Source organism: Sander vitreus, chromosome 6, assembly GCF_031162955.1.
Source record: "Sander vitreus isolate 19-12246 chromosome 6, sanVit1, whole genome shotgun sequence".
Taxonomy (NCBI): domain Eukaryota; kingdom Metazoa; phylum Chordata; class Actinopteri; order Perciformes; family Percidae; genus Sander; species Sander vitreus.
Genome location: NC_135860.1, coordinates 32,029,220 through 32,093,402, shown reverse-complemented (window position 1 = coordinate 32,093,402; position 64,183 = coordinate 32,029,220). Strand labels below are relative to the sequence as shown.

Here is a 64,183-nt window from a genome sequence, read left to right as displayed (position 1 = left end):
CCTTTTATTTAATTTTTTTGCATAAAGACAGTAAATCTGAAATATGGGGGATGGGGCTGTGTGTGTGTGTGTGTGTGCGCTTCGCTCATTGTAAACCACCCAATCAGCGCACAGCTCATCTTAATATTCATGAGCATACCATATAAGGGCGAAAACCTCTCGTTTCATTCAGGGCTATTTCACAGGGTTGCATTAGGGTGCATAGAACAGCACTCAGGCCATTTTCAGCCCAACTATTGTTACATACCCTATCAGGAGACCTTAAAGATTAACTGAACTGAAAGAATAAACATTCATAACGTGTTGGTTATGACAAATAAAAATAAATTACACTAAAAATCTTAATTAAAAAAAATCAATATAGCTTTTTTTAAGCAACACAAAAATTACGTTTGTTAGTATTAGAACACTGACAATTTCGATGACGTCACTGGCATGGTATGACCTGCGAAGGTATATAGGCTACAGTGCAGCATATTAAATACACATGAAAATGAGTAATTTTAATGGCATGGGTTACACATTTGAGCCTGTGAGGGACAGGCCTGTAGTGTCTGACTACCACCACACGGAGGACGATCCGTTTCAGGCTTCACTTTCGGCTCGTTTGGGGGGGAGTGACTGATGTGTGTGTGGGCTCTGCCGGAGCATGGACACTGCAACTGAATCCATCTGTTGCAGAGAGGTCAACCTGGACCATTTACTGATGGATGTACAATACATCACCATGCATAGGACATTTTTGATGCTGTGCGGTGAGAGAGAGGTGTTGGAAGTTAAATTAATAGAAATTATTAATGGACCAATATAGTATATAATATAGTTGTTCATGGTGTATAAGAGGGAAATGTGATGGGAGGTTGGAGGGCTGTAGCCTACTGTCATGCACTCTCATTTATTGTATCCAAGCATATTATGCATTTTAGGAAATAGAGACTGCTTATATATCGTGTGCATTTAGAGAAAATAGAAAAGGTCCTGTGCGTTTTAGAAAATAGAGGCAGATAAATGGAAAATGTGATTGGACGAATTCATCCAATGGGATCGCTTGTTAAGTTAGCTGCACGCAAAATGTTAAAACCAAAATAAATAAAGTTTGAAAAAAAAATAAAAATAAGTTAGCTGCACGTAGGAGAGTTACCACAGGTTGACCATAGATGCACGGAGGATTCACGAGTTTTGCCGTTTACTTTAGGCTAGTGCAGAGTTGGCAGATTTTTTCCTTGTGGTCGTTGATGGATATTGCACAAATGGATACTGCACAGATACCTCTTATGGAACTAGCAGCTTTTTCTGCGAGTTGAACTCCCTCTGCATCAACAATGTGCCCTGAGACATCAGCTAGCTTCAGGGTGAGTAGAAAGGGACATTGGATTCTGTTTACAGACCCGCTGTGGTTTAGTTAGCAGCTAGTAACGCATTATTATTGATCTGTGATATCATCGGAGTTATGGTTTATTTATACAGTCTATGGTCGGAGCGCTAGCTTGTGGAGTTTGACATAAGTGCTTCCAACGTGTTTAGCTGCTAGCCCTTTCCCTAGGTTGGATCGTTTGGTATCTAGCTTGGTTTTGTGACTTAATTTCAGTGAATGCCCAGTGTGTCAGTCTCAGTTTTGTTGAACGCTATAAAGCCTACACGTTAGGCTTTATTTGTGCGTGTAAGTGAATATGTACGTGTTTTGTGTATATCACAACAACGTTACAGCCAGCCCTTTGCCTAGTAGATTGCTAGCATGCTGGATAACAGCTAAACATACCTCTCTGTCCTCTGCCTGATTTTAGGTTTCAGCGCCCTGTCTCTGCGGCAGATAGCATCGGTAGTGTTAGTACTTGCCGTTGGTCTATCGGTCTGCCCTGTACTGTAGCCTGAAAAATCGATCATTGACTGAATGGCCTCAGTTTTCAGTCTGTTGGACTTAACCCTCACCAGTGACCCTGTTGAATCGAAATTACAGCTCTCTAAATAGTCTGTCGCTAAAAAATGGTCGCTACAGACTCAAAATCCAGGGGCTGTCGGAGGGCTAGCCAGTTTTAAGGCAGCTAGCCATGAGTTGAGGACTGGTTTCCTTGTCAAAGGCAGCCTGTGGAAATGTATCGTAACCCCAGCTGCCTTAGCCCTATACAAGTCATTACTGCAGCCAGGGGCAATGCAGTTTGAACCACCCTAGACCTGTTGGTTTCCGTTTCCTCAGCCATGTCCGTTAGCCTCAGACTGTTTACGTCTATGGCTGCTTATCATGCCAGTGACACAACAACAACACTTTCAATGTACCATTTTATCCCTTTTAACAAATTCAGCCATTTTAATCATTGTACCAATGAGAATAAATAAAATACATCAGTTATATCACCTTTACTCAAATTCCAGTTCAGTTCATCTTTAAGGAACAGTGTGAAATACCATATATAATAATTCTATCATCCCTTTAAGGAACAGTGTGAACTACCCTATATAATCATTCTATCTATACAATCACCCCTTTAAAGAACCAGCAGTCAGTTGGCTGCTTGCTTCTGGAACATTCTCTCAGACAGACATTCGGCCAACTGACATACATGTTTGAAAATCTCTAAATAACACCAAGAATTCACTCTCATACAGCACACATTAACCCACTATTTCTTCTATCATATATTATATATGTTCACACATATCACACAACTCAGAAATTGACAATTGACTTTTTTCCGATATTTTAGCCCAAAGTCCACAGAGGCAGCCCGGTTGGTAACTTCATCAGAGCCAGTTGTAAATGACGATTGCATTTCATTGGACAATTCTGTTGTATAATGACAATAAAGCTGAACCTTGAACCTTTTAGCAGAAACATTAGAGTTGTGTTGTGTCTCACTTTACTCTGATGGAGACAAAAGTTTGTTTTCTGACAGCTGGAGAAAGGAAATAAAGCTCAGCTGTTTGATTCCAGTAAATCACCAACATGTAGATTTATCTTCCAACACAAGAGTCATCCACACTTTCTCAGGAAAAAGTGAAGTAGAAACATTATATTTAACGTTACAGAGCCAGAAACAAACCCCGAAGAGACGAAAGATAACGTGTTGTTAAAGAATCAAACAGCAACTTACAGTTTCTTCAAACAGTCCAAAGAGTTGATGAAGAAGAGTGTAGCTCTCCGCTTGGAGAGAAATTGGACACAGGTGAGCTGTTCCCTGGAATGAGTCACAGCTCCACAAGCCAGGGAGCATGCAGGAAGGGCTGTAACAGGAGCAGATTTTCACAATAAAATGACATTTGGACTGCTGTGCTGATGCTCCGTTACTGACAGAAAGATTTAATGACTTAGACAATGACTACTCATTACACAAGCTGAACATGTTTCCTAAAATATGAAATCCATCCCCCCTCTGTCTTCTTTCCTCACTGATACCAACAGTGAAGTCTTCAACACAAACATATTGATGTGGGAGTGAATCAAACCTCAAACAGACACAATGAAACAGCTTTTCTGTCACATGATGACATGTTACTGCAGTAAAATTACTAATAGCACAGAGTAAAGTTACAGCAGCTGGCTGAGAGCAGATAACTAACGTGGAGAGAAAACAGAAAGACTCTCTGCTCCCTGAACTCAACACAATATGAAAATGAAAAAGTGAAAGACTTACGTACTTGACTGCTCTGATTGGAGGGTTTCTCACGCTGCAGCTTGACCTGGAAGACCTCTGGGACACCGAGACAACTTATCGTGTGTAACAGTTGAAAAGAAAGAACACAAACACATCACAGTAACTTTATGCTTTTATTGTGAAAAAAGACTGAATTCAAAACAAAACATGACACAAGTCAACGGCATTTATACAATTTCATGGTCACAGCTTCCATCTTTAAAGGACTGGAAGTGGAAAAAGTTTACAATGTTCACGAGGAATCTGTTCAATCATTCTGAATTATTTTATACAAAGTTCATTCATTAGTTCATAACAATAACCTGAAATATTTCTGTAAGTGTGATCCTGTACGGACTCAACTGATCAACAGTGAGAAACAGGAGGAGACTCTCTGTCCTACACAGAACACAGAGACACTGAGGCACCAGTAGACCAGAACCCAAACCCAGGATAAAGAGGTTGAGTGAATGTGGTGTTGAAGGTGTAGAGGTGGATCAGTGAGTCAGAGGAGACTGTGTAGAAGGACAGAGAGCCGGCAGGACAGTCCACATACACTGCTACTCTACCAGAGACAGAGCAGGAGGAGATGGATGTTTCTATGTTATTGTGCCAAACAGAGTAACCATCATCAGAGCAGTTCAGACTCCAGGACTGATCATTATATCCAAACAAACAGTCATCAATGTCTCCTCTCCTGCTGATTCCTCTGTAACTCACTGATATAACAACCACTCCTCTCCTCTCAACCTCCCAGTAACAGCGATCAGTCAGACCATCTCTACACAGCAGCTGAGGCCACCAGGAGTCAAACCTCTCTGGATGATCAGGATATGAATGATCCTCCTTCATACCTGTCACCTTCCTGTTGTTGTCAGACAGTTTGAGGTTTCTGTCCACTGTGTTTGTGTCGACTGTGAGTTCACAGGAATCTGACGGAGAGAACGAGACACAACACAGCTGCAGTTATTAACCTATCAGCACTTTGATAATGACATCAGAGGGTTGAATGAGTGATGTCACAGTTTCATGAATGAAATTAAAAACACACTTACACTTCCTCAGACCTGGTGCCAACCATCTGACTCCAGCGGGCTCCACCCTGAAAGGAGGAAAAGGGGGGTGGGGATTTTAAACTCATTTTAAGGCTACTGAAAAAAAACATCTTCGGAATCCTATTCTTGTTTTTAGTACTTTAGTGTTTTAAGTCTATTTGGCACTTCAGTTTAAATATTGTATAGTAAATATATATATATATTAGGGGTGGAACAGTACAGTGAAGTCACGGTTCGTTTCATACCTCGGTTCAGACATCACGGTTCGGTACAATGGAGGGAAAAGCATAACAAAAATGCAGAAGGCAATTTTTTTTATTGTGCATGTCTCAGGCTGCACCACCTGGTGTCATCAGTCTCTCCCCTGAGCTAGCTGCAACAGCCTGAAGTGTATAAAGTAAGATGTAAACAATAAACAATAAGTAGGCTACCCCACATCATCTCCAGACTCCATCTGGAACTTGTAAACAAAATAAGACAATCAGCTAGTAGTGTGATATGGGAGACAAGCGCTGCTCTCATATGTGAATGCACAGAGCAGAGATGTTAAAAGAGCAGCTTCGGTTACACAGAGCAGTTGGCGAATTGTGGCGTTAGCTTCACACGCTAACAACGGAGCTAGCAGCAAACAGCGAATCTAACGGCGGAGCTAAAAAAAAGCGGAGCTAACAGTGGAGCAAACAGCGGAGCAAACAGGGAAGCAAATGGGCCTGGAACCCATTCGTGGTCAAGGCAAGAAGGGATACAGCTACAGTACGTCCGTGTTTGGTCGAATATGGAAGGGACTAGTTTGCTTTGTGTGGACTCACTGGACCGACTCGACATGTAGGCGGAGCTTGGGAGCTTCAGAGCTAAGGCGGGGCTACAGATTAGGTGTCCCTAAGAAACGCATAAGAGTAAATTAATGCTTCATCCACACACTCTCGTTACAGCGTAGAAAGCACATTGCTTTGTGCTAAGCTAGGCTAAACCTTCTCTTTCGAGTTGAAACTAATTTGATCCCGGGAAAGAGGGAAAAAAGGATGTTTCTTAAAATTACGGACAGTGCCTTTAACATACAGAGATGTGTCCAAACTACATAAATTATTAACAAAAGGGAGTTATCATTTTAGTTCCTGGAGATGTTCTCCTTTAAAACTTTCTACCCTAAAACTTGCTACACAAATATCTCTTTTTTTATATTCATCAGTGTTTGCACCTGAGAGTGTCCAGTCTCCAGAGAGGATCCTTTAGTCCCGCTGTCAGTAGCTTCACTCCTGAGTCTCCAGGATGATTGTAGCTCAGGTCCAGCTCTCTCAGATGGGAGGGGTTGGAGCTCAGCGCTGAGACCAGAGAAGAACAGCCTTCCTCTGAGATCAGACAGCCTGACAGACTGCAAACACACAAAACAACACCCAGGAACCCTCTGTCAACACATGAAGCCATGTGTTTGTTTTAGTTTGTTTGTTGTCCAGGTACATTTTGGTCCAGATTTAGAATACACCTTTAAAATCATCTGTTCCATTTAATTATTTAACAACAAAAGTAAACAAGGAAAAATCTTCATCGAAAGTAACTCTGAGTCTAGAAATTAATAATTATATAATTAATAACTACTGCCGAAGTTTATCGTATCAGCAGACACAAAGCTACATGTCAGCTGTTTTATCAACTAAAGTTAATCAGATTTTAAATGGTCATCAGTTGAATGGGTTAAAGAATCCTGACCTGAGAGTCCCTAGTGCACAGTGTGGACTTTTCAGTCCAACAGAGATCAGCTTCCCTCCTGAATCCTGCAGGTTATTGTTACTCAGGTCCAGCTGTCTCAGACTAGAGGACTGGGAGCTGAGAACTGAGGACAGATCTTCACAGCTTCTCTCTGACAGATTACAGCCACTCAGTCTGGAGAGATGACAGGAAACAAGACAGATAACATTTGTGTTTAAATGTTGAGTCTGGACTTTTGGTATATTTAGTATATTAAATCCCTTTTCAGTTTAAATCCTTTCTGTTTTATTCTAAACAAGTTGTAAATAACTAATCAAGACTGAATCAGGAATCAAAGTCACATGATATGAAAATATAAAGGATTTCTAGAACTCAGCCACAGTTCATATGTCATGCTTTATGACGTGTGATTATAGGGCTGCACGATATTTTGTTTCATCGTCTACATCGCGATGTGCGCATGCGCGATAATCACATCGCAGGACGTTGAGATGTTGACGCTACAAGTTCTTTGCTGCTTGATAAAAAAGTAAACTTTCACCGTTCTCCTTTTCCATGATTGTTACCGGCCGACCCTTCCCCTTTAGGCCGGTGGTCATGTGACGTAACGTTAGTCTGACGGAGGGGGTTGTTATGGGAAGTGAGGCTCTCCCGTGTGTAGAAAAGTACCGTAAGCGGCAGCTGCCGCTGACACAGTGATGCACATGCTTTTCCATGGGTAGTGAAGCTACAGTAGTCAGAGTTTTATGTTCGCTGCAAAGACAAACTAAATCACCTGATTAATGCAACGTAATCATGACATATCCCGGCCATTTTTCACCGCAGAAAGCTGCTACCAGCCAGGCTAAAGCTAACATAGTTAGCCTAAAGAAACAAGGCGTCTGTCCCAACTAACGTTATGGTTCGGAGCTGCGACGCTGGAAACGTAACACTAATCTACAACAGCAGTCTGTTTCTGATATAACGTAATTTACACTGATTTAAGTGCTCTTAGATACACAGTTTGTTGCAAGATCATGATCAACTTTAATCAATTTATCAAACAACCAAAGCAGGCCCTGCTAGTCGACCACAACCTGAAATTTAGAGGAAGCAACATGCATGCATTATTAATGTCATTCACTTTAGCCTGGATTGATATTATATGAATACAATGGTGTCATGTCAGTCAACCAGTGTATTTCTTCCTAATTTGCCTCTCCAAAATTACTTCAGAAGAGTAATCACAGCGCTTACTTGCTTTGGTTTTTGTAAAGCATTAAAGTTCAACAAAAACTAGTTCACATAAGAAAATTTCCTTTTTCATTTTTATTTTCTTTGTAGATGCACTCCCCTACAAAATCACCCCAGTAGTTGAGAATGATTTAGTATTTCTAAATAGGGCTATTTATGTCCTCTTGTAAAAATTAGTCTTTTTTTCATATCGCAATATATATCGCAGGGAAAAGAAATATTGCAATGTAAGTTTTTTCCAATATCATGCAGGCCTATGTGATTGTAAATAAAAACAAAATACTTTGGAAACATTCAAAGATTTTCCGAAATTAGTCCTGACATGAGAAGGGCTGTTTAAATTAAATGAAGCATAAAGTTTATAGAAATGTCTCAAATTAAAGACAAACAGTAACTTGATCTGACCTGAGAGTCTCCAATGTGCAGTGTGGACTCTTCAGTCCAACAGAGATCAGCTTCCCTCCTGAATCCTGCAGGTTGTTGTTACTCAGGTCCAGCTCGCTCAGACTAGAGGACTGGGAGCTGAGAACTGAGGACAGATCTTCACAGCTTCTCTCTGACAGATTACAACCACTCAGTCTGAAGAGACAACAGGAAGGAAACAAGTTATTTATATTTAACTCCTGTTGAAAGATAGCAGAGTATTTATTGATGAATAAATCACACTAACAGAGCTTTGTTGGAGGGACAGTAATAAAGAAGACACAACGTTTGTGTGTAAATAGGGGCTTTCCGACCGGAGGGATTTTTGCAGTTCTTAGAACGAAATGTTCCTAGAACACTTTTTTCGTCGTGTTCCAACAGTGACGATGTGACTGAATGAGGAGTAAAAAGTTCAAATAAGATAAAAAATAAATACAAATCAGCTATAGTTCATACTTCGTGCTTTACGACATATTATAAATAAGAACCAAATGCTTTGGAAACATTCAAAGATTTCCGAATTGTTAATTTTAAAATCCTCACATGAGAAGGGCGGTTTAAATTTAATAAAGCTTAAAGTTTCGAGAAATATTATATAAGAAGATAAATAATGATTATGTTTATATGTTGAGTCTGGACTTTTGGTGATACAGTATATGAAATCCCTTCTCAGCATGTTTAAATATCTGCTGCTCTACTCTAAACAAGTTGGAAACATGATAATTAATTGTGACTGAATTAAGCAATATTACACAAGAGGGTTTGATTTAACGTAATTATTGGCACGACAGTGATGAGGCTAGGACCGAGGCACTTGCACCGACGTTCGTAAGCATGACTGAAGTGATAATATGACGTTAAATCAAACCCTCTCGTGTAATAAAGCGATTATACAACATCTGTTTCCAACTAAATAAAAGTTATAATCAAACTGTATTCATATTGTGGGGCAATTTGCTCTCAAAATAAAGAAAAGCAACAGTGACAATTTGTAGTCCCTCCCTGTTAACGTTAGTCAGCCAGTCATCTTAAGCTAACGTTAGCTTTGTAACGGTAGAGATCGTGGAATTTTCCAAAATGTAATAACATAATAAATATCTACTGAAAAAATTATTTTTTTCATGGATAGATTTAGTTACTATACGTATACTATTATGTCTGCAAACTTCATTATTGGCGTGTCAGTGGCACAGCTGATGTGATCCAAACAGCTGATGTGATCCAAACTATCCCAGTAACAGTTAACTGTTAATTAACAACAAAACAATCCATTGTATGAATACTGTTGGCTAAAGTTACTGGTTTTTTTATTCTGCCCTGGAAGTTACAATGTTGCAATGGAAATGGCAGAGTAATATTTTATGTGATGCACCAGGTGTGCTCACATGGCTCTGGGTGTGCTGTCATGCTGATTTGAGTATGTTCTAAATGTCTAGATGACCAATCAGACTGTCTGGTCGGATCTACTTGTTCTATAATCAGGAATAAACAAACGTCCAGTAATCAAAGTCACGATATTAAAGCGCCCATATTATGCTCATTTTCAGGTTCATAATTGTATTTTAAGGTTGTACCAGAATAGGTTTACATGGTTTAATTTTCAAAAAACACCATATTTTTGTTGTACTGCACAGCTCTCTCTCACTGCTGCAGATCCTCTTTTCACCTGGTCTCTGTTTTAGCTACAGAGTGAGACCTCTTTTCTTCTTCTTCTTCTGTACTATCTTTGATTGCACTCGCACATGCGCAGTAGCTCAGATGTAGATCATGTCAGCTAGCTAGCTCCATAGACAGTAAAAGAAAGGCTGTTTCTCCAACTTCGGTCAGTTAGAAGGCAGGATTAGCTGGGAGACTTCTAAATGAGGGCGCACATGTAAGTAGTTCTTTTGTAGATTATGGTGAACTTGTGTGTGTTGTAGCAGTGCTTTGCTATTGAGAACGAGGTAGCATGTAGCAGGTAGCATTAGCATTAGCATGCTAACGCTACGAGCTAACGGTTGTGGTTAGCCAGCTCGTTTCGGCTTGTGACGTCACAAGCCGTGCCGATTTTGAACAGCTCACCCGGAGACTGAAGGCAGGACACATTCAGAAACCGTATCTCACTCAAAACAGCATGGATGGATTTTTTTCAAAGTTTGTATGGGTGTGGAAGCACCAGAGACACAAAAGAACACCACAAATCCCAGAAAAAGTGTTTCTTTCATAATATGGGCACTTTAAAATATAAATTATTTCTGGATCTCAGCCACAGTTCATATTTCATTACTTATGAAGTGATTCTAAATCAGAAAAAAATACTTTTTTTATGTTTCCAAAGTATTTTTCAATACTGTGTTTTCAAAGCTTAACCTGACCTGAGAGTCTCCAGTGTGCAGTGTGGACTCTTCAGTCCAACAGAGATCAGCTTCACTCCTGAATCCTGCAGATTGTTGTTACTCAGGTCCAGCTCTTTCAGACTAGATGACTGGGAGCTGAGAACTGAGGACAGAGCTTCACAGCTTCTCTCTGACAGGTTGCAGCCATTCAGTCTGGAGAGACAACAGGAAGGAAACAAGTTATTATATTTAACTCCTGTTGAAAGATATCTAAAGAGTATTTAATGATGAATAAATCCCACTTACAGAGCTTTGTTGGAGACTTTGACCACTGGCAGCAGCATCAGAAGAGTCTTCTCTGAAGCAGAGTATTTCTTCAGGTCAAACACATCCAGATCTTCTTCTGATGACAGTAAGATGAAGACCAGAGCTGACAACTGAGCAGGAGTCAGTTTAAATCTGGAGAGTCTTCCTGATCTCAGGGCCTGTTGGATCTCCTCTACTAGAGAACGATCATTCAGTTCATTCAGACAGTGGAACAGATTGATGCTTCTCTCTGCAGACAGATTCTCACTGATCTTCTTCTTGATGTACTCGACTGTTTCCTGATTGGTCTCTGAGCTACTTCCTGTCTTAGTCATCAGGCCTCGTAGGAGATTCTGATTGGTCTGCAGTGAAAGACCCAGGAGGAAACGGAGGAACAGGTCCAGGTGTCCATTTGGACTCTGTAAGGCCTTGTCCACAGCACTCTGGTAGAACTGTGTTGATGTTGTTTGTTCTTCTGCCAGCAGGTTGACTCCAGAGTTGGTGAGTGTCAGATGGACATGAAGAGCAGCCAGAAACTCCTGAACACTCAGATGGATGAAGCAGAACACCTTGTCCTGGTACATTCCTCTCTCCTCTTTAAAGATCTGTGTGAACACTCCTGAGTACACTGAGGCTGCTCTGATATCGATGCCACACTCTGTCAGGTCTGATTCATAGAAGATCAGGTTGCCTTTATGCAGCTGCTCAAAAGCCAGTTTTCCCAGAGACTGGATCATCTTCCTGCTCTCTGGACTCCAGTGTGGATCTGTCTCAGCCCCTCCATCATACTTGATGTTCTTCACTTTGGACTGAACCACCAGAAAGTGGATGTACATCTCAGTCAGGGTATTGGGCAGCTCTCCTCCCTCTCTGGTCTTCAACATATCCTCCAGAACTGTAGCAGTGATCCAGCAGAAGACTGGGATGTGGCACATGATGTGTAGGCTTCGTGATGTCTTGATGTGGGAGATGATTCTGCTTGCCTGTTCCTCATCTCTGAATCTCTTCCTGAAGTACTCCTCCTTCTGTGGGTCAGTGAACCCTCTGACCTCTGTCACCATGTCAACACACTCAGGAGGGATCTGATTGGCTGCTGCAGGTCGTGTGGTTATCCAGAGGCGAGCAGAGGGAAGCAGATTCCCTCTGATGAGGTTTGTCAGCAGCACACCCACTGAGGTGGACTCTGTAACATCAGTCAGGATTTTAGTGTTGAGGAAGTCCAGAGAAAGTCGACACTCATCCAGACCGTCAAAGATGAACACAACCGGGAACTCTTCAAACCTGCACATTCTTGCTTCTTTGGTTTCACTAAAGAAGTAATCAACAAGTTCCACCAAGCTGTACTTTCTCTCTTTCAGCACATTCAGCTCTCTGAAAGTGAATGGAAATGTGAACTGGATGTCCTGGTTGGCTTTGTCTTCAGCCCAGTCCAGAGTGAACTTTTGTGTTAAGACTGTTTTCCCGATGCCAGCCACTCCCTTTGTCATCACTGTTCTGATTGGTTCATCTCTTCCAGATGGCGTTTTAAAGATGTCTTCTCGTCTGATTGTTTTTTCTGGTCTGTCTGGTTTCCTGGATGCTGTTTCAATCTGTCTGACCTCATGTTCATCATTGACCTCTGCAGTCCCTTCCTCTGTGATGTAGATCTCTGTGAACATCTCATTCAGAAGGGTTGGGTTTCCTGCTTTAGCAATCCCCTCAAACACACACTGGAACTTCTTGTTTAGGTTAGATTTGAGTTTACGTTTACAAACTCCAGCAGAACTTCCTGAATGAATACATAACAAAAAAGATCATTAAGTTATTTTGTAAAGGAAACAGGAACATATGTTGGTCCATCTGTGGAGACATTAGTAAACGTCCCATTAGTCCAGCAAGTTAAATCTTTAGAGAAATCCTCTTACTTAAAGTGACAATGTCCTCCTCCAGCAACTAGAACAGAAGATTATATTAATTACACAATCAAACTGAAATCATGGAAGCAAACATCAGATCCATGTTGGACAGACTGACAATCCACTGGTCTGAAAAATGCAGCATGGAGATGATTGTGAACAGAGTAGATGTAAAAGTAGTAGTTGTACATGTACAGACCATAAATATGGAGTCCAGGTGTGTTTGATGCTGCTGGGCAGACTGACCACTGGGAACCTCTGAGCTCTCCTGGTCCACTCTGTGGAGGAATCAGGAATAATTAGCTCACATCACACAGAGACAAACACAAGGCAATTTCCTGTGACTTAAAGTGTTGATTACAACATTAAATCAGATGGTTTCCCCTGACATTAAAGTGTTGGTGTTACTGCTGACCCCACTGCGAATTAACAGAAAGAACTAAGAAGTAAACAAGGGCTACAACATGGTTGGCCTAAAGGACTCCTGAAGCAGCAGACTGGTATCATGATGCCAGGAGGTCTGCAGCTTCTGTGGTCATGGAAGCCAAACATTTGTAGGTAGAAGGAGTTTGGGGAGTCAACAGTGAAAAACCTTCTGTTGGCCTCAAAACGATTTTGGCAAACCATCAGCCGACTCAGGAGGGGGAAGCAGAGCTTAGATGGCCTGTTTGTAGTCGGGGAGAACTGCTGACCTGGACTGAGGATACTGTTGGATAGTGGTTCCCTGTTTTTTTACTTCCCCTTATTGACTTCTGATCTGACATCCAACTGGCAAACCCACATCCAACATTTGGGAAGAATTTTGCGTTTTGACCAATTTGGGTCAGGAGACTACGGGGTTAAAAAATCTGGTCATGAACCCACTCACTGAAAGTGACTAGCGTAAGTTAGAGCGAGAATGACAGGGTGCCTTAAGTGAGTGACTTCAGTGCCCGTGTGGTTGCCCAAGGACAGCGAGCGGTAACGGAGAGTAGCGTATATGAGTGCTGTTGTGAGGAAAAAGAGATAGCAAAGATGATGTAAAGTGAGTTAAAAGTACATAAAACAAGCTAGAGCTTCTCAAGACACGGTGGCTTTATCTGTTGTCAATACCGGCGGTAAAGTGAATGGAGCTACCCCCGAAAAACATCGGCTTAAGCACTTAACAGTGTTTCCATTTTAGCTCAATGTGAGTCTTTACTGTGTTTTGCTGTCATTTAGGGCCACTCTGCTTTCTCTCCTCTCCGTTGATTTATTCCACAGACAGTTCAGAAAGCTCTATTGTCAATAAAGTAAAAAGAAAAAAAAAGTTTGCAGACAATGCAGAGGGCAGACGCTTCGCAGCACAGCGGTCTTAGCAGCTGCGCAGACAGAGAGCAGAGAGGGCAACTCGGCAGTCCACTAACTTCTTGCTCTCTCTAATATAACTAGGGGTGGAACGGTACATGTATTCGTATTGAACCGAAACGGTACAGGCGTCCCGGTTCGATACATGAATTTACACGGCGAATACACGGTATAAAAATAAATAAAACTCGCGTGCAAATTAATTAATGTAATGCGGAACTACTATTAGATACACAGGTTCTAGGGACACCTAATCTGTAGCCCCGCCTTAGCACTGAAGTTAGCCAAGCTCCGCCTACATGCAGTTTTTTGTCAGGTCGACGGTCCATTGAGTGAGTCATAGATAGCAGCACTAAAGGACGAGTATGGCGAGTGGTGGCGACCCACAAGAGTTAGAGGACCAGCCGGCCTCTTTAAGATCGCAAGTTTGGGAAAACTTCAAGACTGTATGGATGAAGCCTGGAGCCTCCCGTGTCACGCCCTCCCGCCTGGTGCCGTCCCGGCCTCGAAAACTTCAGGTCAGTTACAGTAGTACAGGCGAGAGAGTGGATAAGATGAGCACTGTGTGTCGGCGTTGTTCAGCAGTTGTTGGGTATTTAAGTGGAAATACATCTAACATGCTAACGCATATCCGGCGCCATCACCCAGCTATACCAAACGCTGGAACGAGACAAAAGAAAACTGTCCAACTTCTCCTCCCTACAGTGCTTAACCAGCCTTTAAATACAAATACAAATAGGGCTTCAAGTATTTGCTGCATGTGCTCGAACATCGTTACAACATGCTATCCCGTCCACATATTTGTTGTTGTTATTATTGTTTATATATGTAATTTGCACTTTCATAAATAAGAGATGCTGTATTTCCAGTTTTATAGCTGATTGTCTTATTTTGTTTACAAGTTACAGATGGAGTCTGGAGATGATGTGGGGTACTCTTTGTTTACTGTTTACATCTTACTTTACACACTAAAGGCTGTTGCTGCTAGCTCAGGGGATAGACTGTATGACACTAGGTAGTACAGCCTGAGACATGCACAATAAAAAAAAAATTTGCCTTCTGCATTTTTGTTATGCTTTTCCCGCCATTGTATTGAACCGAACCGTGATGTCTGAACCGAGGTATGAACCGAATCGTGACTTCTGTGTACCGTTCCACCCCTAAATATAACCAATATAAGCTGCTCTGTTTAGGCTAGAAAACGTGCTTGCAGGCTGAAATTCAACCGTGCGGTTTTGTCAGGATTAAGCTATAAGCAGAAGGAAACTCTGCTAGCTGCTAGGCTAATGTGCAAAAAGTAAAAAATAAATAAAGAATATGCGGTGATGGACCAAACCAGGTCCAATATTAAATTGAGATCTACAGTTGAAGACTGGTCTTACTGGATAGCTTTTAGATGTGAGAATATAAATATATGTGAAGAAGAGAAATGCTGAAAATAAATTTCAAAACTTCTCTGGATACATAAAAGTTGAAACATGAATCAGTACTATTATAATATTAACAGCTTACCTCTTTTCAGCAGTGGGTTGTTGACCTTTAAAATCAATAAGGCGATTATTTGACCAGTCACTCTTGAAGGACACACAGCTGGGTTCAGGTTCAGCAGAGTCTGGTCTTTGATGGATCCTGTTACACAGAGAGTAACACCAACAGGGATAGAAATTCACTTTTTAGTATTCAGACACAAAAACTGCTGGAGATACAAGCAGCAACTAAAACAAGATTAACACAAAGAAGTTCAAAAAACTATACAAAAAACTGGGTTAAAAAGCTAAAACACCAGAGAATAATATATTGGACCAAACCAGATCCAATATTTACCTAAAGTCAAGAGTTGAAGACTGGTTTAACTGGACAACTTTTAGATGTGAGAATATAAATGGATGTGAAGAAGAAAGATGCTGAAAATAAACTCCAAACACTTCTCTGGATACATAAAAGTTAAAACATGAATCAGTAATATTATAATATTAACAGCTTACCTCTTTTCAGCATAGGGTTGCTCTCCTTTAAAGTTAATGAGGCGATAATTTGACCGGTCGCTCTTAAAGGACACACAGCTGGGTTCAGGTTCAGGTTCAGGTTCACGTTCAAGTTCAGGTTCAGGTTCAGGTTCAGGAGACTTTGGTCTCTGCTGGGTCCTGATAGAAAAACACAAGTAGGACAGTAGAAGGAAGGAAGGCAAGAATAGGTCCAAAGAAGGCGACACAAATGTCACATTTTTGGTAGGAAAAAAAAAAAGTCAATATAAAGAGAAACAATGTTCTGGACAACAGCCTTGTAACTATTAAACATCAGGGTTCATACGCATTTTAACCAATACTTTTCCATGACTTTTCCATGACTTTTTGGCAAATTTCTATGACTATGTATTCCTGAAAATGTCAGTCGACATTATTCAATAAGAATAAAAATCTGTGTTAAAGTTTACCCTCAGAGGTTTAACAATAAAATGAATGACAATTTATGTGGTTCATAGTGGGAGTCGTAATATCGCGCCCCGAATAGAACATTGAGATTAGGACGACGTGAAATACATTTATTAAAAAGAAATTCCATGACTTTTCCAAAACTTTCTGGGTCTTTTTATGTTTCCAAAACCTTTCCAGGCCTGGAATTTGCATTTTCTTAAATTCCATAACTTTTCCAGGTTTTTTCAAAACGTATGAACCCTGAAACATTTTGTTAAATATCTCACGTACCCCCTGCAGTTCTCCAAAGTACCCCTAGGGGTACACGTACCCCCATTTGAGAAACACTGGTCTAGCTAGCTGTCTGGATTTACCCTGCAGAGATCTGATTTGCTCGCAGCCCCATGGTGAGGAGCAGAGAGTAACAACGATGCTTTTCAGGTGTTGCGCTAATCACTCCGCCCAAGTAGCAGAGCTTCACCTTGTGAGAATATAGTTCCCAGTATGTATACGGTTAGAAGATGGCTGGGTCTCATGTGACCTTGTTATTTGTACACACTGTGACTATACAAATCACAACATGTAAATAGGAACATGTTGGCGTTATTTTGTCACTTATTGGGAGCAGTAGGCTAGATGGAGCCGGTTACCTCCAGGATCTGTGGTAAACTAGGCTAGCGGTGGGCGCGTCAGACAGAGTTACGACACGCATGGAGATGAGAAGGGTATGTATGGACTTATCTAACTCTGGGGGATACGCTGAATAAGACAAAGTCTCAATAAGTCGGTGTGTTCCTTTAAAGGGGTGATAGAATGATTATATAGGGTATTTTACACTTTTCCTTAAGGTCTCCTAATAGGGTATGTAACATTGGTTGGGCTGAAAATTGCCCGAATGCTATTTTATTAGGCCCTTAACTACCCTGTGAATATGGCTCTATTTGGAACAAGAGCTTTTCTTCTAAATATGGTATGCTCATGAATATTTAGATGAGCTGCACGCTGATTGGTTTGAGCGAACCCCATAGAAACACATTGGAGACGAGACAGCAGGTCTCATATTTCAGACACTGCAAAGGTATACATTGTTTGTCGGGCTATTTCGTTATTAAATTCACTTCTGAGACTTTTTTAAGCGAGAAATCAACTATATAAAGCTCAAATATGGACCGTTTTACGAAAATTGATGGCTAATTGCAAATTTAGTAAGACGTGTCGGACTTTAGGAGCTCCACACAGTCTGACGAGAAAGCGGCAACCTCCATACCCAGTTAAAGTCACCGTTTCTCGGTTACTGGACGACCGGGGCTCGGGGCTACGCGGAGCACCGGAGCCGCAAGCTAGGCTGTGTCCCATTTAATCTGGGGGAAAAGATCTTTGCTACACTTTCGGCATAACTTTCATATATTTACAGTTTGAATTTCATCACGCCACTTACATAACATATACCCCAAGGTCTTATAAAGCTAACAATGGTGTCCAATTTGAATTTAATGAATTTTTGTGAACATTAGGGGTTTCGTTAGCTGCGACTGTCCCTCCAATCCTATGTTTACAGATCGCAGCTAGTTAGCTTCACTTTTGGCATAATTAAAGTATATTTACAGTTTGAATTTTGTCACGCCACTTATATAACATCTACCCCAAGGTCTTATAAAGCTAACTATGGTGTCCCATTTCAATTTAATGCATTTTTGTGAACATTAGGGATTTTGTTAGCTGCTACTGTCCCTTCAATCCTATGAATCGCGGCTAGCTGCAGGCCCTGGAGCTCCATCAGGGCCTCGGCATTTTGTAGTCCAGTAACCCAGAACCGGTGACTTTGCGCGGGTATGGTGCGCCGCGGGCTTCCCTTCGTGACAGAGATCCAGCTAGCTTACAGCGAGCCGGAGTCTATGAAGTAGGACACGCCGGGCGGTGAGGCAGCACCGGCCGCTGTCACGTAGCCTGCTGAGCTCCTGCTGAACTGCGACACATAGTCGGACAAAATTTGCAATTAGCCATACATTTTCGTAAAACGGCCCATATTTGACTTCTACATAGTTGATTTCTTGTATAAAAAAGTCTCAGAAGTGAATTTAGTAATTCAATAGCGGACCTCTGGAGATCTGCATGACCTAGCTAGATTCAGAAGACTAAGCTGACCTCAGGTCAGTGGTGTAGCCTATGCAAATGTTGGAGCGTGACAAAGACTAGGAGTTGGGATGCTGACGTCAGCTTCCAGCTTTGTTGAGATTTGCCCGTTTTCAGCGGCAGTTTCAAAATGTGAGATTTGCAGAGGATAGGGGTATCAATGGGATTTTGAGCTTCTATGTATATCCTATTTACCCACCGAACTGTCGTTATTCAACTATGACAAGGTAAAATCGGTTTTGCATTCTATCACCCCTTTAAAGCGTTCCACTTGTGAGCTGATCACTCAGATCAGATTTTAATACCAGGTGAAAACAGGTCTATAGATATCTCAGAGTTCACCTGGACGACAGGCTACAGTGGGCTGGAAACACAGAGACCCTCTACAAGAAGACCACACACCCAATGAGACAACACTACTTCTAGTTTGCTGGAGGTTTCAGAACAACTCACCTTAGTCTTCTGCTCTTTATTTCAATATGTTCTTCCCTTTCATTCTGTCTTCGCCTCTTCCTTCTCCTCGCCTCCATTTTAATTGGCCTGTCCCTTACAGAACGCCTTTTTTTTTAAAGTAGCGGTGTCTCTTCATTGACACACAGTTGGGTTCAGGTTCAGCAGGATCTGGTCTTTGATGGGTCCTGTAAAAAAGAGAGGAAGATCACTTTATAATCTCCAGAAACATAAGCTGCTGGAGAAACTAGAAGCTATCAAGCAGAAAATAAAGTCTGAAGCTCCTCACTGAATGATTTCTGCTCTCTGCTCATCATCATTCATTATCTTTCTGGGAGAACAGGAACATTGTAAAGACTCCAGGACTAATGTCGGATTGGACACTACAAATAACATGTTATTGAATTTGAACACAAAGTTGCATCATAAAAGAAGCGACACTAGTTCCTGTTGGAGTGCCAGCTCATAGTGGTGCAGTTCCATATTTGTTGATAGTTAGAGAATAAAAGAGCTGAGTCTTGTTGTCTCCATATCAGTCCTGTCAGTGAATACAACGACCGACACTAACTGCTGCAGACAGCTTTCTGATCTTCAACACAAGAGTCATCCAAACTTTCTCAGGAAATAAGACGTGAAGTAGAAACATTATATTTAACATTACAGAGCCAGAAACAAACCCTGAACAGACAAAAGATATTGTGTTGTTAAAGTATCAAACAGCAATCAGAATCAGAAAGGGCTTTATTGCCAAGTACGTTTTTTACACATACAAGGAATTTGTCTTGGTGTTGTAGGTGCATGTCACATTCTCTAGATGTAAGAACTTACAGTTCCTTCAAACAGTCCAAAGAGTTGATGAAGAAGAGTGTCACTCTCCGCCTGGAGAGAAATCTCTGACACAGGTGAGCTGTTCCCTGGAATGAGCCACAGCTCCACCTGTCAGGAAGCAGGCAGAAAGGAGGAGATTTTCACAATAAAATTACATTTGAACTAATGGAGCCAAGACTGAGAATCAATCTCACTTTTCTGTCCTGTCAGTGTTTGTTCTAGGTTTTGTGGAAGACTGAGGTGCAAATATTCGGTGGCGGGGAGTTTAGCGTTCGTCCTTCAAGAAAAGGTTACGTTTTTTCAATAAAATATATGCAATTTTGCATAATGTTGGACCATTATTATCCCTATATGTGTATCTTAAACGTTGGAAAAGCTAGATCAGATAATAAACAAATAACACTCAAAAACATTAAAGACAAAACTTGCTAAGAAGTCTGACTACAATTATAAAATCTGAGAAAAGACTTTTAGGTAGTTTTAATGCTCACATTGACTTCACATTTATTCAATTAGGTGGTACCTAATGGCTTGGGTGCTGCAACTAAACCTTACAATGGTAGAGAAACCCTGCCTGTGTATAGACGTTAAAAATAATGACATGAAGACACTTCTCTGCCTCCTCCACACATTACTACAACAGTAACAGAGGCATTTAGGTCACTACATTTTATTCTGAAAGGTTCCAGAGAAAACAGTAGAGTCCTGTTGTGTCTGACTTTACGCTGGTGGAGACAACGGTTTGTCGCAGGAGAAAGGCTCGGACCCCACCCATCGTCAAACTCAGCCTTCATTTAGATCTCAACTACACAGCTGTAAGGCTTTCTGACTGCAGCCTCACAGTTGTGACAGACAGACGTATGAACACCTGGCAAAGTATTTAAAACCTCCTCTGTAGTAGTTCATGCTATAACATTTAGATGTATCTTCCAACACAAGAGTCGTCCAAACTTTCTCAGGAAATAAGAAGTGAAGTAGAAACATTGTATTTAACATTACAGAGCCAGGAACAAACCCAGAAGAGACGAAAGACTAACGTGTTTTTAAATTATCAAACAGCAACTTACAGTTTCTACAAACAGTCCAAAGAGTTGATGAAGAAGAACTCAGGTGAGTTGTTTCCTGATGAGTTACAGCTCCACCTGTCAGGGGCAGACTTTCACAATAAGAGCTTTGTTTCTTCTCTCTGTGTAACTGTGGTTGTTGTTGTCAGTGTGTGTTTGTTCTTCCTTTGTCCCGTGAATGCAACACGAGGAACTTTCCACACGTCGAGTTCCAACGTGTTTAAAATGTGATGAACAAACTTTATCGTTAAACAGACTCAGTGACGCAGTGGAAGAAGTACTCCAAACTATTAATACTACACGGTGAAAATACTCCAATGTCCTGCTCTGTTACTAAATGTACTTGATGTTGAAGTAGCAGTGAGAGAGCTGATTCTCTGGAACATTACCTCATGTTTTACTGCTGATTCATACTTTGTGTGTAAACTGTGAATGTGCAGAGTAACACGCTTTCAGATAAATGGAGAACAATAACAAGTACAAGCTTACCTTCTGAGATTAAAGCAAGTAAAAGTACTAATAGCACAATGGGAAGTTACAGCAGCTGGCTGAGCAGATAACTAACGTGGAGAGAAAACAGACAGACTCTCTGCTCCCTGAACTCAACACAATATGAAAATGAAAAAGTGAAAGACTTACGTACTTGACTGCTCTGATTGGAAGGTTTCTCACGCTGCAGCTCGACCTGGAAGACCTCTGGGACACCGAGACAACTTATCGTGTGTGTCGACTGAAACCTTTGTCTCTGACAGCAAAATAACAAACCTGTTTCAGCTTCATCAGGAGGAAGAGGAGGAAGAGGAGGAAGAGGAGTACAGAGGAGACAGAAAGAATCCTGTAGAACTAGAAACACTCTGACAACAGAGGTCAGAGGCACAGTAACACTTTAACTTCAAACTTAAATGACATGATGAATTATAATGTTACTGATTGTCAACACAGCTCTGCATTGATGCAGCAGAATGGTGGACAAACTGCGTGACCTGGGTGTGAACACATACCCGTGCAAATGGATCAGGGACTTCTTAACAGACCAGTCACAGACTGTCAGGTTAGGGTCCTATCAGTCCCCAGTCCTGACGCTCAATCCCATCCTGGACATACTGTACACCTATGACTGCACACCGACCCATAGCACAAACCGAATCATCAAGTTTGCAGACGACACGACTGCGGTGGGGCTGATACAGAACGACGAGTCTGCCTACAGGGATGAAGTTCAAAGTGTGGTGCACTGACAATAACCTGGCACTTAACTCCACCAAAACAAAAGAGCTGATTATTGACTTCAGGAGGAGGAGAGAGGAACCTGCTCCTCTTTACATCAAAAGAGACATGGTGGAGAGAGTCACTGACTTCAAGTTCCTGGGTACATACATCTCCCAGGACTCTCTTGTCAAGAAGGCTCAGCAACGGCTATATTTCCTGAGGACCCTGTGGCGAGCAAATCTCGCACAGCAGCCAGGGGCATAGCACAAAATTCTGGGTCCTGTAGAAAGGCATTTTCTATGGGCCCCTCCCCGCATCCAAAGCTATTTATTCTAGCATCTTTTTGGGCCCTCCTCACATGAGGGCCCTGGGTACTCAGTCCCCTTTTTCCCCCCAGTCCGACGCCCCTGACAGCAGTTGCTGCTGTCCTTCTATTGATGCTCTGTGGAGAGCATCCTCTCTCATGGCATTCTAGTGTGGTTTGCTAGCTGCACTGTGGCCGACAGGAAGGCGCTACAGAGAGTCATTAAAACTGCACAGGGCATCATAAACACACACCTACCCACCCTAGAAGACACTTACAGGGCTCGATGTTTGCGTCGGGCCAAAAGCATCACACAGGACTCCTCCCACCCAGCCAATCACCTTTTCACCCTGTTGTCCTCTGGGAAGCGATACAGGTCCATGAAGGCCCGCATATCAGGACTTACGAACAGTTTTTACCCATGTGCCATAAAAGAACTGAACACTAACAAATAATGGTGCAATAGCAGTCTTTCTGCAAATACAAATGTGCAATATCTGACTTTTTTATTTTTATTATTGTATTTACTATATGTATTGTTTTTATTCTGTGTCTTTTGCCTTTATAAGGGTACTGTCATTTTTATTTGTGTACCACTGAGGGTGAGTTGCAGAACAATTTCGTTGGACAGCTGCTGTCCAATTACAATAAAACATATTCTATTCTATTCTATTATTGGTGATGTTGTCATTTGTTATTTTAGAGAGAAATACCAAAATAAAGAGCAATCAAACTAACCCAAAGTCCCCAGTTTGTTTTCATCTCTGTGCTGGTGACTGACGTCATGGCGCCCTCTGGTGGACATCAGCAGGAACTACACTGTGGCAGAGCGCCACAAAACATATTCACGTATTAAAACACGTTTACAGATTTTATTAGTTTCATTTCTATGTTTTTATCTTACACACTCACCCCACTGCCGCATTCTATCTCATTTCTCCACTGGTTGCAAAAAAAGTCCGTTTCTATAGAAGTCTACAGGAAAATGGCCCTACTTCTCACTTGATATAAAATACTACTGTTGGTTTATAAAGCACTGAACGTGTTTTTAAACTGCTTTTTAATATTTCATGTAAATCCCTTTGAATTGCCTTGTTGCTAAAATGTGCTATATAAATAAAGCTGCTTTGCCTATACTTATTTTTGAGGTCAAACGTGGCTGCATGCTTCATAGAGTACTGTGAAGCAGTTGTCTAAGTGACTGGACTTGACGTGTGTAAGAAAAAGGAAAAATGATCCTAAATTAAAAAAAAGTTAAATTATAATTTTAAATGTTCATTATATGGACTTTGACACTTGATGAACGAAAATGTTGTCCCAATGTTCATTTTAAAATAGACATAAAGCAGTGGATGCTTTGGAGCCATAGACTGTTAATATTACACAGTCTATGTTTGGAGCCCAACACACTGACCTGTCAATCATGACAGAGGCTTAGCTGTACTGTGTATATTAAAATAGCCGTGAACTTGTGAACTCGGCCGAAATTTGGTCCGACCAAAAGAGGTGGTCTCGGTCCGGATCCAACTGAACCATGGTCCGGTTCGTTTATAGTGTGAAAGCATTTTTTGGATGGTTCGGACTTTCGGACAAAATACATGAAGCTCTGGCAGGCTCTCATCGTGTTACAAGAAGCTCCTTTAAGGAACAGATCAGTACTTATGCTGCGTTCATGCCACCTGGGAATAACAGGGACCGCCCCCGTGGTTACGTTGTTTTTCCGACTGCCAGCGTTCACATCATAGATATACATAATAAAAGCCTTTATTATGTATATCTATGGTTCACATGGCCGGGATGCGAGTCTGCGAGAGCAGCAGTTAGTAAGAGAGAGCAGCAGTCAGTAGGAGAGAGCAGCAGTCAGTAGGAGAGAGCAGCAGTCAGTAAGGGAGAGCAGCAGTCAGTAGGAGAGAGCAGCAGTCAGTAGGAGAGAGCAGCAGTCAGTAGGGGAGAGCAGCAGTCAGTAGGAGAGAGCAGCAGTCAGTAGGGGAGAGCAGCAGTCAGTAAGGGAGAGCAGCAGTCAATAAGGGAGAGCAGCAGTCAGTAGGGGAGAGCAGCAGTCAGTAGGGGAGAGCAGCAGTCAATAAGGGAGAGCAGCAGTCAATAAGGGAGAGCAGCAGTCAATAAGAGAGAGCAGCAGTCAATAAGGGAGAGCAGCAGTCAGTAAGGGAGAGCAGCAGTCAATAAGGGAGAGCAGCAGTCAGTAAGGGAGAGCAGCAGTCAATAAGGGAGAGCAGCAGTCAATAAGGGAGAGCAGCAGTCAGTAAGGGAGAGCAGCAGTCAGTAAGAGGAGAGCAGCAGTCAGTAGGGGAGAGCAGCAGTCAGTAGGGGAGAGCAGCAGTCAGTAGGGGAGAGCAGCAGTCAGTAGGGGAGAGCACTCCGACCCAGAGAGAGGATATGAGAGGACGGGGAAGCCCGTCTACAAACCAATCAATCAATTATAAGTATCTGGAGACACAGCTCATGTACAGTGGGGAGAACAAGTATTTGATACACTGCTGATTTTGCAGGTTTTTCCACTTACAAAGCATGTAGAAGTCTGTAATTTTTATCATAGGTACACTTCAACTGTGAGTGACGGAATCTAAAACAAAAATCCAGAAAATCACATTGTATGATTTTTAAGTAATTCATTTGCATTTTATTGCATGACATAAGTATTTGATACATCAGAAAAGCAGAACTTAATATTTGGTACAGAAACCTTTGTTTGCAATTACAGAGATCATACGTTTCCTGTAGTTCTTGACCAGGTTTGCACACACTGCAGCAGGGATTTTGGCCCACTCCTCCATACAGACCTTCTCCAGATCCTTCAGGTTTCGGGGCTGTCGCTGGGCAATACGGACTTTCAGCTCCCTCCAAAGATTTTCTATTGGGTTCAGGTCTGAGACTGGCTAGGCCACTCCAGGACCTTGAGATGCTTCTACGGAGCCACTCCTTAGTTGCCCTGGCTGTGTTTCGGGTCGTTGTCATGCTGGAAGACCCAGTCACGACCCATCTTCAATGCTCTTACTGAGGGAAGGAGGTTGTTGGCCAAGATACATGGCCCCATCCATCCTCCCCTCAATACGGTGCAGTCGTCCTGTCCCCTTTGCAGAAAAGCATCCCCAAAGAATGATGTTTCCAACTCCATGCTTCATGGTTGGGATGGTGTTCTTGGGGTTGTACTCATCCTTCTTCTTCCTCCAAACACGGCGAGTGGAGTTTAGACCAAAAAGCTCTATTTTTGTCTCATCAGACCACATGACCTTCTCCCATTCCTCCTCTGGATCATCCAGATGGTCATTGGCAAACTTCAGACGGGCCTGGACATGCGCTGGCTTGAGCAGGGGGACCTTGTGTGCGCTGCAGGATTTTAATCCATGACGGCGTAGTGTGTTACTAATGGTTTTCTTTGAGACTGTGGTCCCAGCTCTCTTCAGGTCATTGACCAGGTCCTGCCGTGTAGTTCTAGGCTGATCCCTCACCTTCTTCATGATCATTGATGCCCCACGAGGTGAGATCTTGCATGGAGCCCCAGACCGAGGGAGATTGACCGTCATCTTGAACTTCTTCCATTCTTTCTAATAATTGCGCCAACAGTTGTTGCCTTCTCACCAAGCTGCTTGCCTATTGTCCTGTATCCCATCCCAGCCTTGTGCAGGTCTACAATTTTATCCCTGATGTCATTACACAGCTCTCTGGTCTTGGCCATTGTGGAGAGGTTGGAGACTATTTGAGTGTGTGGACAGGTGTCTTTTATACAGGTAACGAGTTCAAACAGGTGCAGTTAATACAGGTAATGAGTGGAGAACAGAAGGGCTTCTTAAAGAAAAACTAACAGGTCTGTGAGAGGCAGAATTCTTACTGGTTGGTAGGTGATCAGATACTTATGTCATGCAATAAAATGCAAATTAATTATTTAAAAATCATACAATGTGATTTTCTGGATTTTTGTTGTAGATTCCGTCTCTCACAGTTGAAGTGTACCTATGATAAAAATTACAGACTTCTACATGCTTTGTAAGTAGGAAAACCTGCAAAATCAGCAGTGTATCAAATACTTGTTCTCCCCACTGTCTGTGATGACAGCAGGACGTAATTTAGTTAGTAGCTCGTTTCAAGCTAGAGACGCATTTGATTAGCATGAAAACAGATCCCAGAGAACGGTCGACTCGGTACATGCTATTAACCCCTAGGTTCATTTTGCGCCGGAATTGTCCTTTAAATAAAACTATTTGCAGCATTAACTCCGATTTTTCAGGTATAGATTTCATTTTGAAGACAATAGTTTTTTCAAAACATTAAAAACGTCTTAACATGAATCCAACTGTTCTAACATATTAGCAAATATAAATCCCCAGTGATGATAGGCTTACATAGGTAAGGTAGCTATCCAGAGATAAAGGTAATCCTGAGGTTTCACTGTGCCACATGGATGTTTAACATTAAAACATGATTTATAAAATCATGTCAACAATTATTAGGATTGTTTATTATTTGAATAGCTTAGTATTATATGCAAAAAAGGTATGTATAGAGGCTTTAGGCCACCCTACACGTTACTGTAGGCCCAGTTTATTATGCAACTTCATTTTATACACTATATGCTATATAATATATATAATAATATCTGCTCTCTCAGTTAAGGGGTCCTTGGCTTAAAAAAAATGGAACTTAAGGGAAAGTTTGCTGATTTATTTTGTACTGCCATGTTACATGCAGATAATTGGCGCCAGTACCCGAAGGTCCACAATTACCCGCCGATAAACCCCAACTGGATGAATCGCTTCAGATGGGTTGAATATCGGCAACTTTCCCCCTTCAGCGTTCTGCTTAGCTCAGAGCTACTGCAACCATAAACAAACAACTACATAAAGAAGCACAAATATAGAAAAACTGGCCTTTATTTAGTCTTTTTACATATGGCTTTAGCTTTTCTTTTATTACAAACAGATTTTACAAAAGGTTGTGAAGACTTTAAATCAAAAGGTGGAAAATCATGAAGAGGCTGACGACACTGCGATGGTACATCTACAATCACAGGCTCCCACACGGCTCTGGCCACAGAGCAGTCACAGATAGTAAAAACAGCAAGGAAACAGTTGTCTCGAAACACTGCGGTGCAACATCAGACAAGGGACAAACCAGATGGACTGAGTCAATTGAAATATTGTAGTCACAGATAAGAATGCAAAAATACAGAGCAGACAGGTTTCTCTTTTCTGCACGCAACCATGCTTACGTCTCATTTGTCACAAAGGTTTACACCCCCGTTGAGACGTCGTCCTAAAATAACCATTTGATCACTCAGCTCTTTTTCTCCAAACTGCGATCACTGTACCATCTTGACTCAAATGTAAGAGCAAAAAAAGAATAATTAATAAGATGACTGCCAAAGCAAAAGCCAATTTAACATTATGGCCCAGTGTTAAGTGACCTGAAGCATGTTGACCATTTTCATTCTCTACACAGTAAACTCCTCTCGTTAGCCACCACAACATCACATTTCTAAACATGATCAGTATTTTCTACATCTAATTACTACAATACAGCTCTTTCAATCAGTTAATTTGATTCAGTGGAATTAGAAGACCGTCAACCGTATCAAATGCATACTTAAAAATCATTAACGACGCATTACATTAGATTGCACTGCATCTAGGTTCAGTTTTCAATGATTCATCGACTGAGCTTGGCGGGTATAAAAGTTCTTTCATTTTCCAGACTAGGTTTTAAGGTTTAAGTCCATCATGAAGACCTTAGTTCAAAGTTCTTGTCACAAAAGGTGTTGCATAAACAGGATATCAAGTCTTTTGCATACAGAGGTCTGCAGAATGGACTCCGTCTCATGTTTCTCTCCTCGCCTTTTTCTTCTTTGCCGGCTTAGGCGCTTGGCTCTCCTCAGGTTTTTCTGTGGAAAAACACAGAAAAGGCAGATTAGTAACATAACTCTAAACATGTGATTCACATGGTTTGATACATTTTCAAAATTTCACAAAGGCCATTTCAAAATCAATGCGGTTCACTGCTGAGAGGAGATTTAACTAACTTCTGTTATCATTGTTCTTCAAAAAGGGTCAATCTAATATGATGGCTGAGAGTGATGCTACAGCAGCATGATACAGAGAACACAAGGCCAGGAAAGAGTCCCACCTTTAGGGGAGTTGAATTAATCAGCTTCTGGTTCAGCTTAAAAGGACAATTCCGGCGCTGGGATGTCTTTTCATGCTAATCGAATGTGTCTCTAGCTTTAAACAAGCTACCGCAAACCGGTGGTTAGCTGCTAACGCTAGCTTTCGGGGCATTAACTCAAATTTTTCCATGTTTAGATTTCATTTTGAAGACAATAGAAGCAGTAAGTTTTAAGCAAGATAAACTGACATTGAAAGTCTGCCACACAACCGTGAACTTATAGAAAACAGTTTTCAGTAGGATGGCCTATGTTACCAAATTCAACACAGACCACACTAGATAACAAGATATTAAGCAATGGGCATTTAGGGGTATCATGGCATTAAGCACCATGACTGAAAAAGAAGGCATGTACATTTTTCAAAAAAAATAAAAACAGTGAAGTCATTAGAGAGCCTTGTTTTTGGGGAGAGGAGAAAGCTGTTTAAGGGCTGGGAAGGCCTCAGTCACTTCCTCCACCTCCATAAATGACTAACCAACCCAACATAGCCTGGCTGAGATATGTGGTAACACTGTTCTATCGTACTAAGGTTTAAAAGGGGCTTACTTTGTTGTGTTGGAGCAGAAAGGTTGTTCTGCTTGGCAGTGGGCTCTCCATCAGTTGGCTTCTGTGGCACTTGTGTGACAGGGGGTTTCTGGGATATGTTGTCCTTCACTGGTTGCTCCACTCTGGCCTAGAAGAAAAAAGGGAAACATGGTTAGTCCTGGTCAGCTCAGCAAAAGATGAATGACTGAAGCAGTTTCAGTCCACCAACAAAATAATACATATGGTAAATTCACATTTATATAGGCCTGTAACAATTATTACATTTTTTTTTTTTTTTTTTACATAAATCGTGTCTTTGTTTAACCGCAATGAATTGCTAACATTAGCTAAGGTCTTAAGGCATATGACTGGTAGTTGTTGATTTTGTTTAGGTATGCCTAATTGAATAAGTGATTATTGTTCGGACAATTAATTGTATAGCAAAATTTGGAATTGTTCCAAAGCTCTATTACTCTCAATGTAACTTGACTGAATGAGCAGTTTTAGATACACACTGAACACTATTCAAACCCCCTGCACTATATTAGCACCACTGACCTGGACAGCAGCAGCTCTGACAGGCTGGACAGCAGCAGCAGCGTTCTCCTGCTTCTTCACCGAGGCTGCAGGTGGCGCCTCCTTCTCTGGCTCATCGCCCTTAACAGGACACAAGCCAAGTTTACACCGTTTTTCAGTATTTTTTTGCCCCCAACGGTTCCTTCCAGGCAGCGCTGCCTGGAAGGCACCAGGATTAGGCACTGGTTATGGTTAGGGCTAAGGTTAGGGTTAAGTGCCTTGAAGGCAGCGGTTACAGCGCTGCCTGGAAGGAGCAGTTGGGGGTAAAAACACCATTGAGCGTTTACACCGGACTGTGCCGTGAATTCAAAGGACACTTGAGAAATGTCAAACACTAATATCAATTTTCTGATCACAAGGGGCAAGAGAATAAACTGGCTTCTTGAATGCCAAACATAGAAAAAAAAAAAAAAAGTCCTCTGGTAATAATAATAATAATAACAACTTAGCAATACATTATTATAGGATTATACAGGTTTGATGCAGCCTGTAATATTCGTATCAAAGTACACAGCAACGAAGCCTTGTACATCGAGGGTGTGATTAGTCATACTACATTCAGGTTTTCTTGATTTTTATACTCCAAAATTTGCAAAACAAATCTATCTAATAAATCTATTTCTGCACTGTATGTGTATGTGTGTATTCTCACGATCAGTTACCTGGCCAGAAATTCCTCCCTCCTCTGCAGCCTTCTTCTTCTTCTTCTTCTTCTTTTTAGTTTTGGCTGCTCCATCAGCAGCAGTCTCTCCCTTGTCCTTCTCATCGTCCTCATCGTCCTGACAAACACATCAATAAGACATTACTCGGGACATTTTAAAAACATAAGCAGCAAATATGGCAATAACAGTGTGAACGTGTTAAGGAACAACTCTTCATTCTGAACAAGAACTGCAGAAACTTAAAATGGAATAAAGAGACTTCAGTTATACAGAGTATTTAAAGCCACAGTGTAGATTACCTTAATTTCTGGCACTGTGGCAGACAAATCCTGCTACGTTTATGTTAATTCTTAATTTTGTCAACAAAAATCTCTCAATTGTACAACAGTCATTGCATTCATACCCATGTTGTACAGCCTACACTATCATATTTAACTTTACTGTAGTTTTTTGACCACACTAATTCAATTTGGGATAAAAGAACCTTTCCTGGGCGCCATATATAGAGGTTCACTCCTCGATGCAGCGGCCGCGGGTTCGACTCCGACCTGCGGCCGTTTGCTGCATGTCATTCCCCTTCTCTCTCCCCTTTTCATGTCTTCAGCTGTCCTGTAAAAATAAAAAGGCCTAAAAAATGCCCCAAAAAATTATCTTAAAATAAAAGAACTTTTGCTCTTCTTTATATTTATCCTGTTTATATGCATTTTTTTTTTTTTATATTGCCTTGTTTTTTTTGTTTGTTTTTTTTTAAAATCATTGTTCAGGAATCTGACAAAGTTAAAGCAGTGCAATGGTTAATTGATGGTGGCTCTGTTAAAGCCAGTAAGTGCAGGATTTTAAAATCTCTTACTACCACCATCCTAACATTTATGTTCAGAAATATTCAAATTGTGTTATTCATATCATTCATGATATTAATTATGTAGTAATCAAGTATTTCTCATGCTATGACAGGACAACATTTCTGCTATGAAAGTCTTTGCGGTGTGTTTAAGTGCAACTCTTTGGACAAGACAAAGGCGACGTGAGGAGACCGTGCAGTCGGCCTTGGTCGCCACTAGTTCTTGCCCGTCTGCCTGGTGTGTCAGCATCCTTAATCCCGACAGAACAACGTGGGGAATCTTTTGCCTGCATGCACTTTTTTGAGTTCAACATTGTTGAAACTGAGCAGCTAATTTTGGTAGTTAGAGCAACAAGTTAGCAGGCCGACGAGTGGTCAGTGTTGCACCAGGAGTGTGCGAGGAGAGAAACGCAACCGTTTAATTAAAAACCGAATACCTACCCAGCGAACAAATATCCAAATAGTCCAACCCTACTTATTTTGATGCTAAGATTTGTACATTAGTAGGAATTTAGCACAACATGGAAATGAAAGCAGTGCTTCGTTTATTTAAATGTGAAAGTGCAACAAAATAATGATGTCCCTTGTGATCATTTTGGCCAAAATCGTGCAGCCCTAATTACTGGGTTTGTTATTTATATAACTTCAAGGTAACTCCCATAATGCTTTGTCCCGAGCCTGGGCATACTTACAGCTGCTCCAATCAAAAGGTTCACCTTGGCGGGCTCAGGGAGGGGCTGCTCCGAAGCGGGAGGGGGCTCAGGAGTGGGCTCTTCATAGTTGCCCCAGGCTTCAGAGGGGGCGTTCCAATCAGAGCTAGGATCGACTGAACCACCATCTGAGAAACACAAAGACCATCAGAAAATAGTTACTAATGTAAAGGAGTATCAGAACTATAAAGTGAAATAGAGCAGGTGAAGAAAATCACTAATGCTGCTTACTGAGTCCAGACCACTCATCGTCCCCTCTGGGCTGACTGAGCCAGGGCAGCTCGCTCACAGGCTGGGGCTCTACCAGGACACAACAACAATTACTCAACCTGCCTTCCACAACCAACGCTTTGGACAACTATGCCGTCTAGGGCAGAGGTGGAAAGTAAATTAGAATTACTCACATTACTGTACTTGAGTAGATTTTTATTGTGTATTTTTGCAGTAGTTATTAAAATCTGTAATTTTACTTAAGTAGGTTTTGTTTGAAGTATTGTACTTAATTTTAAATCACAGCCGTTATTTACAGAAATAAAAAATTATCTCTATATCGTTGTCTGTCAAACTAAAATCCAAAGCGTCTTTGTGCCCTTATCGAATCGCAAAAGACTGATTTAATGAAATAAATAAAAGTAAAGTATAAAGAAGATACTTTTTAGTCGAGTAGATTTTTTTTTTACCAGTAATTTTACTTGTTCTTAAGTAAAAGTTCAAAGTAATAGTACTTTTATGTTTTTGTACCCTTTCCACCTCTGGTGTAAGGGTGCGAGCCAAGTTAAACCACCAGTTGCCACATCACCAGTTTATTGTCTACTTACCAGCAGCAGTACCAACACCCAGTCCAGTTAAAGACACCAGATTTAGCTCTGTTGTGGGCATCCCCCGGTCAATCACAGTCCACGACTCTGAAACACACATATTTCACAGACACTAGGATGTCAATATTCAACAAAATTTACTTTCACTTATCAGCACTCTGTTTAGACTTCAAATAACTGTTCCCTGGCATTGTGCAGAGCTGTCAAGTATTTATTTTTTTTCTAAAATTTTTTAGGCCTTTATTCGACATTTATAGGACAGCTTAGACATAAAGGGGGAGAGAGGAACGACATGCAGCAAAGGGCCGCAGGTCGGAATTGAACCTGCAGCCGCTGCGGCGAGGGCTGAGCCTCTGTACATGGGGCCCACGCGCTACCAGGTGAGCTATCCAGGTGAGCTAGCCAGGTGCCCCCTAAAACAACTTTTAAAACGTACACGTTCCACCAAAACAAGTTCCTCCGAGCCTGTTCTGCAGCGACACCGTGGCTTTTCTCCGGTGACCCAAGATGATTCCGATTGGTTTAAAGAAATGCCATTAAACCAGAGCACGTTTTCCTCCCATCCCCGAATGCTGTGTGGAGTAGCCAGACCCTCCTCCAGCACGCTTTGGACGAGGGTCTGGCAAAGTGATTACTACAGATGGACTAACCATGGATAAAATAATAGATGAATAAATTAATGTCAGTGAATTTGTAACTAAGTTTTCTTTACTGTACATTACCTGAGAAATGGCAAATGAGAACAGAGGGGCAGAGTTAAATCTTTCTGTATAAAGTCATTACACCTCCCATCTTAATGTAGACATGTGTTGAGAAAACCACCAATCTCACAACGAGGTCCATTTAGTACCAGTTACCCAGTTGTCTTTGAATTGTCAAGAAGATCATGTGATGAAGATCATGTGATATGATCGAAAGCTCAAGCCAGGCAACTAAATGATCCTTGAGGTGAGCTGGTTTCCAAGACCCAGAATTAACTTTAAATCTCAGATAAGTTTTTATCATATTGTTTTACAATGTTTTTCAAATTAAGTTCTGACAGTTGGATTAGGACAGTGACTAAGAAACAGACTTTCACATGTGGTCAAATGGTTGTGAAATTTGGCATCCCCAGACAAGATTTCTTCCGATATTTTCAGATTAGGAATTATACAGGTGCTGGTCATATAATTAGAATATCATGAAAAAGTTGATTTATTTCAGTAATTCCATTCAAAAAGTGAAACTTGTATAATGTATACATTCATTCCACACAGACTGATATACTTCAAGTGTTTATTTCTTTTACTTTTGATGATTAGAACTGACAACTAATGAAAACCCCAAATTCAGTATCTCAGAAAATTAGAATATTGTGACAAGGTTGAATATTGAAGACACCTGGTGCCACACTCTAATCAGCTGATTAACTCAAAACACCTGCAAAGGCCTTTAAATGGTCTCTCAGTCTAGTTCTGTAGGCTACACAATCATGGGGAAGACTGCTGACTGGAAAGCTGTCCAAAAGACGACCATTGACACCTCGCACAAGGAGGGCAAGACACAAAAGGTCATTGCTAAAGAGGCTGGCTATTCACAGAGCTCTGTGTCCAAGCACATTAATAGAGAGGGGCAAGGGAAGGAAAAGATGTGGTAGAAAAAAGTGTACAAACAATAAGAATAACCGCACTCCTGGAGAGGATTGTGAAACAAAACCCATTCAAAAATGTGGGAGGAGATTCACAAAGAGTGGACTGCAGCTGGAGTCAGTGCTTCAAGAACCACCACGCACAGACGTATGCAAGACATGGGTTTCAGCTGTCCCATTCCTTGTGTCAAGCCACTCCTGAACAAGACACAGCGTCAGAAGCGCCTCGCCTGGGCTAAAGACAAAAAAGGACTGGACTGCTGCTGAGTGGTCCAAAGTTATGTTCTCTGATGAAAGTACATTTTGCATTTCCTTTGGAAATCAAGGTCCCAGAGTCTGGAGGAAGAGAGGAGAGGCACAGAATCCACGTTGCTTGAAGTCCAGTGTAAAGTTTCCACAGTCAGTGATGGTTTGGGGTGCCATGTCATCTGCTGGTGTTGGTCCACTGTGTTTTCTGAGGTCCAGGGTCAACGCAGCCGTCTACCAGGAAGTTTTAGAGCACTTCATGCTTCCTGCTGCTGACCAACTTCATGGAGATGCAGATTTCATTTTCCAACAGGACTTGGCACCTGCACACAGTGCCAAAGCTACCAGTACCTGGTTTAAGGACCATGGTATCCCTGTTCTTAATGGGCCAGCAAACTCGCCTGACCTTAACCCTATAGAAAATCTATGGGGTATTGTGAAGAGGATGATGCGATGCGACAGACCCGACAATGCAGAAGAGCTGAAGGCCACTATCAGAGCAACCTGGGCTCTCATAACACCTGAGCAGTGCCACAGACTGATCGACTCCATGTCACGCAGCATTGCTGCAGTAATCCAGGCAAAAGGAGCCCCAACTAAGTATTTAGTGCTGTACATGCTCATACTTTTCATGTTCATACTTTTCAGTTGGCCAACATTTCTAAAAATCCTTTTTTGTATTGGTCTTAAGTAATATTCTAATTTATAGAGATACTGAATTTGGGGTTTTCATTAGTTGTCAGTTATAATCATCACAATTAAAAGAAAACACTTGAAATATCAGTGTGTGGAATGAATAGACATTATACAAGTTTCACTTTTTGAATGGAATTACTGAAATAAATCAACTTTTTCATGATATTCTAATTAGATGGCCAGCACCTATATACTGCATAGCACAACCTTAATTGGTAATCTTGAAGTATCTTCTCTTGAAAAATGCTTGTTTCAAACATTTGGGAAAAGGTCTATCAGTCTATTCTATGTAGCTATGCGTGCTGAGCCACCTCTGGCTTTGCCAGGGCTTAGAGATAAATGGGAGAGGGACCTTTCTGTTACCATCAGCGACAATGAGTGGAAAGATATTTTGTCATCGTGCCAAAGCAATACAATTTAAGATTATACACAGAATGCATATATCCCCAAACCGTAGACATTATTTTAACCCTATTCTTTCACCCATGTGCCTTAAATGTAAAACAGAGGTTGGTACTTTATCTCGAAAAAGGGCCAACTGTTAAGGGTTGGCATAAAGTGCTGTTTGGGTTAGTACCACTGGAGTACCGGACATGCATGTTACATTCAAAGTCAAATCAATTCTTTAAAGATTGGGAGCCATATTTGAATTATTTGGAACCTGATGTTTCTTCCATCTTGCTACAGGGATTCCATGAAAGATCTTGATAAGAGAGCGCTGATTTCCCATTATTTGTATAACTTTTGGTTGTATGTATGTAACTGAGCCAGTGTTTTTGGTTTGTTTGTTTGTAATCCTTGTTTTATTTGTTGTAAATGTGAAAATTAATAAAAATATTTAATAAAAACTGACACTGCAGCCGATATAGAGGTTATCAGGCATTAATGGAATGCCATAACGTGCTTGCACTAACACATGGGTACAGAAACCGAGCAGTTTTAAGTGGGAAAACATTTTTACCATCGATCTCCGCTCTCCACAGGGATGCTGGTTCTCTACTGGTTGTCCAGGGGACCGTCTTTGAAGCAACAGTGGGAGCCGGAACCTTTACAGCCATGTCAGTCACACCAGCCGCCACCACCTCACTGCTGTTAACTAATACCCGGGGAGACACTTGATACTCAGCCAAAATAAACACAGATCAGGTTGGCAAGACATGATATATGGGAGTTCCCAGTAAAGCATGTGAACTTTGGATTGATGAAACTATTTTGCATAAATGAGATATCAATGCCTGGGGTGTCTGAATTGTTAACCAGTCAATGGGTGAAGCATTTCCTGCTGATAATTACCTAGAGATACAACAGCTTCAACCTTGTCTGGCTTCACTTTTGCGGATTCTCCTGAAAAGAGAGAATAAATAAAAAAAAAAAATCAATAAATGCCAAGTTCTCATGACAGCCTATTAATGAAGGAAGCACACACAAAGACTAAAACTCATTCTGGGAGTCAATTAGATCCACATAAAGCCTGTATTTATAGCCCCTCCTGTCAACAAGAGACCAACCAAACGCAACAACAGCCTGTACAGAACAGACAGAAACATATCTCTCTCTCTCTCTAGGTGCCATATTAGGCTGTTTTTCCAAGATGGCCTGGAGGGGTTTGTGCTTCACATGAATGTATACAAGTAAAATAAAAAAAAAATAAAAAAATCACTGTTGCAAATTCATTCCTTCTTCCCAATTTTAAAACTTCTCAAAAGAAGAATATCACAGCCTTAATAAAAAATATACAGGGTTTTAAGAGGTCTTTTAAGAGCCACCTTTTTTCTTCTTTTGGCTGGCAGATGGGGGGGCTGCAGAGGCCTTGGGCTGCTCTGGGGGAGCGCTCACAGGTGTGCTCCCCCCTCCAGGACTAGCTGAGCCATCACTGGAACCCTTGTCCTTCTTGCGTTGCTCACGCTTCTCCTTGTTGCTGACCTTGGTCTCCCACGTGCCTGAGAACCATTGAGTGCAGCATGGAATTAGTTGCAAAATACTCACTATGGGATTAGTGAGGAAATATGGCATGATTAGGCAGAATAGATGCAAAGAATGTTCAAATACAACACACTAAATACATGTTGCTGAGAAAGAGAGTCTAAGGCAGGTCCCATTCTAACGCAATATATCAAGTATAAATCAAGTTTTTTTTAACCCATGGTCACATTGAAAATATATTTATTTTTTTTAAAAGGAGAATTTCGGTCAATTTCAACATGTAGCTCTGTTTGGAAATGTGGAGTGCTGTCAGTAGCGAGAAAAACTAAACCAAATCAGTGCTGCCTACACCGTGTTATCCCCCTGCTAGCGTTAGCACCCAACAGGCTTAAACAGGGCAAGTTTTAAACATGTTTTTAGCCTCTAAACATGCTTGAAATGTCATTACAAGTGCCTACCCATGTGCAGTGATTCCTTCCGAGGGAACACAGCAAATTTGACTGGAATATTGGATTGTAGGAGTTCGACAATCGACTAGTGTGGACTTGACCGGAAAACAGGAAATAAATAGAGGTATGTGCACTGGCTGGATTAACACAACTTTTATGCCTTTCTGTCACATCTACAGCAGTCAGATTCACTGTGTTCACTCGGAAGGAATTACTGCACATGGGTAGCACTTGTAATGACATTTCGAGCATGTTTAGAGGCTTAAAACACATTTAAAACTTGCCCTGTTTAAGCCTGTTGGGTGCTAATGCTAGCAGGAGGATAACACGGTGTAGGCAGCACCGATTGTTTTAGTTTTTTTTGCTACTGCCAGCACTCCAAATTTCCAAACAGAGCTACAGGTTGAAATCGACGGGAATTCTCCTTTAAGTACAGAAGTCATTACTATGGAGGTGTCTGGTTACTGAAAATGTTGGCTTACTACAAAACTAAAGTAACGACAGGCCTCCTCAAAAAAGTGACACCATACACAGACATCGTTTTGACCAAAAACCCTGAATTATGATGATTCATATTTATTTTCTCTTTTTCTTTTCCATTTCTTTTTTAATATTGCTTTTATTATGCTATGTATTCTTTTTCTGATTTGACTATGTTTACTGTTGTTGAAGCACTTTGGATACCTGCTGGTTGCTGTATAGCGCTATATAAATGAATGTTGATTGATTTATTTCACCTTCTTCTGGTTCTTTGCCATCTGCAGTCACTGCCTTGGTCTCCTTTACAGCCTGTTTGGCCTTCTTCTTTGACTTCTTTAACTAGAAAAGAAACGGTGGGTATAAAGTAGAAAAGAAAGAAAACTATCTGGGATTGTGAGACTGGGTTTAAAGAAGCAGGGGAAGGGCTACAGCGGAGATACTAGACAGCACATTATATTTCACCTCCAAGAACAGCAACTGAGCAAGCTGACCCATGCTGACTGAACCATAGGCAGTCAATCAAATCAGCAAGCCACATCTATTTATAAGTGAAATTACACCCACTTTCCAAGACTCCCTAAATGTGTTACATGTCCTTTTTGTCAACACTATTTCCATCTCTTAGTGTATGCATAATTACATATTCTGCCTCCAGCACCTTCAGGATCACAGTCTGTGTTACTTTGTGGTATCCAGATGGTGGCATTCAATGAAAGGTTGCACCTTGTGCTGTTCTAAGCCAGGAGCCCTCCTCCAAGATTTTGCTGCATCTGCAAGTTAAAAACTGTAACCCAACACTGGTAGCTAGCTGGTCTGGTTACATCATTTCAGGGTGACAGTGAGAAAAGGTTGTTTTCTGGACTGCTTAACATAGAAGACTACCCGAAAAATAATGATGTGACTTACAAGCAATGGTAGCGAACTGCAAACATTTATACAAACATAACCTGGGTTGGTGTCTGGTGTACGCGTGTGTTGCCATATGTCTTTGATACAACAAATTACCTCTGCAATCTTTTCAGCCTTGACTTCAGGTGGGGGCGGCTGGTGATGTGGCACTGTCTCTTCTGACACTATGGCTTCTTCCTGTGGTTCAGCAACAGCTCTTCCATTTGGTTGGGCTTTCTGCAAAGCACATGTAAAGACAAAATGTAGAGGGCCATGACAAATGTTTTATTTATTCCTTTCAAGCTATCAAAGTGTAACACCCTCCAAGGCTAGCATAGTCAGGTCGGACACTAGCGTGAAGCTAGCTACGGTTTTTGCCATGACATGAGATTTAACTGTCACTGTCGTGTTAGCTTGACAACTAGCCTTGCTAACGATACGGCTATCAAGCTAGGTAAGGGTGTAGACTGGTTTAATTTATGCTACGTGCCTTTTCTGCCTTCTTCTTCTTTTTCTTCGGTTCCTCAGATTTGCCAGGTTTACCGAGACCCCGCTTTACTTCAATGCCGTCGTCTACGGGGCATACAGCGGGTCGTTTCTTGAAGAGAGACCGGCAGGCTGAGGCCCACAGAGCGACCATCAGCACCAGCCCGCTACATGCCGCTAAGAGGATCACCCATGGCGGAATAAGCTCAGGCTTCAGTCCCAAATCCACACCGAGTTCGGAGCGCAGCAGCCCCAGACCTCTGGACAACAGTTCATTCATACGATTTGTAAGCAGCTTGACCTGCTGAGAGGCCGCGTCCTGCCACTGCTCCATTTGTATTGTTTTTCAAACAGACCGATTAGTCACGCTTTGCTTGCCGTTATAACCGTTAGCTGCGCTAGCCTGCAGTGCTAGCTAAAATTAACGGAGCGACTTCGACATGATGGAAGACAATAAATTCATCCCCTTCTCCGCCAGCAACATCGGCCTAGCCAGACAGTCAGCTAGCTAGCTAACGTATTACTTGTTAAAACTGCGGTGACAAACTAAGTTAGCTTACTAGCCAGTAAGCTAGCCGATATCATCGCAAGATAATATGCCTCCGTTAGCTGACCACCACAATGTGACCGCGAGCAAGCAGGTTCACTTTTCATATGGCTCCGTTTTGACTGGAAGAGAAGCGTTGCCTTCACTGTCGCATGTAATGTGGAGAGTTAAGGTTGTAAATTGCAAACATCTTTAACAGCGTGTCCAAAAAGCTAATTTAAATAAAATAATTGTTTTCGTTGCTATTAAAGTTATTATTTTGAAGACAACATATTGACTATGTGTTTTAAGTGGCAGACTAAAGACGATTACGCTCAAGAAATATAATTGCTCTATATTTTTATTTGCCACGTTTACTGTAACGTTATGCACGTTTGTGTACAGTATTTTAATTTATCAAATCAAACATCTGTTGTTTCACATTTGCTATCAGTTGTTGACAAAGTGTCATAAATAACAAAGCTCAAACTTTTGCTTTTGATACTTTAAGTAAATTTAGCTGACAATACTTTTACATAAGCGTGGTATTAATGACTTGTTTTATTTATTTACACTGCACATTAGTGTAGCTGCACAACAGGTATTTTGCCAGGGTTAGTACTACAAATACAGGTTAGTAAATACTACTGTTTAAATACATAAAAGTTGACCTATACAATACATAGCCTACGCTTGTCTTGTGCAATGCCTCTGAAATAGGTTTTGAATTAACACTATATTTTTAATGATTATTGTACTGAGTGGTCTGAAAAGATCAACTGGCTAAATAAATACAATCTCGGTTAACATATCTGTAGTGTCTTTAATAAAATCATAAATAAACCAGAAATGCAGTACATGCCTGTAGAGCTGGGCGATATGGAGAAAATCAAATATCCCAATATTTTTGACCAAATACCTCGATATCGATATTGTAGTGTTGACAATTGGTGCTTTCACAAAATATGCAGGCAGTGAGATTTAATAACATGATAACTATGTGGGTAAAGGCAAATAATAACACAGCTAGAACAGTATGGTGTGTTCAGAAAATGACATCACTTTACTGTAATGCAGCCTTTAAAACCAGGAAAAAGACAACACTTGTGTCACATCAGGATATTACGACATCCAAAATTTAAGACGATTATCTAGTCTCATATATCGATATCGATATAATATCGATATATTGCCCGGCCCTACATGCCAGTCTGCTCTGTAATCCTGGCCGACTACTACACATACTACAGATCAAAGTACATGCTTGCACAAGCAACATTGTTAGCTCACAAATGTTGCCACCATGTGACTATTGGAATGGTTTACATGCTCCTTACATCACAGGCTACCACAAGTTAGTTATCTGTTATCACCAGAACATTATGGTATGTCGGCAATGATGTGAATTATACTGATGTGTATATCGCTTACTGATTGACAAGTTTCTGCAAGATGCACCATAAAATACCTCCGCTGACATTTTCATATGGTTAGGTAGCTCACTCTTGGGGAGTTTCTGGTTGTGGTCACTAGGTGGTAGTGCTGGCTAAGCCATTCTTTACCACAAGAAGTAAGCGAGGGTAAGATAAGATATGATAAAATAAGATAGACTTTATTAATCCCACACTGGGGAAATTCCTGTGCTACAGCAGCTCAAAAGAAAAAGAATAAAATGTACACACATCAGAATAACACCAATACACATTAAGTAGACATAGGAGAAAAAATATAAAGAAAGTATAAGAAATAGAAAAAATAGAAGTTGTTATAATAGTAATAAAACAAACATATTTAAACAATAAACACCCTTATATAAACCGACAGTATATAAACACAGATATACAGATGAATAGAAATGACATATTGCACAGTTGGAGGTGACACAGAGTAATAAATAATAAAGCGTAGTGCAGAATATTGTCCAGTGATGGCTCATATTGCAGAAACAGTTAGCAGTGCTACATTATGATGTTGAATTAAAGAGTCTGACTGCTGCTGGAATGATGGACCTGCGGTAGCGCTCCTTCTTTGGCCAATGGCAGCAGTGTACAACAGCACACTTTCTTCATCGGGCCCTCCAAGCCCTGCTTCTCCCAAAGCGTGACACAAAACCACTCTGTCAGAAACTAAGTTTCTCCTGCTACGCCCTGCTATGCTCTGCTGTGCCACGCTACATACTGTAACGCCCAGCAGTGCCCTGCTATGACGTGAACTACTACGACTACCATTTGTAGTCACTGTTCCATTATCTTTATTGTGACTGTTATTGCTACTGTTCATCACACAGCCAACCGGCACCGTCAGACACCACCTACCAAGAGCTTGGGTCTGCCGAGGTTTCTTACTAAAAGAGAGTTTTTCCTCGATTGAATTGAATAAAGAAACTAAGTAGACATTTCGTTACAATATACTCTTATAATAGGATGTCCTGTTCAAAGAATACAGCACTAAGTTACCAATTAAAACAGTATCAGGGAACATCCTTCCTTCCTGCAGTTAGAGAGCATTTACACATCATTTAGGATAGTAAAGCAGTAATTAAAGAAGCAGGTAGTCCAAAAATGTGGGCTAGTTTGGTTTAAATTGTTATTTTTAAAGTTCTAATTCCACACATTGAAACCGATGAAGTATAATTTCTTTGTTTGTAGAAATGAAAGTTTTTTTTTTTGTAGTAACGTGAAAATATAGGTCAACTTTCAAACACCTTGAGTTGCACAAAGGTCCTAAGTACACTGGGTGGCATTCAATTGTGTTCATTTGTACAATTAAAAGTTAGCGGTCATGTGACATTTCCAAGATGGCTGTGTGCATGGTCAACATATATTTTCTTTAGGAACAAATCTTGTTTTACTTTTTCTGCCAGAAAAAGGCTAGTCGATGCCACATTTCTCTCTATTATTGATTATGGTGATCTGTTGTACATGAATGCCCCATCAAAGTGTCTTCAGACGTACAAAGATGTTTTAGGCAGGCTCCCATGTTACATATCTGAATTTCTTTCTTTTACAGAGTACTTATGGTTTACGGTCCCAGAACACTATCTCACTGAATGTACCTCAAACCCGGACAGAGTTGTTTAAAAAGGCTTTCATGTTTGCTGCACCTTCTACTTGGAATGACCTACAGAAAACCCTCAAACTAGTGTCTAACCTCCTTAAATGATTTGAAAGGTTATGTAAAACCATAGAACATGAGTCCATCCACACGTGCAAATGTTTTAACTAATGGCACTTTTATTTAATTGAATGCATTGATGTCTTTGCCTCTTTTGTGTTTGTTTTGTGATCGTAAATAGTTTTTATATGTAACTAACTTGTTCTGTTATCTTGGCCAGGCCTCTCTTGAAAAAGAGATTTTATATCTCAATGAGACTAACCTGGTTAAATAAAGGTTAAATAAAAATAAATATGACAGAACTAGCTTATTTTTAAAAGCATTTCTTTTGTTTCTACGGTAAGATTCAAGTCAAAATGCTTACATAACAAGTCATATATTACAATTAACCTGTTCTGTCCACATTTGTTGAGAAATTGATCTAAAGCACATTAACACACCTTAAAAGAGTTAACCTGATGTGATGCCTGTCACAATAAGAAAAATGATAATGATCTGCTCAGTTAATTTAGCTGATTCAATAATACTGAACTAACATACTTTGTATTGTTCAAATCAAAGCATTTTGAACCAAATGTAAACAAAAAATCCCATACATGTAAACATGTATGAGGAAACGTACAAACAAGATTTTAGTACCCTATATCCATCATATTATAATGTCATTTTGTGGCATGAATCGCAATGTGAGGTCACACAGTAGCACTTTAATAACCATCGCTAATAATGGTAAATTGATAGTTACTTAAACTTTAGTTATTAATTATGCCATTATTTATATTCTCTCTATTTATAATCCTCCTCCCATCCTCAGTCCATTAACACAGTAAACACATTAATGGAGTAAACAACGTCCACAGCCTCTAAAATAGTTCAACGTAACAACTTAATGTTGAGTTCACGCGCTCTTTTCACATCGTAGGAAAGCACATCGCTATCGCCAGATGAGTGACAATTTTGTTTGGCAAATTTCCACTAACCAGTGTATGATGAAGGCATGTTGGGGGGTGAAATTAGAAAGCTAACGTTAGCTAACGAGCAGCAGTCGCTCCGCTCCCACTGTAGGGAGACTCATTTACCGAGAGAACAGCTGACAGCCCGGGAGAGGCACTAACACCAGTTTTTAGCTGTGACTGTCCATCCTATGCCGTACCTGAAGTTGCTGCATTTTGGCTGCTGTCTGTAGATTATTTCATGAACAAGAGTATTCTTTCTGATGTTTCATACCAAATGTTGTAACAGTGGCGATGTTGTGTATTGTTTATGGTCCTCGCCACCACGAGACAAATCGGCATTGCAAATTGAACATGTAGCTGGACTTGAATGGCCTTCTTCTGACTGAAAGTACTGCCAAACAACACTTTTTCTGCTCACGAGTTCCATTTTCACTTTGTCACAGCCTACTGCATTGAACGCTCCACCTACGTAAACACCTTCCCGTAATCAACGGCGCCGTCATTACGTCGACCAGCGTAGTGCAAGCGTAGGGTTCGGTTCGGTGGAAAAAAATTCTAAGGTTCAGCAGAAACCGAACCCCGACAAAAAGCCCAATATTCGGCCGAATTCGAAGCCGAATCCTGGATATGGTGCATCCCTAGTTTATATTACAGTTTCTTGTTTCCCAAATTATACCATTTTATATATTATATTAAGTATTTGTTAATGATTAGGAAATTGTTTATAAACCATTAATACACATTTGGATGGCTGTTATAAAGTTGCATCTGATAATTATAATACTTGTTAATGGTCAATAAAGACTCTATAAAACATGTATAAACATTGTTTATACAGCTATTATCAGGGTACAAATCATCTCTTTCATTGATCGGGGCCAGATGAATGTTACTTGATGCTTTATAAACGTTATTAATCATTAACTCATTGTTATAAGCATCAATTGGAACTTTATAATAGCTATCCAAATGTTTATAGATTGATTAAAACAATGTTAACCAAAACTAAAAATAAAGTATTAACCACCTATCTAAATTTACAAACTTATTTCATATTACACTAGACTGATTAGTCATGAAAACGTTACTAATAATTAGTAGACATTAATCATGTTTAACAGTAAAATAACTGGACTAAAGTTTAATTAACTATACATTTACAATGTCTTAAGAGAAGACTTAAGACTTGTCTTAAGACATACATGTCACATTTCAGATCTGACACTACAGAGGGTTATTTAAAAAAAAAAAATCTCAGAAATGTGTTCGATGTGGTCTTTTTAGTCTGCGTTATGCATTATGCAACTTTCAAGTAAATGTTGCATTACAAGTTTGCAGCCGTCATTGTATGTAAATATTAATCTACATGTGATTTTTTTCATGACTTTATATTCAGAACATGTGGGAACCACATTTACCTTCATATTGACCTCCATGGTCCCTCTACAAAACTTCTTAGTTTCGTCAAACACTACATCTCTGTAGGTGAATTTACAGCCATACAAAGTATACTTAGTAAAACCTTTGTAAGATTTCTTTCACATTGTTTTATTTTTAATAATGCAAATACGCAAAACTTCCTTGCTCAACAGATGTAGTGCAAAACGGTGCACAAACACCATAATTAAAATACTACTACTGATTAAACTACAGTAGCTATTACCCAATTGTCTAAAAAGGGCTGTGGTAGAGAAAAGATTAAATAGCCCTATTCTGTGTGTAGCGAGTCAAACGTTTGAGCAGCCTTCTCGCAAAAAACCCAGACCGGACAACTTATTTGCATCCAAGTTTATTTTGAAATTCCCTACTCCCCCTGTACAAGAAAAAAAGGACTTTCCACAAAGGCAGCAGTGAACTGTCAGTGATAGTACTTTTCTAGGGAAGGAAAAAAAAACAACTTATAATCACAGTGTGTCTTTTCTTCTTTTAAATATTTCTACTGCTGTCATCTTTGGCTGGGTTTCGGCAGACAGCTTTCTGTCAAACCACATTCCTGGGATGCAAAAGTTTAAGCCAATAGAGCAGGGCTGTGGGCTTTACGTTTTACAGTGCCAATGCAGGAATGTTCTGGACTGTATACCTCTTCATTAACACAAAAAAAAACAATAAAAATAAAAATAAGGTGTTTGTGTTCACAACACAAACAAATATTACCGCCTGGGGAGATAGCGACAGTATGTTGGATTTCATAAAATTGTATAGACAAAAAATAAATCTACAAAAATGGAGCTAGGTAAATATTACACAACAGTAAACGTGTTTTTATTTTTTTCCTTTTTTTTTTTAAACTGTTCTCTGTCGAACCTCTACACAAAACCAAAGTTCTTGGTCTTAATGGCTAGCAGGAGTTTCTGTTTGAGAATCTGTTTTGAAGAATAGAGTGGCACGTAGAGACGTGAGATGCAGGTGTTGGCTGTTGGGAGGTGCTGGTCGTCTGGAGGCCGGATGGTGATGGAGGGCATCGGCTGGAAGCCCTCCTCGCTGGCTGGCAGAGAAGGGCTGGAGGTCCAGAAGTACACCTGGGGACAAGGAAAATCATTAGTCGCATTTTCCATTTCCATCCATTTTATTTTTAGCCTGGAAATCCAGGCCCAAATCCGAAAGATTAAGGGTCGGCATTGAGTAATGAAAATGGCCCAAATCGAAGGGCTGCACCAAGCATGCATTTGAAAATCTCAAAGTACACAATTGGATAACACTACGACCAATCACAACAATACACGGGATGACGTATCCAGAGCCCCATACTCTTAGCTACCAGAGGAGCTAACTGGTAGATTAAACTCTTAGCTACCAGAGGAGCCAACTGGTAGATTAAACTCTTAGCTACCAGAGGAGCCAACTGGTAGATTAAACTGTCTTCATCTGTTTAGCTGGCCTCTGGCCCGCCTATATCAGATACACCGATGTGATTGGTGCAGCTCGGCTAAAAGGGCATAGTTAATGAGCATCATTACTGAATGCCAGAGTGACTCGCTGAGAAAATTCAAATTGTGCTCTCATGAGAACTCTGGATTTCCAGGGTAGTTTATTTTAGGAAAACCTTTGTAATGTCTGTGTTTGTGTACTGGGATAAATTGTGGAAAAAATGGGATTTTCTTTGAGTATATTTTACTTGCAGATGCATTAAAATAAGGTAACACAGAACAAGCTGAATGCAAGCTACAACAGGTGCAACCATTACAGACTCTAGTGGGGGTTGTGTGTGCCAGTCCAACATGTTCCTCAGCATTAGGGACCTAATGGAGGATGCTCTGTAAATTTTAATCGTTAAACTGAGCCTAATGTAATGTACAAACAATTGTTCCCAATGCTGAGCACTGAACTGCTGACCTCTCTGGTGAGTCTCTTTATTTTGAAAGGACAATGATGAGAACAGACTTACCAGATCTTGCCTCTCAGTCATGCTCATCTTCTCCACTATGGACCAAAACCAGCGTTTAAACTGCAGGAGCTTGTCTGCATTTTCCCCTGTTGGATCAAGTACAAGTCTTTGCTATATAATATAATATTGTTTTAATTAACTGATCGGTCAGAAGTCTTCTGGTTAAACGGTTAATGATTAACTAGACAGTAGGGCTGCACAATAAGTCGGTTTTTTTTAATCATCGCAATATCAACTGCCGCAATATACACATATCGCGAAAGACTGCGACGTATCACAATAGGCACTCAGAGACTTTTTGTGTTAGTTAAAAAAAAAAAATGAAAATACCAGTAAAAACTGCACTTTAAAATGCAACGGTCACTTTTTTTAGTGCTGCCTTTTATATTTAATTTAGTGTTCAATAAACATGTCAGAAATTATCTCCTTTTAGTTTAAAAATGCAACAAGCAATTTGTTGAGTACAGAACTGAGTACATTTAAATATCCGTTTATTTATTGCAAGTAATATCGTTATCGCGATATTCAACAACATTATCGCACAGTTTCCTCGTATCGTGCAGCCCTACTAGACAGAAGCAGATGGAGAGCAGAGCAGCATACCAGATTCATCATTGAAGGAGGTGAAGCTAATGAGCATCTGGACGTTGACTTCTCCACAGCCGTTGACCAGCAGCCTGAAGTCCTCGGCCGTCAGGTCCTCCAGGGCGTTCTTAGGAAGCACATCCAACAAACCCTTCCTCATCGCCTACAACACACACACACACACACACACACACAGACTGAAAACAGTTGTCTTTGTTCCAACAAACTGACACACTCTGATACAAGGTTTGGTAGACCACTGACCATCCAGTTGTTCAAAGGGTTTTACTTACATGGAGAGGCTGCTCCGCCACCACCAGCATTCTGTGCTCAGCGTACTTCCTCACGTACTCGTACACGTTGAGAGGAGTTACTGGCATGTTGACCCCACCAGACAGAAGCTCCACCTGAACATGGGGGAAGAAGACATCAACAAACGCTTCACGGCACAAACAGTATTTCTGTACTCCGATTCGGCTTTCAAAAGTTACACCTCAAGCTGGTCATTTACCATATTAATGTTCTGAGGTGCAAACAACGTATAAAACTGAAACAGAAAAACGCAGGCCACGTCACATTGGTCGAGTTTCCTCAGAGATTACTCATATTGTGTATGATGATACACGTAATGAGGATAGCTAATCATTAAGATGTGTATAGATTTAAAAAAAAGAAAAACAAAATGGATGGGCATTAGGAGTCTGAATTTGTAGAGTGTGGTCAAGAACGGTTACTGAAATAAAACTAATAATAAAATCAGAGAAACAGCTACTGTGTTCTGATTGACATTAGCACTGCATATCAAAAACGTAATCTCACCTCTATGTAATTCAGTTCACAAATACCAGGAAAACATCAAGCCTTGTGCTAGATCACAGTTTAAAATTTAACTTTTTAAAAACATTGCTTTTAGGTTCTCGCCAGTGCTTCTAGCAACACGCTCGCCCCGTTTCACTGCAGTGCCATTTTAACTTAAAACAACATGGGCTACGCAATATTCTGTTAGCATTTAGTGTTGCATCTACTTTTGGTAACACAATGACAGCATAGTCCTTCACCTGTCCAGCCCCTTCCTCTTTGCAGAGGTCAATGGCAAAGGCAAGGTCCATGGCAGCAAACACTGCGTCTGCCTCACCAGCCTGAGAATGGCGAATCAGCTGCCGCAGGCTCTCATACATGACCGGGTCAAAGAATGCAAAGTCATGCCAGTTCACCTGCAGTAACACAGAAGTACATTTAGCACCTTTGTTCTGAAAAGCAACATCATCACGAAGCAGGGTCTTACTGTCGGTATTCCATATTTTCTCTTACCTTCCTCCCAAGCAGCACTTTGATGACATGTCTGTTCAACGTGATTGGACAAAGTTCATTCTGAAGCAGACATAACCCCAGTATTCTGTAGAGAAAATACAACATTTAACTTATTGTTTCCTACTTTGTTAAAGATGTGACTCATTTCTCCGCACGTGGGTCTCCTCTGAAGATTAAGACCAAAACTAATCGGACTTAGTACCCTTCATTACCTGCCAATGTTACGGAAGCAGTTCAGCCTGGCTTCTGTATTCTTGCCAGGCCGAGGGGAGTAGAAGCCTCTTTTGCCCGGCTGGTAGAAGAGAGGAGCGTTGTCGTCCCCATCATCTGGGTCGTCCAGCTCCATGTCAACCACACTGCGGGTTGAACCATGACGCTTACGGTTCTCCTGCTGCTACAACCACACAAAACAGAGGGGGCTGTTTAGAAGGTATGTATTGTATATAGGCGTTTGTCATTTTATGTCTTTACAATTTAAATAGTAGTATGACTATGCCAAACCAACCCCGACTGTTTCCAACAGAAATGAAAACCTCTACATGCTACTATGCTAGTATAGAGTGGAGACAGAGATGTTGTGTTTACTTGTGCTTTCTCTGGAGCCTCCAAAAGACCCAGGTCCAATATACTGTCGGCACCATTTTCCCTGGAGGAGACAGAGAAGACCGAAGGTTTATAGTTAGTCTGTAATTCACGATGCACGGAAATTCTGTGACAAATTTAATTTTAATATCATTTACCGTCCACTTATATAGCACTTTAGTGTCACACGCAATGAAAGCAGGACAGTATGTGTCACCATGGTGAACAGATGGTTACCTTCCATGTGCAATGAGAAGCTCCATGGCCTCCTCCACCCTGGCTCTGAGAGAATCCTCACTAGCCAGCAGCAACAGCAGCTGGGCAGGGGATAGCTCCAGCAACATGCCTGTGATTTTACTGGCAAACGCCTGAGGAGACAAACACACAGCTGGTCTAAGTATGGTGAAAGAAACCTTCCAATTGTTCCAGTTAGACAGACTGGTAATACATATAGTTATGTGGCGGAGTAGTCACAGGATGTTTCAACTGATTTGAAAATTGATGTGGGCTTGATGACGGCGAGTGAAGGTAATGTGCTCTCCAGAGTCTATGGATTTATTCATCTTGCTGTTGGAATGTGCAGGGCCAATTCTAATGCTCTAATGCTAATCTGCTAGTAGTCAAGTCACGTCAACCTGCTTAGAAATTGATAAAAATTAGTTTCTTAACACAGAACTTTGACGGATGCAGATGATTTATTACCGGTTGCATTGCGTGAACGCGTGGGTAGAGCCTTTCACCCAGGGCTTGTCTGTGTGCAGGCAGAGGGTCGGGCTCATCACTGGGGTTTCCCTCTGACGAAGGCCTGAAAGGCCTGGTGTCTATGGAGAGCTGCCTCCTTGAGTCTCTGTCAAACACAAACATATTATGCTTGTAACTCCTTTTTTGTTGTTTATTGTAAAAGGGGAATGTGTTTATTAAGTTGGAGCTCACCTGTCTCGGTCTCTACGAGATCCCGCTCGAAGCCCCCCACTTCTCCTCTCTCTTTCCCGGTCTCGGTTTCTCAAGCGCTGCATGAGATCTACAGACACAAATAAACACTGAATGTAAAAAGATGAAAAGTTCACTGCTGAGTGTAAATTTCTTACGTAAAAAAACAAATCTCTTTTTACTCATGTGATAACTGCTTTAAGCATCACAAAAGTATCATTGATTGTAACAATGAATGAGTTCCATAATATAGTACAGTATAGTTTCTATGTATTGTCATACTTGAATTGTAATCGTGGTGACACGTACTGCTGGCCTGCATGCCCTTGCTGACACTCTGGACACAGTCCAGATTGGGCAGCTTATCGTTGGAGAGGAGGGCCAGGGCAATGGCCGTGTAGAAGCTGCGGGCCACGCCGCTGCCCTCGCCGGGCTCATCTTTGAACGTGACCTTCACCCGGTGCACTGCCATGGGTGTGGTTGTGCAGCGCCTGCCAAAGTGTGTGTTTAGCTGACGCATGGTCTGCTGTATTAGCTGGTCTCGATCCCGGTCCACCTCCAGGGCCAGGTCCCGGGACTGCAGGTTCCTCAGCTTCTCCATCTCCCGACGGAACTTGGATTCCTTTACCTCAAAGCCGCCTAGCTCGGTGAGGATCTGGGATAAATGATCAAAACAACAAAATTCATGATGACACTGCTCTCCAACATCAAGGGCACCATCGCCCAGAGAACAGAAATGATTTTTGTTATTAACACTGAATCAAAGATTTAAGAGTTGCTAGTCTGCAGCTCTATACATATTTCAGCTGATTGTTAGCAGACCAATCCAAGGCAAACACACCAGGAAATAATGAAAAGTATTAAGTATCTATCTGACTCTATTGGGATTCCCCATGTTGCTCAATTCCTGCGTGAGTGTATGTAATGTTAGGTAATGTCATATATTTATATTGCAATAAATATCATTGCAATACTTTTTAATCCATTTTGAAGAAAAAAAGAAACTCTGTTACGATTGTAAAAGCATTTATAGACATAAGGAGTAATGTAGAGCTACTTTTACTTGTAAATAAATAAATAAATAAATAAAAATGTACCGATCCAGGCTCGGCTCCGACATCCTCCATGAAGACACGACCAAAGAGCTCCAGTGACAGACGCCAGCGGCCAAGTAGCATGTCATGTGAGATCATCATCCCCATGAAACTACAGTGAGGTCTGGACAGACAAAGAGGCACAAATGCTGTAACTGGATTGTATTAGCAGTAAAACTAAATGTTAGTATATCAAAACATTTTAGGTTTTTCCAGAGTTAGGCTATGATTAAATTGTATAGTCCTTAAAAGGGATACTTTGTCGATTCAAAACCAGCTCTGTGTCCTCTCAGTGTGTGCAGATGAATGGTGTTCTTCCCTCCGTGCCGGTAATGCACAGAGCTCCACACGGAGCGGAGCAGCAAAGGCCCACCGGGTGACGCGGAACCACGCATTTCGCCTCACCTGGTAGATCCGGTCCGTGCACTGGCTGCACAGGGGGGAGGCAGGGTGCTGTTCGTCTGCACACACTGCAAAGACACTGAGCTGATTGAAAATCGGCAAAGTAGCCCTTTAATTCGGACTACGGGTCGCCGTTGCGTTTGCTGCCCAGTATGAGATTTTGTATAAGATGTGGCATTTTACTGACGCCAGTTCCAGTCTGTATTCGAATATACTGTATGTATAAATTCATATTAAAAAAAACAAATTGAACTGCATTGAAATTCTCATATCTGAAGGAGATTTTTTTTTTGTCTCCACCGTAGCTAAGCCAACATCACATAGGGCAGATTAGTGTTTGGTACCTGAACGATGGAAGCGGAGGTCCATCACTCTCAGTGAGGCCAATCTCAGCCAGTAGGCTGCTCTTCAGCTGGGCGGCGAGGTCATGGGGTGAAGGGCCTGGTTTTGAAGCCTCCATCTCTTGCTCTGCTAGTGACTGGTTCTCGGTGCTCCGCTGGCCAGTTTCCATACTCATCACATTCTTCAGGTTGGCTGAGTAAGACATCTTAGTGGGCAGGATCTGTTTCAGTGGGGTCCAGAGTAGGTCTCTTTAGTAATGTGAACAGACATCTTTGGTTTGGACAGTGTGATGATGAATGGATATATGGAAATGGGACACAGACCACAGGCTGTTGTTCCAATACCCACACTTGAAATACCCCCAAATATCCATTATTTCTAGCTGGCCTATTTCCAATGCTCTGAAATACCATTGGAAATAATGAATCTTGGATAGATTTTACAGATTTCTATTTAAAAAGGTTTGTTTACCTTGACTTTTCCATGGTGTTTGCTATGCGTGGATATTAGAACACAGCTGCCAGCGTGTTTGTCCAGTGAAGAGGGGTGGTATACCTGAGAGGGGGAGGGTAGAGAGGAGCCCATGTTTACCTCCAGGCAGTTCCTGTCCATGCTTGCCTCAGCCAGGCCTTTGGTTGCCATGTAGGAGGAAGAGTACAAGCCCTGAGAAGGACGACCAAACAGATCCTCCTTCCTGGCATTAGGCTGTTGTGGGAAGAAAAAAGAAAAAGCAAAATGAAGTTTAAGCCAAAGATACATACTATCAACAGTTATGTCAATATAGCTAATGACTGTATGCTCCGTCAAAAGACTAAGCCGCATTTCTGACCTGCAGGAGGTGGGGCTGGTCTGCTAGAGGAATGGCCTCAGCCAGGGGAACATCAAAAGGGTTGGGAGGGATGCAGCCCAAGAAGGTCATGGAGTCAGAGCGGCGGAAGAAGGGGTGATTCTGACCCGTTTCAGCTGGGACTGGGTCCTCGTCCTTGTCCTGCAGAGTTGAACCTGAGGTAAGGCAAAAACAAAATCGGTCAGACACACGTTAAAACGACCAGGCAGTTCCTTGACACTTGTGTCTTATTGACGATTATCAGATATTAGTTATCTGGCTTACTTTGATTGGTGTCCTCATCATTCTCATGTTCAGAATCCTCATTGTCCAAACCCAGTTCCAAAATCTCTCGATTCCTAGTTAAAGTGGATTACAATCACTGTTCAAACAGTAACATGTAGTCTGAGAAAATGTTTCATTTAAAGCCATTGTTAATCAACTGCCCCAACAACCAAAGTTGCCTTGCCAAGCAAGACAACAGACAAAATGAATCGAAAACAGGGTTTGTTCCATATATATATATATATATATATATATAGCTGGTGGTGAGTGCAACTGTCATTCATTCACATTTAAAGGGATAAATCGCCATTTCACAGTCGCGTGTGCGTCAGAGTCTGTCAACAAATGTGTGGCAGCTGGGGCACGCCCGGGCAGAGACGGGGTGAGTGGACTTACTGGAGTGTTGGCATACGGCAGGCAGAGAACATTTATATATCTATCTCTGTCCTGTTCTTCACATCAGTGAGGCTTTCTTCTCTTGTTTCAACGAAGTGAATACATGACGAAGTGACTAGAAATATCCATCACCTCTCGCGCGTGGATTCTCAACGTCCCGGCTGCTGCCCGGTCTTTGAGACACAGCTGTTGTCTGTTTCATTTAATCACTACACGCGGTTCACAACACACAGTTAGTTAGCGTAGTTAACACTACGCACAGTGAAATTACGTGTCCCGTTTTTATTTCACGCATACTATCTGGTTGAGTGAGTGAAGCTATGGGCTGAGCTCTTATCTCAGCGCGGTTTGTTTCGGAGAAGAGTTGTCAGGCAAAATGGAAGAGAGCGCGTCACGGAGGATAATGGGAGAAATGCCAGTAAAATTGTTGTAGCACTTTTTTTTTTAAATAGTTTGAGCTTAAAAATTGCACATTGCAACAATTGTTTTGAAAAGCTGTTTATTAATTTAAATGTAATATTTAGTGTAGTGTGTAGTATAGAGTCTTCTACTACTAGTACTACAGACCCCCCCCCCCCAGGTCAGATGGCAACCCCACCACCTTAACTAACAAATGTTCTACGGGAAACCCTGCCTTACCTCTTTCTGTCCATCTGTGGAGTGTCCAAAGTGGTCTGCTGGTTCATGGCCTTAATCCAATAGATAAGAGCCTGGAACACGTAGGCCACATGTTTCAATGAGCACACGTCCAGCACAGGAAGCACATCAGAGTGCTCATCATTGTGGGAGCGCATCAGTGATAAGGCGTAGTTCAGGAAGTCGCCCCGCGCCGACATCATGCCCTGGCGAGCTGTGAGCAGGGTAGCTGCTCTCCTGAAGGAATACAAAAGAAGTGAGAACCCTGCATAAATATGGAGTTACCAATTCAATACAAAGTGTTGACCAAACTATTTTGCGCAAGCACAGTTGGACAAAACTTAACATAGGGATTGCAAAAAGTGGTTCATTGGTATTGAAGGTTTTTTCCTGCGTTGTCTTAGGTCCTGTTAGATTTCGGGGGTGTCAAGACTTTAGAGGTGTTCCCTCAAGACTAATGATCACCAAACAGATCCACTGATCGGAATAGAACAAGCAATGTGACAAAGAAGAATAACAAAAACTGTTTTTTACCTGCGTCCTTCCAGGGTGCGGAGGCTGGCCTCCTCCCGGGCCGTCATACGCTCCCTGCGAGCTGAGTGCTGAGAGGCGTGGAGTGGGTGACTGGGATGACCCGGGTCTCCAGCAGACGACAGAGCTGAGCCATATCGCAGCTGAGCCTCGGTGGAATCCATGATCGACACCATCCAGTTCCAGGTGGGAATCAGCTTTTCTTCAACATAGTTCTGGTCCAACCAAATAAACATTTCACTTTTATCCAACGCATTAGACAGATCGGACTTGATTAAAAACATGAAAATGTGACAAGACTTCTTGTCGATGTAAAAATTGTCTTCTACGCGATATCTCGAAGAAGTGCAGAGCAGCAGCCAGTAGACGGAGTCCAACCCGGTTGGTCTTATACAGGTGCTGGTCATATAATTAGAATATCATGAAAAAGTTGATTTATTTCAGTAATTCCATTCAAAAAGTGAAACTTGTATAATGTATACATTCATTCCACACAGACTGATATATTTCAAGTGTTTATTTCTTTTACTTTTGATGATTAGAACTGACAACTGATGAAAACCCCAAATTCAGTATCTCAGAAAATTTGAATATTACTTAAGACCAATACAAAAAAAGGATTTTTAGAAATGTTGGCCAACTGAAAAGTATGAACATGAAAAGTATGAGCATGTACAGCACTCAATACTTAGTTGGGGCTCCTTTTGCCTGAATTACTGCAGCAATGCGGCGTGGCATGGAGTCGATCAGTCTGTGACACTGCTCAGGTGTTAGGAGAGCCCAGGTTGCTCTGATAGTGGCCTTCAGCTCTTCTGCATTGTTGGTCTGGCGCATCGCATCATCCTCTTCACAATACCCCATAGATTTTCTATAGGGTTAAGGTCAGGCAAGTTTGCTGGCCCATTAAGAACAGGGATACCATGGTCCTTAAACCAGGTACTGGTAGCTTTGGCACTGTGTGCAGGTGCCAAGTCCTGTTGGAAAATGAAATCTGCATCTCCATGAAGTTGGTCAGCAGCAGGAAGCATGAAGTGCTCTAAAACTTCCTGGTAGACGGCTGCGTTGACCCTGGACCTCAGAAAACACAGTGGACCAACACCAGCAGATGACATGGCACCCCAAACCATCACTGACTGTGGAAACTGGACACTGGACTTCAAGCAACGTGGATTCTGTGCCTCTCCTCTCTTCCTCCAGACTCTGGGACCTTGATTTCCAAAGGAAATGCTAAATGTACTTTCATCAGAGAACATAACTTTGGACCACTCAGCAGCAGTCCAGTCCTTTTTGTCTTTAGCCCAGGCGAGACGCTTCTGACGCTGTGTCTTGTTCAGGAGTGGCTTGACACAAGGAACGCGACAGCTGAAACCCATGTCTTGCATACGTCTGTGCGCGGTGGTTCTTGAAGCACTGACTCCAGCTGCAGTCCACTCTTTGTGAATCTCCCCCACATTTTTGAATGGGTTTTGTTTCAAATTCCTCTCCAGGGTGCAGTTATCCCTATTGCTTGTACACTTTTGTTCTACCACATCTTTTCCTTCCCTTCCCCTCTCTATTAATGTGCTTGGACACAGAGCTCTGTGAACAGCCAGCCTCTTCAGCAATGACCTTTTGTGTCTTGCCCTCCTTGTGCGAGGTGTCAATGGTCGTCTTTTGGACAGCTGTCCAGTCAGCAGTCTTCCCCATGATTGTGTAGCCTACAGAACTAGACTGAGAGACCATTTAAAGGCCTTTGCAGGTGTTTTGAGTTAATTAGCTGATTAGAGTGTGGCACCAGGTGTCTTCAATATTCAACCTTGTCACAATATTCTAATTTTCTGAGATACTGAATTTGGGGGTTTCATTAGTTGTCAGTTCTAATCATCAAAAGTAAAAGAAATAAACACTTGAAATATATCAGTCTGTGTGGAATGAATGTATACATTATACAAGTTACACTTTTTGAATGGAATTACTGAAATAAATCAACTTTTTCATGATATTCTAATTATATGACCAGCACCTGTAATGCATCTGGCTTTGAAGAGGAGTGTGGCTTGGACCTCTAAATTAGCATAAAAGATCCCCTGCCCTTTTGCAGAGCAGTAACGGAGTTGCAATTGTCGGAAGCAGAAAGCGCAACCTAACTATACTTTTAATGATATTAAACAAATGTTTTCTCCTCATCTTCAAATGGTCATAAATCAATACAAGAGCAGCCTACATCTTTGTTTACTGCTGCTATGAAACGCTTGGTTACGTTGTAACCTTGGTTCTCTGAGTAAACACTATTTTTCCAGTCATTTCTTGATTGAAGTTCTCTTTAAAATAGTGTTAAAATCTCGTCTTGCCTCGTTCTCGTGAACCCAATCTCGTGTCTCGTCTCGTGAGCAGAGTGTCTTGTCACACCCCTAGCGCTGAGGGTTGCATTATGTAATATAACATAAGATAATACACAGATATCATCAACCAGTCAAGATGCAGAATTGCGTTTTTTACACAACCACCGTTTACGCAATTAAATGATTGTAATGGTAAACGATAATGTCTTGGTACCACCGTCATTTTGTTTTTTAAACATATGGTTTGTTTATTTTAGAAAGTCTGAACAGAAAAAAATATTGTTCCTTTAAAAAAGGTGTCCTTCAGTATTTTGAGTATTTTGGTCACCACACGACGGCAGTCTATCTTACCTGCAGGTTGACTGCATCCTGGTAGGTGAGCTTTACAGCAGCAGGGTACTGTGAGTAGACGAGATGGTTGTACTTGGGAATCAGACTCATGAGGTCTGAGATCTGCCTGATGACGATGCTGTAGGCCCGGGCCAGGCTGCTGGCAGACGTCAGGTAGCTGCTGGAGTTGCTGGCCTCCAGAGCCGCCGCCGCAGCAGCAGCACTGGAGCTGATAGCGCTCGAGCGACGCAGGTTGGTAGGGTCAATGTATATCAGCCCTGTGGAGCTTGCTGTGAGAAAGACAAAAATCATAACAGGTACAATCAATATACACACTTTTTTTGTGACAGTCATCTGGAACCACAGACAGACATTTTACAATAAAATCCCACACAGACAGAGCTCCACTGACCAGCTGGTGTGGAGGAGCTGGAGGGAGCACTTCCAGTGGCCCTCTGGTTGGGGGTGTTTCGAACAGCCCACTGCATGGAGCGAGGGGCCTGGGCTGCACTGTTGGCGTGGGAAGCGCTAGACGTCCTCTCCAGCGGCTCGTCCAACAGGAACGTCTCCTGGTCGACATCGTCGCTCTGGCTGCTGCTGCTGTCGGAGTCGCTGGAGTCGTTGGACTGGGAGTCATCCTCTGAAAAGAAGGCAGGGACACTGCTGGCACCTTCAGAGAGGACAATATGGGATGAAGACACAAGATAAGGGACACAAGTTTAATGGCTGCGTTAATCTCACCTCCCTTTTTTTGTCTTTCACAGATTTATCCAGGCTGGAGTGCGGGTTAGTGAATCACACCACTACAAGGCCAAACAACACTAATATGATGGTGAACACACTGAGGCTTCAAGTCGAAACAACAGTTGCACTCTGTTGATCAACTTGTGCTGAATAACGTTAGGACTTCATTTTTTTGTATGTTTTTAAGATTCTTGGAAATGTCATAGAGACAGAAAGAACAGTAATGTCTCAATTGTACTGAATGTGCTCAGTTGAAATTAAACACCATCATTAGTAAGAAATGGACATTTTAGATGACCAAGGAGAAAAACACCACAACATTTGGAAAAGTTACAAGTTGATTAGTTTGTTATTTGGGTGAAAGAAAAACAAGAGTAGACTTGTGATGAATGGCAGTGTTAGTTCAAATGACAGATACAATAACAGTGAAATGTGAGAAAGGGACGAACTGAAGAAACTCTGAGCAGGAAACTGTGTATGCACTTTGCAAATTCACTCTTGCCCTGACATCTGTATATGCATTGAAGTAAAGAGGAGCTCCTACCAAAAATAGGAAATGCCAAGGACACCCTACTGCCTGCAAATGAAATACATTGGGTATTCAGCCAGGGACCATTTTGTCTGCTGTATCATTAGCTCTCTAAACATAAATTCCCACATTCCAAAATGCTGACTGTTAAGCACCAATGATTTTGTGAGGACTGAATTAGTCTGCAATTCTAGGGAAAAAAAAAAAAAAAAAATACACCACAGTGCAGCAAGACAGAAATGCAATTACTATTTAGTAAGCAGTTGGGGCCTTACAAAAAAATTTGGAAAGATTTCAGGTGACCGCATTTCCAACAAAAACTTGAGAATGTTTTATGAAGGGGGATTTCAAAGAAAATCTCAAATGAAATCTAAACTGAGGGATTACACACAGCTGTTGACCAACCTGCTTCAGAGCCAGCAGTGGCTGCTGTGACGACACTCCTGCGGCCGCTAGCGTTATCCTGATTGCTGTGGTTACTTTCACTGTCGCTCTCGGTTTCAGCTGCTGCCAGCAGATCCAGCTCCATGTCACTTCCTAAAAGCAGGAGCAGAGACAAACGGATGCTTCACTCACTGTTGGGTGGGGTTTCAGCTGTAAATAATAATAATGATTCACAAAACATTATGAACAACTAGTGTCCTTAGTAGGGTGTGTCTCACCATCCTCGTCATGCTCATCATGCTGCCCTTCTGCCTCAGCATTTTCCTCTCCCTGTTCCTCTTGGTCGTCATGATGGTCTTCCTCACCAGCTACTCCCTCTACAACTTCAACCTAAAAAGACAAACAAAACATATCCAAAGAGGGAACACTTTGAGGCAAGACCCAGCTATTGATAGTATCACCTAAAAATCAACCAGTATTAAGAGTACACCAAATGAAAAATACAAAAAATATGCATCCAACTTAGTGAAATCTTGCAGCGTAAATAACCGGGTGGGCTCTAGGTGGCATCATACATTCTAACAAACTAGCCACGAATATACATGGATTCACTTCGGTGCAAAGTTCATTAATGATTTTATAAAAGAGGTTCCCCACCTCTTCCACATCTGCTGACACGATGTCATCCTGCTCCTCGTCTCTTCCTCTGACAGGCTGAGACTGGCTGCTGCGCCGAGGCTGGGGGTTCCTGATGATATAAGAGGCAGCTGTCTGGCTGGAACTGGAAAAAAAAAATGAAGCACAAGACCACAAGTCATATCTAGTGAATAAGAAAAATCAACCATCTTCTGTTCCTTTTGGTTTCTCCTCTCCAAGTATCCAAAATCTAGTGAATGACTCAATTATTTCAAACATTTCAAGTCATATGTTCGTTTTGGCAGATTACCATGGGGCTCTTACCCAACTAACTGATACAATATAGGCACAGTTAAAATCTTGCGTAACACAGTAAAAATAGATAGTCAAAGCTGCCATGAGAGTCCATAAAGGCACTAAAACCAACTGACCTGCTGGACTGGTCAGGTGAAGGTCTGGGAGGCAGCGGCTCAACAGAGAAGAGCTCCTCGCTGCCCTGAACAGCATCAATACTGGTGCTGGCCAAGGTGAAAGGAGCAGTAGGTCTCGCTATACCCATTCGCACCGGAACAATCAGCGACTCTGCTACATTACACAGCTCCTCCACAGCGTAGGGCAGTAGGGCTTGGAAAACTCGTCGACATTTCCCAATGGGCTGGGGGATGAAGTTGCTATGTGAAGGAAAATTTGAGGAAAAGGCAGAAACACCATTTGCATGAATTAAAAAAAGACCATGTGAAATTGATGTCATTAAGTACGTTTACATGCACACTAATATTCTAAATATGACAATATTCCGAATTTGATACAGGTCATGTAAACAGCATATTGCGTTTGGATATTCCGAATGAGGCCTTTCTCTGAATACAGCATTTTACAATAAAGACGTGGGACATGGTGGTATTATTAGGTTTTTTACCGAGGCTTTAACAGTTTACATAGGGCTGGGCAATATATCGATATTATATCGACATCAATATATGAGGCTAGATATCGTCTTACATTTTGGATATCGTGATATGACACACGTGTTGTCTTTTTCTGGTTTTAAAGGCTGCATTACAGAGAAGTGATGTCATTTTCTGGATTTACCAGACTGACTTACTGTTTTATAATTTGCCACGGTATCCCCATTCTTGGTGATTATTTATCAAAACTCTCATTGTGTAAATATTTGTGAAAGCGCCAATAGTCAACCCTTCAATATCGCCACAATATCAACATCGACATATTTGGTCAAAAACATGGTGATATTTGATTTTCTCCATATTGCCCAGCCCTAAGTTTACAGCTCCTTGTCTGTTTACAGCTTACGGTCAGCTCTGTGTGCATTGCTTTGGTTTTGGTACACAAACCAACCAGCCCACTGTTTGCAAGAGTGGGGCAGAGATGCATGTCCAAAAGAAAAGCCCACATTTCTGGTCAGAAGGAGAAACACACCTACATTTAAACATTATGAAAGACTCAGACATCAACAGGTTTATGGATATGGGCAAATATGATACAATCTTTTCAAGAAGGTGGCTGAAGGAATAAAAGAGGGAGGCTGTATTTGCACGGTCCAACAAGCCTGCCCCCTTTGGAAAAATCCTATTTTGATGGCAGCATGTAAATAGGAACATTAGTGCAATATTCATTTTCATGAGCCATATGTAAACGGCACAGTAGGAATATTGTTTTTTGTAATATGGGCAAAAACTGGAATATTGTGAGCATGTAAACGTAGTCACTGTATAGTGCCAATGAGTGGAAGAATTGAGCTGATGTAACTCAAGTTACAACTAGAATGGCACTCAGAGTGCAGACCTCCGCCAAGGCCGATGGTGCATTCACGTGCTCCTCGGATGGTCCCATTTCCCGAGTAGGGAAGACGTTCATGAGCTCTAAGTCGTAATGTGGAAACAACATGGGGGCTACAAAGAAGATGTGTTGTATTTTATTGCTCAGAGCGTTTAAACAATACATTGATAGCTGTTAGACAGACAGACATCCTTGGAGGAGGTAATTCATTCCTAGATCCTTTGTCTAAAACTTTACATGACAACTTAATGCTCGGTGTTCTTACTTTTTCTTCTTGGATGAGGCCATCTCCACGCTGAGGATGACAAATACGCGGGCAACAGAGCGTAGGAACCTCCTGGTGACATTGACGGCCTCCTCTCTTCGGCCAGGAGTGTACTTGTTCTGCAGCTCCTTTACTAGTGTACCCAGTAAGGTGTCTATGAACTAATACAGGAGAACAAAAAATAAAATAAAAAAAATCACCTTCTAATGACCAAAATACTTACAAGTGCATGGGCGTATTAATTGCAATAAAAACTAAAGAAAATGCATCATCACTGGTAATATTCAGGTGGTACCATTTGGTATTTTCCTCAGGAGAGAATTACTAAGAAATTGAGGTTTTTTGTGTATGTACACTCAGAATAACTGAGTTTACTTACAGTTATGTCAGGAGCACACTTGACAATGAGGCAGTGGGTGAAACAGTCAAGGCGAATGGTGCCACTCTGCTGATTCAAGTAGACCTGTTCTTCAGGCAGAAGGTGGGCAATTCTGCTGCTGGCACTAAGTCTAAGACAACAACAAAAAATACAGAACTCAAAATGTGTGTGGCATTTTTCAGTTCTTTGAGCACCAACAAGTGCAGTCTTTCAAGCTCTTATTACTAAAATTGAAATGCTGGGAGTGCCATTCTGGCTTTTGATACTCACGGGTCTTTATTCTCCTGAGAGCCAAACATGATCATAGACTTGAGGGCATTCCAGTCCTGCAGGACCCTCTCCAGAGCCAGCTGAGCAAAGCGGGGAGGTTCTAGGTCATGGTCTGGCATATCAGAGTCTGAAAACGTGGAAAGAAGAATGTTTTCATAAACCAGATGCCTTGAGGGAATAATGTTTTTAAATTGTCCGGACTAGACAACAGCAGAAAAAAAATGATCTCATAAGAATGTTTGTAAAATTTGTAAATCATTAATCTGTGGGGGGGTGTGTGTGTGTGTGTGTGTGTGTGTGTGTGTGTGTGTGTGTTTTGGGGGGGGGGGAATACACACAGATGTAATAAATCGCAATCTCTCGCATATAACGCAATAACATTTTATCGTGGGGCATTTGGTGATCCCCACCCCTATTAATCTGCACTGATGGTAAAGGTGGGTAACATATGAGAAGGATCCTGGACTTACCTTCTGCATTTGCAGCCTTGCGGTTCCTGTCTTCTCTGATGCGCGGTGGTCTGTACTGACAGTGCTCAACACTCTGCCTGGCAACAGTCTGCACCAGGAACAGTAAAATATGCTCTCCCCTGCAGATGGAAATACAAATCAGTCAGAAACATCACTTCATTCTCACTTGCACAATATGAAGCATCTTCTGTGTCAAATGAATACAGTTAAGCTGATTTAGCCAGAAATGCCCAGATACTTGCCAATTATAATTAAAAAAAGGCACAAAAGACAGAACACTACTCTAGGTGAAGTGGAGATAAAGGCCAGTACAGCGAACATGGCCGGGGTCTTACCTGCTGTTTGGTGTTGTGACCAGGTTGGTGGTTGTGAGTAACCTGTAAAGCAGATCCAAGCGAGCAGCCTTCTGGCCGGCGATCAGTGTTTTACACTTACATTTCTCCCAGCAGTCACAGTATGCTGTGGGAGAGGTCCTCTTCAGCCTGGGACAAACAGAAGCAAATTTATGATCATTCAGACGATCTAGTGTGGAATACAGGTGATAAAAAGCAATGGTAAAAAAGACGGAAACCTTTACAGACAGTAAATACTGTAAGGCCATACTCAAAATTAGGACTTACTTGCAGTCATGTCCTTTGTGACACACCCTTGCACACTCAGTGCAGCAGCAGAGGGACTCGAGCAAACCACAGGTCCGACACTCAAAGATATCCTAAATGCAAAGTCATTGTGATGAATAATACCAGTGTTCCACCTTT

The 64,183-nt window shown here is 41.5% G+C and overlaps 3 protein-coding genes across 22 annotated transcripts in view; all 3 read right to left on the bottom strand.

The window, feature by feature from the left end:
• Nucleotides 1-3,749: 3,749 nt before the first annotated feature.
• On the bottom strand, nt 3,750-21,545 carry LOC144520107 (NLR family CARD domain-containing protein 3-like). Of its 9 annotated transcripts, none has more exons than XM_078253774.1 (15): nt 21,418-21,543; nt 20,782-20,856; nt 19,715-19,800; nt 18,890-19,074; nt 15,875-16,033; nt 15,402-15,518; nt 12,763-12,841; nt 12,573-12,600; nt 10,669-12,436; nt 10,402-10,575; nt 8,030-8,203; nt 6,392-6,565; nt 5,883-6,089; nt 4,685-4,731; nt 3,750-4,561 (listed from the first exon to the last, which is right to left on the bottom strand). In XM_078253774.1, exons 4-15 carry the CDS (start codon nt 18,964-18,966, stop codon nt 4,029-4,031), a joined length of 3,537 nt encoding a protein of 1,178 aa, XP_078109900.1. In that variant the 5' UTR covers nt 18,967-19,074; nt 19,715-19,800; nt 20,782-20,856; nt 21,418-21,543; the 3' UTR covers nt 3,750-4,028. The 9 variants fall into 9 exon arrangements, with proteins under 9 accessions (XP_078109900.1, XP_078109901.1, XP_078109905.1 ...); XM_078253775.1 differs by having other exon boundaries at nt 21,422-21,543; XM_078253779.1 differs by having other exon boundaries at nt 5,883-6,056; nt 21,418-21,542.
• Nucleotides 21,546-27,162: 5,617 nt separating this feature from the next.
• mtdhb (metadherin b) lies at nt 27,163-40,061 on the bottom strand. Its single transcript, XM_078253770.1, has 13 exons — nt 39,401-40,061; nt 39,028-39,147; nt 38,280-38,361; nt 36,937-37,110; nt 36,464-36,514; nt 36,132-36,266; nt 32,602-32,688; nt 32,015-32,083; nt 31,766-31,911; nt 30,233-30,349; nt 29,553-29,651; nt 29,016-29,142; nt 27,163-28,187 (listed from the first exon to the last, which is right to left on the bottom strand). The coding sequence occupies exons 1-13, from the start codon at nt 39,728-39,730 to the stop codon at nt 28,123-28,125; spliced, it is 1,602 nt and encodes a 533-aa protein (XP_078109896.1). The 5' UTR covers nt 39,731-40,061; the 3' UTR covers nt 27,163-28,122.
• A 6,190-nt stretch (nt 40,062-46,251) lies between these two features.
• Nucleotides 46,252-64,183, bottom strand: part of ubr5 (ubiquitin protein ligase E3 component n-recognin 5) — a 43,885-nt gene continuing 25,953 nt past the window's right edge. For 2 of the 12 annotated variants that reach the window (XM_078253757.1, XM_078253759.1), the window contains exons 28-59: nt 64,046-64,137; nt 63,761-63,907; nt 63,426-63,544; nt 62,956-63,082; nt 62,686-62,815; nt 62,307-62,467; nt 60,673-60,912; nt 60,263-60,386; nt 59,884-59,995; nt 59,627-59,758; nt 59,237-59,269; nt 58,361-58,618; nt 57,970-58,238; nt 55,301-55,512; nt 54,770-55,003; nt 53,735-53,808; nt 53,453-53,625; nt 53,095-53,328; nt 52,626-52,843; nt 51,883-52,003; nt 51,068-51,440; nt 50,789-50,876; nt 50,558-50,702; nt 50,093-50,223; nt 49,859-49,919; nt 49,486-49,667; nt 49,274-49,358; nt 49,021-49,176; nt 48,256-48,369; nt 47,981-48,125; nt 47,378-47,463; nt 46,252-46,511 (exon numbers count right to left, since the gene is read on the bottom strand). In XM_078253757.1, the coding sequence (XP_078109883.1) occupies nt 46,299-46,511; nt 47,378-47,463; nt 47,981-48,125; nt 48,256-48,369; nt 49,021-49,176; nt 49,274-49,358; nt 49,486-49,667; nt 49,859-49,919; nt 50,093-50,223; nt 50,558-50,702; nt 50,789-50,876; nt 51,068-51,440; nt 51,883-52,003; nt 52,626-52,843; nt 53,095-53,328; nt 53,453-53,625; nt 53,735-53,808; nt 54,770-55,003; nt 55,301-55,512; nt 57,970-58,238; nt 58,361-58,618; nt 59,237-59,269; nt 59,627-59,758; nt 59,884-59,995; nt 60,263-60,386; nt 60,673-60,912; nt 62,307-62,467; nt 62,686-62,815; nt 62,956-63,082; nt 63,426-63,544; nt 63,761-63,907; nt 64,046-64,137 (4,989 nt within the window). In that variant the 3' untranslated portion in view covers nt 46,252-46,298. The remainder of the gene's footprint in view (nt 46,512-47,377; nt 47,464-47,980; nt 48,126-48,255; nt 48,370-49,020; nt 49,177-49,273; nt 49,359-49,485; nt 49,668-49,858; nt 49,920-50,092; nt 50,224-50,557; nt 50,703-50,788; nt 50,877-51,067; nt 51,441-51,882; nt 52,004-52,625; nt 52,844-53,094; nt 53,329-53,452; nt 53,626-53,734; nt 53,809-54,769; nt 55,004-55,300; nt 55,513-57,969; nt 58,239-58,360; nt 58,619-59,236; nt 59,270-59,626; nt 59,759-59,883; nt 59,996-60,262; nt 60,387-60,672; nt 60,913-62,306; nt 62,468-62,685; nt 62,816-62,955; nt 63,083-63,425; nt 63,545-63,760; nt 63,908-64,045; nt 64,138-64,183) is intronic. The other 10 variants (XM_078253758.1, XM_078253760.1, XM_078253766.1 and 7 more) reach the window with 10 other exon arrangements.

Excerpts from the sequence above, each read along its gene's own strand:
- LOC144520107 (XM_078253774.1), bottom strand. The coding sequence starts at position 18,966 with ATGGAGGCGAGGAGAAGGAAGAGGCGAAGACAGAATGAAAGGGAAGAA. Across the intron at positions 6,090-6,391 it reads TGTGCACTAGGGACTCTCAG|AGGGTTCCTGGGTGTTGTTT; the intron begins GTCAGGATTCTT and ends ATGTGTTGACAG. Across the intron at positions 4,562-4,684 it reads GGCACCAGGTCTGAGGAAGT|ATTCCTGTGAACTCACAGTC; the intron begins GTAAGTGTGTTT and ends TCTCTCCGTCAG.
- mtdhb (XM_078253770.1), bottom strand. The coding sequence starts at position 39,730 with ATGGAGCAGTGGCAGGACGCGGCCTCTCAGCAGGTCAAGCTGCTTACA. Across the intron at positions 36,515-36,936 it reads CAGCCAAAAGAAGAAAAAAG|GAGAATCCGCAAAAGTGAAG; the intron begins GTGGCTCTTAAA and ends CTCTCTTTTCAG. Across the intron at positions 36,267-36,463 it reads TGAAGCTGTTGTATCTCTAG|TTAACAGCAGTGAGGTGGTG; the intron begins GTAATTATCAGC and ends CCCGGGTATTAG.